General features: G+C 43.0%; 1 protein-coding gene across 2 annotated transcripts; it reads right to left on the reverse strand.

Annotated features, from left to right (window-relative positions):
* Nucleotides 1-1,714: 1,714 nt before the first annotated feature.
* Nucleotides 1,715-35,864, reverse strand: FRS2 (fibroblast growth factor receptor substrate 2). Of its 2 annotated transcripts, XM_063447021.1 has the most exons (7): nt 35,762-35,864; nt 9,079-9,179; nt 8,398-8,489; nt 7,985-8,171; nt 6,234-6,389; nt 4,127-4,290; nt 1,715-3,139 (listed from the first exon to the last, which is right to left on the reverse strand). In XM_063447021.1, exons 3-7 carry the CDS (start codon nt 8,461-8,463, stop codon nt 2,183-2,185), a joined length of 1,530 nt encoding a protein of 509 aa, XP_063303091.1. In that variant the 5' UTR covers nt 8,464-8,489; nt 9,079-9,179; nt 35,762-35,864; the 3' UTR covers nt 1,715-2,182. The 2 variants fall into 2 exon arrangements, with proteins under 2 accessions (XP_063303091.1, XP_063303092.1); XM_063447022.1 differs by lacking the exons at nt 8,398-8,489; nt 9,079-9,179; nt 35,762-35,864 and adding an exon at nt 6,853-6,901 and having other exon boundaries at nt 7,985-8,060.
* Nucleotides 35,865-72,089: the final 36,225 nt, after the last annotated feature.

Here is a 72,089-nt window from a genome sequence, read left to right on the forward strand (position 1 = left end):
TACAGCTTTGTATTTCTAACACTGTAGTGTTTCTTTAATGGAATTCATTTATGAAAAATTTAAATATTGCATGAATATACAGCCTCATCCTACATAATTAATCCTTATTTCATGCGCTCAATAACCTGGAAGAGACTCACTAGAGGTGTGTTGACATTGCAAAGAAAACATGCAGCTTCTATAAAATGGTAATGTTTTAAATTGCGGGGTTAATCATACAGGGCCCCTGCAACCATGCCGCCTAATTGAGATGACATGGTCTTAGTGCCTCTAGCGGGTCTTTAACAAAGGATTTCTTCAGACTGTATAGTGACGCCAGCATTCCAATTAAAACACACAGATATAAGTACATATTATGTTTATATGATGTAGTAATTCTATTTTTTTTGTTAAACTAATTTTCATGTTATTTATTAACACTATTAAAGTAAAGAACTGTACACACAAAGTAGCACTGAAGCCTTCACTGATGTGTTGGACGTATTCACCCTTGAAATGTGATCAGATTAAATATATTAATTACCTGTAACGTGCATACAAACACATAATGCATACACCATGAACAAGTTTAGGAAACTCTTTTGAATATCATAAAATTTGTGCATGAATAAAATGATCAAAGGTTAATGTTGGTGAAATGCACATTTGCCATCTACACGGTTCATTCCAGTTAATTACAATATCTGCATCTTTAACAGTTCTGAGTTTTCAAACTACACAGCAGGAAGGTACACATTAAGAACAAATACATGCCACCCCATACCAACATACCTACTGTAATGCTGCATTCAAATAAACCACAAGTGAGCTATTAATAATCAGTATTTTATTGCCATGCTACAAAATGATGTTGGCACCAATGAAGTGACAAGGTTGTCAATATCAAAATATATATATTTTAATGAATCTTTGGTAAGCAATGTCAATAATTGAAAATGCAAACCAAAACAATTAAATTATAGTATTTAGATGGAGCATTTTTTTTCCCATTGAAGAAAAAATAAAATAAAAAAACAAAACAGATTATGTTTCTGCATAGTATTTTCTTCGCTTGTACCCAACAGTGAAAAAAGAAGGACCAGCAATACATCGCTCTGCATTGTGTTGCACAATCCCAGCACTTAACTGGTTCAAGCTCAAGACATGAGTCATGGAATGTTTTAGTGCAGATAGTAACCTAATATACCATTTAAAAAAAAAAAAAAGGTGTCATGACAACGTTTGGCAATGCACATCTAAATAAAGTTCTTTGAAAAAAAAAAAAAATTAAAAACCAACTACGCTACTTTATACAAAGTTGCTATTTATATATTTTTAAGAAGGAAAAAAAAAATGTATGATGCAAATTAGGGACACTCAATCTTACAATATCATACAATGTGATAAAAAAATTATAATTTTTTGGCCTTTATACATGTTTATATGTCTGCATTTATTCAATGCAATCAGGGTATACTGTACCAACCCACTCACAGGTGGAACTATGTTCCTTTATAACCAAACACCCAACTTGAGATACTAAGGCGCAAGTGGCCATTTTGGGAACATAGCTTGAATAGTGCTTGTCGTGCAAAGAAAAAAATAAAAATATACATATACATATACATATACATATATATATATATAAAAACAAAATTGCTTGGATGTAGCATGTTGCTATAGAACAGCATTATAGCCAGTTGAATGTCATGTGAGCCAATAAATGGCCTTTTAGACACCCAAATGCAACTATACACTCGTACCAATGTCCATAATCCTAAATGCTGGTGAGACATTTTTGGCAAAAACCTGGCGTCGTAAAAAGTTAGTATAAAAAAATACATACTGTATATATTTCACACATTCGTACTGCAAATGACATCTTAAAAAAGTCCTGCATTTCCATGTCAGTCTAAATGCAAAAAGAATGTGAATAAACCAAAATTGGCATGTCACTGCAAGTCTATCCAATTAAATAGGCACAAAAAATGGCAATGCAGCTAAGTAGCTATACAGTACATATTACTACTGTATTGTGAATCTTTCACGAGTACCTGCTCTACATCAATTCCCTTTCGACAAACACATGTAATTTTCAGTCTATTAAAAAAGAGGGGTTAGTGTTTAAAATGTGGAAGTTTTTTTTTTCTTTTTGTGTTAAGAAAAATCACAAAAAGGTGCAAAATGACGTGATTTCTGAGGCTCACATGGGTAGGTCCGTACTGTTGTGTCTAGTTTTTCTAGATGTTCCATCATCTCGTGGCAGTGCTTTCTGCAGATTGGACATAGCAGCAGTCCTTTCAAGGTCTATCACAGCATACAGCTCTGTCCGTCTAGTTGGGGTTTGCGGGAGTGGAGTGGTAGGAGTTTTGGGGGTCTGAGGGTTGTCAGAATCACTGCCACATTCCAAATCAACCTGTATGTAATTAAGCTGCCGATGTTCTAAGCTTGGGCGCCTTATATCAAAATTAAAGACTGTCGGTATACAGTTCTGTCGCCTTGAAAATTCAACTTTGTGAGCACTCAGTGGAACAGTAACATTCTCAGTGTTCACATAATTATGCATTGAGTCTAGGTTATTGTGAAAACCATTTAGGGACGCGGTCTTTGGTCCTAAAATATCATCTTCCTCCTTGATGGGCTTCCGGGCTTCCCAAACTGGAGGAAGAGAGGGTAAATTTTCATAGTTTATCAATGCAGTTCTTCTCTGTGCAGAATTGTTTATATTTTGTATGTCTGTGGAGATGGACGGAGCAACACGCCCCCTCCTAGGCCCGGAAGCAGGGATGGATATTCCATTCACATACACCATTTTATTGCCAGAAGGTGTATCGCGACGTTCATCACTGTCATACCCAGTGTCCCATTCTGTGTTATTTGGGCAACTGCAATTTCCAACATTTCCAACAGCTTGGTGTTCGTCAAGTTTCTCCAGTTTCTTTTTTTCCATTAATTGTCTTTGAACAGGAGTTGGTCCTAAAACAAACTTCACTCCTTCAGGCTCTAAAATAACCTGTGGTTCTCTATCTGGAATGGGTGGCTGCTCACTTCGAGTCTGGTTTCCTTCTGCACTGGGAGAGCGAAGCTCCAGGGATGCTGGAACACTTGGTCTGGAATTTTGATCCTCCTGAATCCCAGTTGTGTTAACATACGTATGCACCTACAGAAACAAATTTAGAATTAAGTTAAAATGCAATTTCTGATCTCAAAACACCTCGATATGGTTTTCAAATCTCACCTTAAATGTTTACACGGTTTGTTGCAGGGTAGGCTCTTACCGCCATAATGCTGGAAAAGCATGAGGGGGAAATGCAAACTACAACATCTAGAGTGTTTAAGGTTGCCTACCCCGCTACAGAATATGACTAATAGATAAAAATAAATTCCCACACAGAAGTTTGTGGAGGTGTATTAACAGAATTTTAAGTTTCCCATCTTATTCATAAGTGATCGTTTCAAATATAATAAAAACATAACACGATACATAGGTCACCTAAAAAGCATAACAATTGTTATTAGTGTAGCGGTTCTGGTGCCAGGAGCGCCCCACAGAAAGAATTTAAGTGCTTTCATAAATTACCTGGGTGCCCAGGTGCCATCCCCGCATCCAGTCTTCTCTATAGAGCCAAGTACGGCTGATCCAGGACAGTGCTCATTGACAGAGAGTTATTAGTTGACTCTTTTGATCAATGATCACAGCTCTGTTTGACCCTGCTAACTAGACTCTCAGACAGAAGAACAGATGTAGGGTATGAGGCTGTGGTTTCCCAAGAGAACCCAGGTAAGTTGTCAAATCATACTTATCCTGTCTGTACAGGTTATAGTGTTTGGAGTGTTCCTTTTATATACAATACAGGATTGCTATCTCTCTCTCCTTGTAAGGGCTCAATACTTCCACCGACTCACTAGCCATTGGTAAGACATTCCCCTCTCGTGAGTGTGTAATAGACCCTCCAGGCTTGCTGACGCTAGCTACTTTTAAGCCTGTCAAACAGACATTTTGAGCCCGGTTCATATCGTATTTGGTTTCTTCCTGACATTGGCACTTTCCCCTGCTTCCTTTAAACAGGTGTGGATAGGCCGACCCATGGAATCATTGACACAGAAAATGCTATGGAAGTTAAAATAATTATGAAACAGTACTCACATGATCTTCAGGAACAAGTAACGGATGTGTTGATTCTTCTCCTACAGAAGGAAGGCGGGTGCTACCTACTGAGGGATGTCTACTAGACGGATGTGATGATGCATCTCCAAAAGATGGATAACGGGGATATCCATTGGGTAAGCCTGACCCACTAAATCCCGGAGCTGTAGCACAGGGGGGAATACAGAGGTTTAAAAAAACCATTTGTTAAACTTTTTTGTTTGATTTTTGTTTTAATACTGTTGAGGAACTCTCCAGACTTTAACACACCCCTTATCTTAAAGTGACACTACACATTACAAAAACTTAACACAAAGTTGTTAAAGTGAAGTTCTTATGGTGCAAGGAGGGTTCAGACGTGGTTTGCTAAAGGGGTTAAACAGTTAATGAACTATTAAAACGCAAAGTCGGAAACAGCACCTGATTGCACTGCCCCGTCCAACAAAGTTTTTGTGGTATGCCCGGAGTCCTTTAAAAGGGACAGTCCAGGACGATCTTGACCTACAAATTTCCTCATCATGAATTGCCACGGAGGGCACGAAACGTGCCAAGTCTAGCGTTGTTACCCACATATGTCCTATCCACTAACTTCAATAAAGGCTATTTTTCTTTTACTAGCATGAGTGGAGGAAATCTGGAAGTCAAGTCTATCACTTTCAAGCAGCCACTGAAACAACAAATGCGTCTCAAGGATAGAGGTATACTTATTGTGGTCTCTTCATATTTAGTGTGTTCTGTTGACTCCAGCGATTTGTTTTTTTTCTACTTTTTATTGTGTTACGCATAAGCAACAATTCCACTTAAGATATTGAGATTTAAAGTTCTTGCATCATGGTGCTCACTTTCTGTCAATGCGGAACTTATCCAATAAGCAGTGGCTTATGGCCATACTAGGGGGTTTCAGGGAGCAGTAATTCAGTTACCGGCTTCCTATCTTCGAGAGCCAACAGCTGGACTACAACTTCCAGAAATCTGTGTCATGCTACCTAGCATAGATTTATTCAATAGAAAAGGGAAACACCAGTGTTGCGATGGATTGGAAAAAATAGGGAGCTTATGGAAGAAATATATTAAACAAAAAAAAATACATAAATACAATAAGCATAATCAACTCTAACCTATCCTAACTATTGCACCTAGTGCAAGAGGTTTTTTTTCCCTTCCCGTAATGCTAATATATAAGCTTGTATTTTAATTTATTAACTTACTACCTTAAGCCCTGTAGCCTGTTGGAAGCACCTATTTTGTTTTTCAGCGGTTATTACGCTTGCTTCAACATCCTCCTCTACTTATTTCCTGTTTGGGAAGAACCGACTTGCTTCCATTAACCATTTGCATGTCTGCACTTCTTAAAACTGGCTTCACTGCCAGCACTACAGCATGCTCGAAATCAAATTATGGTATACCTTCCTCAGCTTCAAGAGGTATGATGCTCAAATGCTGTCGAGTTCTTACACAGAGCCTATTCTGATTCCCTCCTCCCTACTTCTTGGTAACGCTTTCCAATAAACATAAGAGAAACAAGAGAACCGCCCAGACAAGGGTTCTCATGCTACAATTATGCCGAGACAGTCTGTTTAAATCTATGCCAACAGCATAAAAGTGAATTGACAGAAGGAGGCTATTTATCTTCAGATTTTAGAGAACATATGGATGTGCTAGTAACTTTGCTAGCCCAATGTAGACATTAAATATGTTTCTCTATCGGTAAACAAGGCACAGGGCCTAGGGTTGCTGACTACCCCTCCGATTTTTGGTTTTACTTACAGCCATATGGCATTTTAAAACTATGGGGGGGGGGAGCCTCTGCAGGTGTGTATATGCCTTCTCAGCATGTTGTCCAACTTCAAGAGCAATTACTATTATTGGTCGTCTGGCATGCAGTAGCATTGTGTAAACCATCACTACTGCCACCCACCCTCTGCAAGAGAATAACCTATGCTTTGAGAGGGGTCCAGTGCACAAGGCAGCGCTATTTTTTCATGGGCTTGGAGTAGAAAAAAGGATTAACACACACTAATGACATGCATAACTTGACACATTTAACGTACAAAAGAAATGTGCTGCAATTAAAGGATTTCAGATTTAAATTCCAAATTTTACTTACTGGTTGGTGTGCGCGGCGTCCTTGGAGCATCCAGTTCTGTTTGAGGGTTTCTTTCAACTACTGGTTCCTCCACAACACTAATGCTATTATTCTGCATGATCTCCTGCAGCATGTTAAACAACTCTTCAGCACGGGCACATTTGAAAGCAAATATTCCTGAAATAAATATTTAGAAACGCTCTTAAAACTTACATTAAAAAAAAAAAAAAGGTCAAACAGAAAACACTCCAGGATATTGACAACACTTTTAACCATTCACTGAGACAGATAATGGAAGGAAAAACATAAGACAATAAAATGGCCTGCACAAGGAAGGCGTTGAAGAGAAGCATGTGTGTGTACATATACATTTATATGCGTACACACACAAACAAACACACACTGAGACATTGGGCCTCCTGAATGACTGAAAAATAGAAGTAATTATGTGGTCAGGCAAATAGACCCTGCTCCACACTTTTTTTTTTTTTTTTTTAAATAAGCTCTACTGTTGTACATAAGTGACTGCCCCATTCTTGCTGGCCTCTGGGGGGAGACGGGGGAGGAAAAGACAGACAGTACAAAGAAGTCATTGATATGGTACTGAGCATCTTTGGACAGCAGAGGGAGCCCAACTTACCAGTACCAGCAGAGACAACCAGTGTAGTCCCAGCTTTGGATTGCTCTTCCTTTTGCAAGCATTAAGTTAAAATTAACACTATCATTACAAAAATGTTTTAATATGCAGCTGTTATCTGCAGGATGATACTTAAGACCCTGAACTTTTATTCTTGAATTTAACAAATGGACACACTAATGTATAGAATGGCACTGCCAAACAATCTTTATTCTGGCAAAAAAAAAAAAAAAATGGAATGTATAACATTATTCCTGAATGAAAAGACTATCAAAATTAAAAAGCAGAAATGTATCGATCCCACATTAAAAACAAATATTTTCACATATAAAAATGTTTAAAAAAAGTCATTAGACAACTAGTGAGGGGTTTTTTTTTTTTTAATCTACCTATTACAACACAATGTTTTAGACAGACTATCAAAGCTACCAGGGATATTCAGTAAACGCAGTATTCTAGCAAACTAGCAACATTTATATATAAATATCCAATATGCAAAAACTCTAAACCCCAGTCACATTTGAGCTATTTCAGTCTAAATTTTGAGGATTTCAATTTACGAACATTCATAGTTTAATTCATAACACTGCATGCCTTAGAATGTTGTTTCCAAGACCTGAATGCTGGAACTTGGTAAATCTTTAGGAGTAGGCCACCTGGTGCAAGGAGGCATCAATGCTTGAAAACAGAACCAAGATGCATCATAGGGGTCAAAACAGAGAACTGTTTCTGTTTTTCACTTTGCCCTTATGGTCAACCTTAGCACAATGTTTTAATTTACAGGGTCTCCATATTAACAGCTTCAAGCAGGGTATGCATTCTGACTCTACTCAGCATTTTCGGAATCTCTCAGTTACTAATCAGAGAAAAAAAAAAATGATTTTTAAGATAAAGCCAAACAACAAATACGTTGTCTTGTAAAAATAAAATAAAAAAAATCAGGCATCACCGCTAAAACTTGCCTGGAAGAAAGCTAATTTTACAACTGCTATTGCACTTTCTATATTTTAATACTGCAACTACTCACTAGTTTAGAAAACGCTCCATGGTCTGAGGATAACAGCATTAACCTCAAACTTTAATTTTTCACTCAAAAAGGGTTAAGAGTATCAATGGATAGGATTTCTCCACATACCTTGTCCTGTCTGACACCTGCGGCCACTTTCAAAAGAAAAGAGGTTTGAATCATATCCATAACGGCGAAGGCAGAGGTAGGGCCATTTGACGGAGTCTCTCTTGCGGGTGTATAAAACCAGTTCATTTTCAGTCAGCTCCATTATTCCAGAGCCCAGCTCGTTACCATCATCATCAACATTAATAACCTTGCAGAAACAAGAAGAAAAAAAAATAGTTCAAGGTTTCGCATATTCAATTTTCATGGTTACTGTGAGAACAGAAAGATTAGACACCTTGTAAGCAAATCACATGCTTTACTAACCACATCATCCTCATTTGAAGTTTCGGAACGGTTATCCCAATCAGAATAAACGCTGTACATGAATATGCAAACTAGTCTAATAAGTTCTAGTGTTTCAAAAGTTCACTTACTTTAAATCTGTTTTGCTGGTTTTCGGGTAAAGTTTCTTTATCTGGACAGCTACAACAGCTACCCATTGCTTCTTTAGAAGACCATGTGATCACTGGAAAAGAAAACAGTGGGAAAAAAAGCTAACTGCACAAATTCTCTAAATAAGAACCAAGTTTCTTTGTGGAAAAGTGAAGATATTTAAGGAGTAAGTAATACGTTTAAAAAAAGACTTGTTTCATGTAAAAGCATAAATGCCAGGGGATGTCAGCTTTTTTTTTTTATTCCCCCCTTACAGGTGCAGGAATGACACTCTCAGCCAATGAATGATAGCCAAAGCTTGACAATTTTGATACAGCTAAAATGGAACGCAAGCGCCCAATGACCCAACGATTCAAAAATGGTTTGACTCCCTACCATTGGATGGTGTCCGATACCTGCAACAAATAACACTACAGCACACTGTAGTGGTTATGGTGCTTCGAGTGTCCCTTTAAATTGTTAGCATAAAGCTTTGTTGCAAAATGTTTACTGTATACTGCAGTCATATGTAAACATGCATGACTTAACAAGGCTACAAAGTATAACAATGCTGGGTGTTATGGTAATACACTGAACATAAGCAGCATCAAATGGACTGTTAAATGCTACAGTAAAACATGTTTATGTATTTATGGCTACATAGATCAAAAGCAGAAACTTACATAGATCTGGCCATCAATATCCCTAGCCTTTGCTGCCTCATCAGGACGTCAATCGTACTCCATGATATCATACCGATTATGTTCCTAAACAGCCTTTTAACCTTTAAAGAGAAAAAAATAAAAGAAGAAATGCATTTAAGTGGTTTGACCATTGGTATTGGGTCACATTACACACCACCTACACAGCTTAGGATAAGACTTACACAGACCACATGCTCAGATAGACTGTTAATGTACCACCACACATCCCACACACAATTTCCCAGGATGCTTGAGTTCTCAGAAAACCACTCCCTAGGCAGCATACATAAGTATTTAGGCATATTGTTCACTTGTAAATTGCTTTGTCTACATAATGGCAAAATATACATGTATAACAAAAAACAAATGACCAAACATGACCTCACTACTTGAAAACAAAAAAAAAGTTAGTCTGTTGGTAGGTGGGGCAAGCAAACTGTAGCATGGAGCACACAAACTTGTTATATTTACATTTAAGAGGCAGCAATCCTAAGCATGAAAACAATCAATGGGAAAATGTTCCTCCACCCACGCATGAGCAAACAAAGTCTGAACTGGCAGCCTGAAGAGAGATTAGGCAAGAACAGAAAGTAAGACCACACTCGATACCCAACACATACTTTCAGCAGTAAGAAGGCCTCAGTCTATCCACAACACAGTAAATATCAAACTAACACGTAAAAAACACACACCCTATATGCCATATTTTTAGCCCATTAAAGCAGGTAACTAGAATTCTCCAGTGAAAGGTCCTTTGAATGTTCCCCCTTTCGGTAGCAAGCCAAGATACAGGTTTTAGCATCTTAGCTGCTTCCATCCACAGAAGATCTACTCCATGGCACCATAAAGGTGCTGTGTTTGCAGGCCACTTCAGACATGTGCAGCACAGATGGCAGCATTGGTACCATGAAAAAGTACTCAGTCCAGAAAACCGATGGTCAGTAACATTGTTCAAATCATGGTCCCACAGACTGGGAACAGAATCTGGCTTGTGCTCTCCAAATTACCTTCAGTGGTTTCCACTTCTGTACTTGCTGGCCCTGGAACGGTTATGGAGTCTGGAGTTAGGCTAAGGAGGTGACTCACACTGAAGCATTGCCTGTAAGGTCCAAGCATGGAACTGCTATCCTTGTGAAGTTCACAGTTTCTTTTCTGGACTGCCCCATATACCCAAGGGTCTACAAGACCCAATGCAAAACAAAAAAAAACACCACACCCGGCATTTGCAAACAATTGTGAGAGCTGCATTCAAACATGAAACTCTCATAAGAATACACATCTTGGGCTGACTGTGAGTACATCGCTAATTGGATCTGATAAGCACAGTACAAATAGAAATAAGTACTACACCTACTAATGTACCTCTCCTCTTATTCTATCACTTAGTTCAGCTTATTAAGTAAAATAAGTACCAATTAAATGGGACTAGCAGCTAGAGACCATAAGACAATTATTGCCAATCTGGAAAAAGATAGCCATGACTGGAAAAAAAAAAATAGACAATAGATATGCATATGTACACACACAATAATATATATATATATATATATATATATATATATATATATATATATATATATATATATATATATATATATATATTATATAATATATATATATATATTTATTTTTTTGTGGTCAGGGACAATAAGCAGAGTTATGTTAGTGGTGCACAAGTTGGTTGTGGTGTGCCGAAACAGACATTCGGGTAGGCCTGTAAAAAGAGGGCCCACCAATTAATATTAAGTTTATAATAGTACAGCGCAACAGAATCTGATAGCGCTATATAAATAAAATAATAATAATATATATATTTACACACAAAATATATAGATATACTTACATGTGAAGATATTGTATTCACTTGCAATCCCCACGTATCTGCTAGGGTAACTGGCTATGACTCATCCTACATATCGCTGTTTTGCATAGTAAGCGCTACATCCAAACTACAACTCCCAGAAACCTCTGCAGTGCAATCTAAAAGAATAGCACAATTAGTGCTGCTGCTCTAAGGCAATGAGCAGCAAACCACAGATAATTAAAGTGTGTATTATTTTGGAAGTAAGAGTAAACTTATAGTGAATCTAGAATTTTAGGCCATTATGGGGAAAATGGGAGGAGGGATTGGTGGATAAGATGCCTGTGTTGAAATAAGCCAGTAAAAGTTGTGTGTGGAAAAAACAGTGGCAGGAAAGAGTGAGCTGGGCTTTGGAAGGGAGAGAAGCAATGAGGGTAGTAAAATGAGAGTATTGCAATAAGCAAGTCGGGAAATAATGAGAGTGCAGGAACAAGTGCCTTAGTTGTATCTTAAATTTAAAAATGGTGAGTGCTGGATATATTTTTAAGGTGGAGGAGGATTTGAAGAGATGGATGTTAGGAGGAGAAAGGGCAACACCAAGGTAATGACTAAATATTTTGTAAGAAGCCAGTTTGCTTGTTCTAACAATAAACTAAAAATTAACCTCTGCCCTCAATTGTAATAATGAAATCAGAAAGGGCAAACAAAACATGCATAATATATTTAAATGCCCTTTCTGTATTATATGCATCAATGCAACTCAAAGATACATCGACTTTCTTATCAGTTAGTATTCTCGCCCCTCATCTAAACAATAAGTTGGCCAGGGGGTACAAAATACACGGCTCTCTCAAGGGACAAAAAACAGCATTCTTTCCTAGTCCCTCTCAGGACAGAAGAGAAAGGGCAGACAATTGCTAATTTGCATGATAAGTGCTAATGCAAATTTATATTAAAAAAAGTGTTACAAAACTCAAACAAAAGCAGACTCTTTTTTACATGCTAAATGTATTTTAAATATAGTGAGGCTTGATCAAACACCAACTTCTTGCATGTATAATACTGCAAGATAAGCCGGGCTAGTCCTGTCATTTCATGATCAATGTGAATATTTGGGTTGGGGGAGCATACTTAGTTTGAAGGAATGAAGTTGTGGTTCACAAATGTTAAGGCTGCAATACTGTGCCACTCCTAAAATCTGTGGCAAGATGAATATGATCTAAGATAGCAAAACCATGGTGAATGCCAAGTGAGTGACACCCATCACAGAACTACAAAGAAAAAAAAAAAAAAACTTGTTAAGTCGGTGTGCCAGGCAAAATAATACTTTGGCATGCAAATAGTATGAAAATAACATGCTCTAAAAATAATTAGTGAAAGAGAGAAAAAAAAAAAAAAGTCCTGTCTAAGTAGAGCACTGATTAAAACTGATGTTCCTAATACTATACATATTTTTTTGGAACATTCATTTTATTTGTGAACATTTCAATCCTAGACAGACGTTTATTCATGTTTTTTTAAGAATGGTAATTCTCAGTCCCCTGTATATTTCTGCAAGGCTAGTTTAACTACATAATTTAGCAGAGACACACAAACATAAGGCAGTAATAGGCTAAGTGCTTTTGCGATAACAGTTTAAAAATATTGAGCAAAGATAAGTTAAGTTTTGTTAATTTTCTATTTAAATCTTAATGAGTCAAGTTTATTTTTCCTCAGACAAAATGCCTTTTTGAAGATAAAATGCATACGTAACACTTTTAGATGGTGTTCTAAGTAAAGCATGCAACACTACTAAACAAAATAATTACTTCGAAAACAACTGCATTTACACAGGTCTACATTTAAAAATACCGGAGGGTGGGGGAAGGACACAAGGGCTAACCAGATATATCTGACCTGTCACAATGAATGTTTTGTCTAACCATTGTCATGAAAGTGTTAATGAAATGTACCAGAGGCACAATGAAGAGAGGCCGGTTGCAAGAAAAATAGCATTTAAAAACGGTTGTCTGCAGCTCTGACAGAGAATGGGTTAAAAGAACTTGCAAGTTTTGCAGTGCACAAAAATAAATGAGCTGTATCATCTTTTTCACCAATGCTAATCGACATACAAAAAATAAGCTTTTATTTAAAAATTACTTTGAAAGGTAAACATAATGAAAGCACAGATTTCTAAACTAGAAAAACCACTTGGACAGACTTTAGATTTCAGCAGGACCTATATGCCTGTAGCCTTTAACTTTGCCCAAAATGCCTGATCAAGAAACTAATTATTTACAGCAAATCTGTAACAACTTGTTAAAATGTACAGAACTAGAATTTATGAGAGAAGATAACCATGTTACTTTTCATTACTTTTTTTCCTAGACACACAACATTCTAATTACTTACAATACCTAAAAGTTGAATTTGACATTTTTTTTCGGCTACAATTTAATTCACATGCCTTGACAATTAAACACCAACATAAAAAAAAAAAAAAAAAAAAATTATATATATATATATATATATATATATATATATAATTTAAATAATATGCATTCTCTTCATGTTCATATAACTGCCCTGCAGTTTTTAAAATGGATCAAATAAAAGCATGGAAATTGTATCGTCTTCTCAGAGAAGCTAATCCAACTCCAGTGAAGTCATCAATCCCGAAGACTTTTGTCCAATCAGATGTTTCTCATAGAGAAGCATTGAAGACCCACAGAGCATGAGTCAGTCGCTGCTATCCAATAATCCAATGCTTCACATAGACAATAAATCCTATGCATTATTTGCTTTCAACACTGCATTGTAATTCAAAGTATATAAGGAGGAAAAGCCTCTAGTAGTGGTCTCAAAGCCACTAGGGGTATTTTCTGTCAAAATTAAACATTGCCATTTTTCAAAAGCAGCATCTATGCACTAAAATCAATAGATTAAAATGTCATGGAATTGGTGCTTAGAGTGTTAATTTAATATAAAACCTCCACACTAAAAAAAAAAAAAAAAATTCAAAAATTAAAATTGATAAGGTTATTCATTAAAGTGTGAAATTCGATTAATTAAAAGTAAAATCCAAATTTTTAGGCTATAATAGCAAAATTGAGAGGAAAAATAAAAATGACCTCCAATGCAATGCACACTTTAGCGAATATTCAAATCAAACTCCAGGAACGTTTGTATGTTATTGAAAATTGCAATCAGCAGGATCCCTGACCACACGAAAACAAAACTTTCAGATGACAAACTGTATATATAGCAATCAAAAAGTTAAATTAAAGACTATGCAGCATAAAAATAGCCACATCACTTGATCTGCTCAAAGTTGAATTACTAGTAGAGTGACCTACTTGGTAGTACTGTAAGGCAATGAAGTTGGTGCCATCACCAGAGAAAGTGAGTTTGGCTTAAAAGCTTTTGGTATGACCAGGGATGGACAAAAAGAGTACATATTTTACATATTAGACACACAGATATTTAGATTTATAGCATAAAGTAAAGAAACTATCATTCACCATAACCATCGTTTTATTTTAAAGGAACATAGGAAAACAAAACAAACCCTGCAGATGAAGATTTGTAAAATCCAATGTTGCCAAATATATAAAATTATATAATTGGTAATAAAAAAAATAAAAATAAAAGTGCCTAAAAAAACAAACAAAAAAAAAACTGATCGTCACCACAGATTACAGCTATCCCTTACATACATTCTTTTCCTACAAGCCAAGGTAACTGTAGCAACCGTTTCATACGGACAGGACATTGGTTTAATGGTGTACCCTGGTAACTGCATTTTCTCTTAAAATGAGAAAGGTCCCTTTCTTTAACTCCCACACCATTTACCATATATACTCGAGTATAAGCCGAGTTTTTCAGCACATTTTTTGTGCTGAAAAACCTTAACTCGGCTTATACTCGAGTCAATGTCTGTATTATGGCAATTTGCATTGCCAGAATACAGACAGGGGGCTGTGGGGGCTGCAGAGCGTTTACTTACCTCTCCTGCAGCTCCTGTCAGCTCCCTTCTCCTCCGCGCCGGTCCGTTCAGCACCTCGGTCAGCTCCCAGTGTAAGTCTCGCGAGAGCCGCGGGGTCATAGTGCGGCTCTCGCGAGACTTAGTGTGAGCTGACAGAGGGAGCTGCACGGACCGGCGCGGAGGAGAAGGGAGCTGACAGGAGCTGCAGGAGAAGTAAACTCTCTGCCAGCCCCCCATCCCCTCCCCCCCACTGAACTACCAATGCCACTGGACCACCAGGGAAGGAGAGCCCCCCCTCCCTGCCATGAACAAGCAGGGAGGGCGGACGAAAAAAATAAAAAATAATAATTTAACAAAATACAATTAAAATAATTTTTAAAAAAAATTATATTAAAAATGCCCACCCCCCACCAAGGCTCTGCAACACACACACTGCACACATACGCTGCATTCATTATATACACACACTGTAAATAAATATTCAATTAATATAATTTTTTTAGGATCTATTTTTTTTTTTGAAATTTACCAGTAGCTGCTGCATTTCCCACCCTAGTCTTATACTCGAGTCAATAAGTTTTCCCATTTTTTGGGGGTAAAATTAGGGGCCTCGGCTTATACTAGAGTATATACCGTATATGGAACTTACAACACTTGTGTGTGGTGCTGGCAGAGACATGATTTACCTCAAAGAAAGAAATATGGAATGCTTAGAGAGACATAGCCATAGTTATGAGTCATTACAGAGAAATACTAGTTACTAGATAAGGGGAAACATATCAAATCGAAAAAAAAAAAAACAGAACAAGACATTAGTCAGTATTGCATTAACCCCTTAAGGACCAAACTTCTGGAATAAAAGGTAATCATGACATGTCACACACGTCATGTGTCCTTAAGGGGTTAAGGACACCCTATGGAGTTTTATTACCTAAGCCAGGTAGCAAAAATAGCCAAGTTGGAGAATGTTTCAAATTCCGCTATTTTGATCGGAATCCTGCAAATTTGTTGGTTCTTTCCATTTTTGTATTTTGTGAATATTTGTTTGTTTGTGATGTTATGCATTGCACAGCCTGAAGCAGCAGTGTTGAAAAATTATAAGTTCCTTTTTTAAATGAATCAAGACCAATCATAGTTAATAGCTACACAGGAATTTAGTTTTATAGTATGTGAAAATGCACGGGTGTGTGGGGCAAGGCTCACTGTGTGTGCAATTGTAGGGGCATATGTACTGCCATACTAGTTAATTGGGGAGGGAAATAAGTCCTCTGCATTGTCCATTCTTACCCTTCACTAACTAGGAGCCCATTTACTCATCCTCCCTCACTGCCAGGAAGACCATTCCCACTCACACATTGCCTGCAAGCCCATTTCAATTCTCATCCTTGGGGCATGCAGAGTGGTAATCAGTGAAGCATAGTTTGAGTATAGCCTTGCTTATGGAATACAACGAATTGCAGCATCAGCACGTGCAGTTCCACACATATAGATAAAGTACCTATGCAGTGATTTACTTGTTTGCAGCAGAGCTTGCACGAAGAAAAGGCTGCCCAGCCAGATCTTCGTCCACAAAGAATGGGCCCACCTGCTCAAGGGACATGTCACCTGCCATTAAGCACGTCATGCTGTCTGATGGAATGTCCACAGTTCATGCAGAGAGTGCTGCACAGCACAAGCAATAGCTACATGATCCCCATGTCTGTTCACAGTGTGAGCATGTGTTATACGCACGCACTGTGCTGCCTGAAGACAGTTCCCTGGTTCTCTAGATGTAGGACACTAGGAAACAAGTCTGGACGGTGGAACAGGACACAAGAATTGGGAATGTTGGGAGGCCTGGGATCACCACCGTAGCTATGTGTGAATAAACTATATCTATCTCAATCATAAATAGACATGAGAACAAGAGCAATTTATTACATACATTAAATAACCTGCCAACAGGATCCATGCTTTCAGCAGACTGTTGACTTTCCTTTGTTAATTCCCTTAACATCAGCATCAAAGCTATGGTCCAATAAATGACATATGTAACAAACACCATCCGATACAAATGAACAACAGAGTGGGCAACATCAAATGAAAATGTTAAAACCTAAGAACAAGAAACTAAACCTGTTTGGATCTTAATGCCAAGGCAGCGAGCTCAGTTAAAGGGACACTCAAGGTTCCATAACCACTAAATATAAATGAAGTGGTTATGGTGCCTAGAGTCCACTAGCTGTCTTCCAACAGTTTAATGTTAAACAGTTCACAAACAGAATGGCACTGAATGTGGGTCCTCCAGTGCTGTGAGGGTGCCCCCACCTGCATCTAATAATTGATGAGATGTTACACTACATCATAACCTCTCCAATATGAAGAAGAAGAATTTTCTGTTACATATTATGACACTTTCCTAAAGGAGATCTGTTTTAAAGGGCTTCAACTAAAAACAATGTTTATTAAAATACAATTTTGGCTGTAGTAACACTTGCTGGCATAATAGAGTTAGCCTGTCTAGATCCCAAAAATAATGTTTGGGATCTAGGATAGCTACTACACTTGTTATGGAATCGTGACTATAGCTAGTTCACACTAGAAACAGGGGTAGAAAACCTTCAGCACTCCAGATGTCATGGACTACATCTCCCATAATGATCTTACACCAATAATACTGGCAAGGCATCAGGGGAGATGTAGTCCACAGCATCTAGGGTTCCAAAGGTTGCAAACAGTCTGAAAAATCTGTATGTATTTAAACATTGTGTCCAGGAAGCTCACATCTGCATTTGCAACGCTTTAGTGAGATGTATAAAATAAATACATTTAAAAAAAATAATATATATATATATATTACAAATGTAGTAATCCATACTTTAGAGTAGGGAGGTAGAAATTGTGGCAAATAATTATCTCTACTTCTTCCAGAGGCACCGTAATACATACACACAGCAATACTGGTTCTAAACCACCAATCAATCAAAAAACAAATAATAATAATCCAACATTGAAAAGATTTTGTCAAGTCTCTCTGTCAGTAAATATATTGTGTTTTGAGCCCTAGAAAAAGACCGGTTGCAGCCTAACCCCACTCACTGTTCAGCTCCAAATATTGTGATTTTATAAACAAAACTATGGGCAACATAACTGCAAAAAATTCTATGTTATTGTAAATTAGGTTTTGATTAGATTTTAATTTATGCAATTGTAGAGTGGTAATATTACATTTTAAAACCTGTTATTCAGGTCATACATACAGGCTTTTATTGCATGTGGCCCAGCCAGTGCAACACACCATCTGCAAGACTTAAAAGCAGTACAACCCGAGATGCCAAAATGAGAGCATGTAGTGGCAGACGTGGTGAGATGGTTTGACAAAAAAAAAATTACAAAAAATGTAACTGTGCCCAAAAGCTCCTTGCACCATAACCACTACAATTATCAATGGTTATTGCATTTACAACAGACCCGTAAATAAATACAGAAATAAAAAGGAGACTAGATTAAGTACTCCACAGTGGAGGAGGCAATAACAAACCATGTAATTAACATTTTAAAAAAAAAAAAAAGAAAAAAAAAAGAAAGACTTCACTGTAGACAAAAATGTTTTATATATATATATATACACACACACACACACACACTATAGAGGTCTTTCATGGGTATTTGGAAGGGATCTATTCTTTGTAGGCCTGCTGTGACCCTTACAATCCTACATTCATATAAAAATGAAGTTTGTACACTAAGCACGAGTTTAGAAAATGGATACATAAGAAGCGACAAGGTCTATCTAAAGCAAACGCACGCCTGTTTGCACACGGCATTGTCTCATTCAGCACAGTACTGGGCCAGACCACACAGCTCTCTAGCCCCCTCATATCTTTTCGTTAATGTGAGAAAAGTGAGTACAAGTGCCGAATTCATCTGCCCACACAATCAAGAGGTCTTTACCATTCAAATAATAGACGTGCTAGGTTCTGAATTTTACACAAATTTATGTGACACCACAGCACTTGGCTGTCCTTCTCACTGGCATCAGACACAACCCAAAATAGGAGATACATGTACTATTGGCATTGCCTGACATAAAGCCTAAAATATTTCTTGACTGTATGCAATATAGTTTGCCATTGATGGATATGTTTCTAATTCTTTGAGATAGTGCTTCAACTATCCCCACCCAAAACAAAATAAAATGCCTGTCTATGGCACATTTGCACACTAGGAAGGATAATTTCAGTTTACACAAGCAGACTCTTACAGTAGTAAACCATTTAACCCTCATAGTGCCAACCATGTGGAGTGTTACGTGGTCAGCGCAGTGGGCATGCGATTTCAACCAACTGGTGAGATTTTCTTTGCAGTGTTCCTCTCCCTCTTGCTAAACAGTGATCAGACTGTTGATAGTTAGCTTGACCGGAAAATGTGAATGTTAAATTAAGTATTATTCTGCTTTGGTATTGCCCGTGTCAGACCAGTGATCAGTTGCTTCTGTTTATGTAAAAGTTTGATCTATGTCCAGACTGTCAGTAAAATTTGACTTTTGTGGTCTCCTTTTAATTTAAAAACATCACTTCTGATATTTTATGTATTATTTTTAAGAAGACTCCCAAGGTGGCTCCCACTAGCCACGCAATAGTGGATAAAATAGTTCCACCATTTTCAAAATTCTAAACTAAAAATAAACAATGGGTTACAGTGGGGTTTTCAAAAAGGTATCCCTTTGTTGGACAGCTTTGGGCTCAGTGATGGCTATTATTAATCTTACAGGCCAAAGATAAACCATTCTGTAAAATGTTTAGGTTTTACACACACCAACATGATATTTGCAAAAAAATGACCTCTAACAAATTAATACTAGAAAATCCTAGACATACAAATTATTCTTAAAAGAAGGACAAATTGTTTTAGGTATGAAACGTCATAAAGAGGTGTACTGTGCATTACAGGAGAACACATACGTGCCGACAATCAGTGGTACCACAATACATAAAAGTTTATATGATACAGTTAAGTGTTTGGCCATAACTGTTAGGGAAATAAAAGGTGTGTATATATATATATATATATATATATATATATATATATATATATATATATATATATATATATATATATATATATATATATATATACACACACATTGTAATTGTGGAGACCTGCCCAGCCAGGTTCCCCCTAAATATATAGCATGCTCCTCCAGCTGTTTGAGATTCTCCCTCAATTACCTAATCATTCCCTTTACATTTTACCAATAGCTGCAACTCTTAGCCATCACTTCCAAAATTTCCCTGCTACCTCGTCTCAAATCCCCACAGTATCCTTTACATTGTAAGCTTACGGGCAATCTAGCTAAGCACTTTGTATAAAACAGCTTGGCTAGATTATATTGTACAGTAGGGATCGACCGATTATCGGTTTTACAGATATTATCGGCCGATATTCGGTATCGGCCAATATAGATACCGATATTGCCGATAATACATAAGAGGACCGCCGGGCCCATTCCAAGCCCGGCAGTCCTGGGGGGCCTGCAGCAAGCTCTTACTTACCTCCCCAGCAGCTCCCTGTGTAAATCTCGCTAGACCCGCGAGATTTACACAGGGAGCTGCTGAGGCTGTAAGTAACAGCTTGCTGCGGGCCCCCCACTGCTCAGCCCATGCCACTGGACCACCAGGGATTGACATATCCCCCCTGCCTGGCCAGGTAACAAGCAGGGAGGGGGGACTTTAAAATAAATAAATAAAATTTAAAAAATAAGGAAAACCATATCAATATTAAAAATACAAAATGCCCCCCTCCCCTTTACTAAAATTCCTTCCCTTCAGAGAAACACACACTCTGCATTCAATATATATATATATATATATATATATATATACACACACACACACACTACGCATTCATTATATACCACACACACTACACAAATGTGGCATGTAAATTTTGTGCATTTACCTTTAGAACTAGTTTATTTTTTCAAAATGGTAAATGTACAGAATATGGGCAAGTTATCGGCTATCGGCCTAAAAGTTCACAGATTATCGGTATAGGCTCTTAAAAAAAATAAATCAATATCGGTCGATCCCTATTGTACAGCACTGCAGAATCTGTTGGCGCTTTATAAATACCAGTAATAAATAAAATATACAATAAGACACATGATAGACAGGCGGACGTACAGTTATTAGAAACTTGGATAATCTATACTGAGCCACCTTATTTCAATACAGCAGGTAAATGTTAGCACAGAATGTGCATTTGTGAGGGCTGAAATAAGACAAAAATAAAACGTATTCACTTTTCTTGGTGTCTTCACACATTTAAATACCAACATGCCAAAAGTAGCTGAAACTTTGCAGAGTAGCAGCAGCTAAGAGATGGATGTTTCATACAGTTGGAAGTGAATGCTAGACTCAGAAAAGAAACCCTTATGAATACCGCAGGATTTGTGATCTAAACAGCATTTACTGGAAGTGAGTCAGTTGAAAGAAATTGCAGTTATTGGGGTTTATTTTATTTATAAAAAGAAGCCATGCCACTTAATTGGCTGCAGGAGTCTGCCTGAGCTGTCTGGCAGATATCCAAACACATATCTAATAAAAATAATATAATTATGTAGGGGGGTGGGTGTGGAGAGGGTGAATGGAATTGTGACACCTACATTACTGTAGCTATTATTTGAGCAGGTACTCCAGATTAAACAAAACCGTTCTAAATCCCCTCGAACCCTGCAAAGCATTTTCTGAGTAAATGGGTATAATGTTAGGGATATTTCTCAAACTATCTTTTTTTAGAAGGACATAATACATTTTCAAATTACAGAAAAAAGAAAAATAAAGAAAAAAATAATGAAAAATAAAAGTACTCAGAAAGCATTAAATGTGGGCCATCTCTCCTCACTTGGCACACTCAGTGCTAAATTGCGCTGTTACCCTCAAGGGTGGCTGTCTGCAGTGTTTATGTTTATTCCTAGAATTCACAGCACAAGGGTCAAGGGAGCCAGCAGCTTCTGGCAGTTACAATTTGTGAATTGTTCCAGCTCTGCGGCACTTGAGAAACACATTTGGCACACAGTGTGTCTAAGGCTCGAGTGTTTAAATAAGCCCTGAAAATACAGAGTTTCACTTATGCTTGGCTGTAGGGAAGGTTTCACATCTAGTGGCACATGAAAAGCTTGCATTCTTTGCTGCTCCTGGGACATATCCAAACCCTGACATTTTGAAGGAGCTGTGCGTGTTACAGATGGACGGGGGTAGGTATGAGGGGGGCTTGTTTTACCTATCAGTCTCCCCGAGATAAAACGCTGACCTGCAGGGCTGTATTCAAGATAAATATACATCTGACAGACCTGAAAGGCTATGAGGTAATGAGACCCCAGCATAACATAAGATCCCTCTGTTTGAATACATTTATATAAACTGAAACCCTGCAATTAAAGATATTGCATGAAGAGGCCGAGTATTTATTTTCTTCTCACAATGTTTAGATAAATATTAAACTGAACATGTTTCAAAAACAGAGTTTTCACTTATTAGAGATAGGGACAAGAAATATAAACAGCATACACTGGGGGGTGGGGGGAAATATTTCATTGGGGGGGGGGGAAATACAATGCTAGAAAACAAATTGCTATTATGTGTGCATGCATGCACACAATAGCAACTTGCACATAAAGGGTTACTCCAACCAAAAACAGCAATAAAAACCTTTTAAATGAAAGATACAATTTACCTGTACTCTAAGGGCGAGGGCAAGTTCTCCAGGCAGCCCAATTTTCCTCTAGTGACATCAATCCTCCTCTTCCTTAAAGTAAGAGGAGAGATGTCCTGAAGGCCAGGCTGAGGGCAGGATGCCAAATAAGCACAGAATTTACATTAGTCAGTCCAGAACTCTTGTTCTATGCTGGCTAATGATGCTCCATTCCCCAAAAACAAAATATGGAAGCTTACTGTTTAGCAGATATACCACAAATAAAAACATGTATGCATTTACCTATGCGTTTTTTCCCCCCCAACTGTGTCTAAAAAACAGCTTGAAAACCTACAGATCTCGTCTGCTGCCTTTGCAAGCCCTCCCATTCTAACCCCGCCCAGACTTTCTGTGGCTGTCCAATCACAGGCTTCCCAATGTAGCTCAAAGAGAATGCTCTGGACAATTGCTGTCTTTTTAGTTCAGTGCAAATACTTTAAAGGTACACTATAGTCACCTGAACAACTACAGCTTAATGTAGTTGTTCAGGTGAGATCTATAGCTCCCTGCAGGCAATCTAATGTAAACACTGCCTTGTACACGTCAGATGTATTAAAATACAGCAGAGGAGAGGGGGCGGGCAAAGACCGTGAGCTGAGCTGTCAGTCAGCTCAGATCGCGGCCGCGCACATGGTAGTGCGCTCAGGACTTCAGAGGGCGGCATGAATGCCGCCCTATGAAGTATGTGCACATGTGTGGAAGTGTCTGATTGCTCCCTGCTCGCGTCCGCCTATTTCGTCATTTTGACGAAATAGGGGGCGCGTCTTCACGAGGCTCCCGGCGCTGGAACCAGGTGAGTAAAATCCTCTGACTGGACAGTACCTAAACTAAACCAGGAAGTAACAAGACCTGTTGTTGTCTACTTGAAAGCCAGAGGGTGTAAACAGATTTATAAAAGTGTATTTTTCAATTAAAATACACAATTTACAAAATGAAAATTATAAAAAGCAAATGAATAAAAAAAAGGGCACACTCTTCACACACTAAGCTTTTCAGTAAGCTTAAGTTCAGGCTGCATTAATCATCCCGTATTGAAAATGCTAACAAAATTAATAAAAAATATATAAATTTAAAAAAAAAAACAGATGCCAAACTGTACCAGTGTTCATTAGGTTGATTTAAGTTGCATTTTTTTTTTTTTTAATCATGAAGAGCAAAACACATCACTACAGAATTGGATTACACCAAGCAGCCAAGTTAATCACATAATTACACATCAATTAAACCTGGCTGTAATGCGTATATTTCAGCAGCTGTTTTTTTTCAGTATTTGAACATACCAAGGTTTACACCTATGGAGTGAGCTGTTCCTTGAACAATTATGCATAGACGTACTGTGTAAGCACCAAGAGAGAATAAAGAACATATGATAAATGTCTGCTTTGAGACTGAATAATCAACTTTTTGATTGGGACAGTAAAATCAAATAATGTAATTACTGGAGTGAGGTGCAAGGGAAATATCTTATTTGCACTTCAAGGTGATCAGGACAGCCATTAATCATCAGCCAACAGGACATCTTTCCCCCACAGCAGAAGTAAAAAGCACTTTTAAGTGTTGAAGATGACTGCACAGACATTTCTTATTAAATGGTTACTCCAAGCATAAACACTATGCCCGCTGTAGTGGTTACGATGTCAGGAGTATTCTGGCCAGGTTCCCTGGTAATGGAGCAAACTAATAAGCAATGGTTTGTCCCCTTACCCGATTCCCGCCAAGCTCTGACGGTCCCTGGTGATCCAGTGACTAGCTTCTGCAGAGGTCAACATTCTTTAGCTGAGAGCGTCAATATTGGTCATTCTGTGCAATCAAAATGGTATAGAAGTGATTTTAAACATACCCAAACTCTAAGGCTGACTGATGACACCCCTATGGCGCTGCCGGAGGTGGTGGGTTAATCTCTGTATGTGCAGCGTTTCAAATCAAAATGCTGGTTATACAGACTCCACGCACCATGACAACTTCGATTCATTGAAGTGGTCATTCTGCTTGGAGTAAGTAAGAAACATCTGTCTCTCCTTCTTAGCACTACTACATTATTCAGTATGCACTAAAGATCATACAAATAAAATGGAGCCCACATTGCTTTTCTGATGGAAAAATCCCAACTAAGCCAGCCAAAGAATAGCCTCTTAATGGGTCAATTGAAGCACTCACAACTTGACATAATTGCAATGGTTATGGTGCATAGGACACTTGCTCCCTGTTTAACGGGACAGAGTGGATTAAAACTGCAATGGTTTGCAAAATTTGTTGCAGCTATAAGCCTGGCCCCTCAGATACAGGAGGAATTCTTCAACCAACTTACTCATCGGAGTGCACACTCAATATTCGGATAGGCAGGGCGAATAGGTGAGGAAAAGAATAGCCCAGAATGACCAAGCTCCCTACTGGTCGCAAGTGCTACATTTTTAGAATCTCTAAAGTCAGTTTTTTTCTTTCTTTAGGTTTCTTTATGCATTAAGTACAAAATGCTTTTTAAAAATAAAAAATTAAAATGGGGAGTTAACCCCTGCCTCTTGTGTCCTTTAAAGTGCGATAGAAACTTGCCATCAAATATTCCTCCTCAACTCTAAAACTTTGTGGTACTAGAGTGCCTTAATGATTTTGCCAATAACTATACCTTAGAAGGCCTCCGGAATTCCATTACAAGTCCTGCATAAAATGAAAGACAAAGACGACCATTCAAGTCACAGCGAAAACAAGCACAAAGTGTTTGTTGATGGCAATAAACAAAGTTGAAAAGTTTTAGAGGGTTATGAAAGACACGTACTGTGCAGCCAACCTGGCTTTACTCTGGCATTATTTGAAATCCCTTGAAAAATGAGTCCATTATTTTTGCCAGTGGTTCTGGAGGGAAAAAAGTGGGTGTTCTTTAACTGTTTCACACAATTTTACAGAGACCACCAGTTAACAAGCCGTCAAGTGATCAGACAGAAAGTGAATACTGCCAACATCGGCGGACAACTAAGCAAATCAGCCATGGTTGATGCCAAGTTATGGTACTGGAAGAGAGAAAGCTATGTTTAATACGACTGGTACAGAGGACCTAGCTAAAAGAGTCTTACACTGCAGGTTGCAGTCACAGAATGTACCAGAGTCATTCTATATGGAAGCTTATTTCCACTGTGGCAGTTATCTGATGGTCACCACAATTCTGTTAAAGTCTGCTGCTGCATCACTTTTCAATTACTATCCCAAGCAGCCACAACACAGATTCTCCTATCCTTCTCCATCTGTCTCTCTGAATCAGTTGCATTACCTAAGGTCAATAAATTGTCCCCAATGGTAGAATGATGGCTTCTTCCCGAGAGGATCCACATGAATTTATGCATGGGTTATTCTACAAGTGTGTGCTGTAAGTCAGTAAGTGATAACTTGCTGTTTAAAGTGTGTGTGTGACAAGTATTAACAAATGCCTGCATTAGTTTTCGGAAGAATATTATGGTGGGCAATGAAAACAGTCCTGTTGACTTGGGATGCAGAAGAGATTTATCCTGCGTTCAGCGACCTTATTTGTTAGAGAGAACACGACTTATTGGCATCTGAATTTGGCTGTCATGGTTTGATACTGTCCAGATTAAAGATATTAATTTCTTGATATGATACAGATTTGCTTGCAATATGCATTTCAGTTTTGTAGAAAAATTCCTGTTGAGTTTTGGCATTGGCGTTAAGGAGGGAAATAATGAGCAACATTTAGATAGCAGTGCAGATTTTGCTAGGACATCTGGGATTATCTGGAGGTAAAATACAAAAGATTTCAGTATCAACGAGCACCTTCTTTGCAGGGAGAAAAAAAATAAAAAATAAAACACAGCTGTGGAATACAGATACACAAGGCAGGAGAAGAGGAAAATTCTGGTGGGTGTGTTCTACCCCTCCAGTTTGAAGTCACCTGTGTCCCATTATAGACCGACATTAGCAGAAGCCAATTAAATAATTTAATGGAACTTTCCACGTGTGTTAAATATCAGTTTAATGCTTCAACTGTTTGCATTTTGACTAAAAGATGCATACCATTGGAGTACTACAGACAGTAGAGATTAACGTATGCAAGATCACAAAAACGTGCTTAAATGTTCACTCCAAGCACAATAATCACTAAAGTGTTGAAGTGGTTATGGTGTCAGGAGTGATCTTTAGTCAAACCACTACTTTATTTCTTACACAGGGCTCGATGGATGTCAGTCACGTGGCTCTCTCATTTTGGTATTGAGAGCTGAAAGCTCTTGCTTGGAGCTTATGTTAGCTGTCTGGAGCTTGGTCCTGTAGTGCAGAGTCAGTTCATAAGCTGAGAGTCAGCTGATATCAAGCCATGCCACACTGGGCTAAGCTCAGGCAGAGAGTGTCTGGCTGCAGAGAGGCAGCGACTGGCATACTGCAGACCACAGGAATTACGTCAAACTGTTGGCAGTTTGACTACTTACACTAGGCAGCAAGCGCATTTCTGGAACCATAACTTCTACAGTGCGCTGTGATTGCTATGGTGGTCGGAATGCTACTTTAAGAGATTTCATGCTCAGGCATAAATCAATATCTGCACGGGAACTTGTAAGAAAATCATTTGGTACCAAAGTCATGTGCAATCTTAGCAGCTAAGATTAAGATAAATTTTACACTGGGTGCTTGCATTGGTTGGATAAAAATAAATTTCTGTCCACCAAATTCATAGTGAGTCAATTACATTTTCAGGGAAACAAATAAATACAATTCTAAAATTAAGAAAACAAAAAATAAATCATGTAAGCTAGAATCAACTGGATATTAAGGATAATGAAAAACATTGATTCTAAGACACTCAACCAACTAGGACACTTAAAGAGCAATGCAACATAACGAAGTTAGATTCTATGAGAGTAAAAAAAAAAGGCTACTTTAGTTACAAGCTTGGATCACTCTGTATACTTTGCATGAACGAGCACAATTTGACAATAAATTATTTTTGCATGGAGATTCATGGCTGTTTAATGAGAGGTCGGTAAATTATGCAGGGCTGTTTATCAGCTCTGCTGATTATAAGCTGGGAAGCCCACCACACAATCTATGAAACTCCCAGCACTAAAGACCCTTTTGATAAACCCCTCTTGAAGCTGATGCTCAGTGGTGCATTCCAAGGCATTCAAGGAGAGGCACTGTGACACCCGGCAGGGGTCCCCCATTGTGTGGTAGATTGCCGGGCAGCCTCCATTCATCACTTCATGGAAAGCTCAAAGCCAGTGTGGCAAATAAGCCTTGCACTGCCTGCTCTACAACATAACTAGAAGGCCTACTAATAGAGAGATCTGCTCCACATATTGGGACCACACTGTGTTCTAAATCTGTCATATTTACAAAACTTACATTTTTTTTTTTTTTTTTAAGTGGCTTAGTAAATATTCTGATAAATGAGAAGTCACTTCAAGACTTTAGTGCGGATTTAAAAAAAAAACACAAAAAAACATAACTTATCTGTTAATTTCTTCACTACAGGTCTTCCAAAAACAAAGAGAAATGTTTAACTACATAATGCAATGTAATAAGCAGAACTAAGACCAACGGTATATCAAAGAGCAACATGTCGACTTTGGGTGCATTTATCCTGGATAGTGACCCTCATAAGCTACTGTAAGGTTTAAATGAAGACGAAGGGATATCAAATATATTCCCTAAGCACATAGGTTGAGATTAAGAGAAAACATGGATTAATGAAAATCTTAAAAATACTTTTTCTTCTTCAAAACTAAACACTGTTGGAGTTTTACCCAAAACTTTTATGTACATAACAATGTATTTTGGTTACATATAACCTTGATATACAAAGTAGTGCCAGGCCTGCTTTTCATCATCTTACATTTTAGTGTTAAACAGTTACACATAGAATTGGTGTTCCTTAGTGCCCATCAGCTGACTAACCGGTAGCTCTGCTACCGTGGAAGCATAATCTTGATTAGCAATGGCAACTTGAAAGCACAAGCGGACACTCTCAGACAATCAATAGCTGCCTATTGCTAGCACAAATTACAAAATATACATGCATTCACTTGTGATGGGCAGACCATAATAGGCTTTGAGCAACTAATGATGCTCTCAGCCTATTGCTGCATCCTCTTTGCTATTTGAGCTAATTTGCACATTTTTGCACACAACTAAAATTTGCACATAATTTTTTTTTTTGTAGCTATATGTAAAAATGCATTTGTTTGGTGAAACACACACTACAGATTCCAAGTATGTGTAACTGAACAAACTGCAAGGCATATTCTGGGAGTGAAATGGTCTGTTTTGTGCCATCAATCTGTTAAAAATGCTCCTCTTCCTGAACCCAGAGGCTGAAAGCACAGATAAAGAGGACAGCTTTTTTTATTCATTTTGGAATTCAGTTGGGCTAACAGAAAACAGCTGAAGCAGAAAAAATGAGCTGCATCACAAAATGTTTTACAACTACTGTAATGTAAATGGAGTGATTAATCTGAGCTCCAGTTAAACTAACGGGTAACAAATACATCAGAGAGCCCTTATTACAAAGACATTCCCAGGAGCACAAAAGGGCATGAAACCTTTTCAGTGTGCTACAAAGCCACAAGAAACTAGCAAGTTTGAAGATCGGTTGCGGATTATAATTAAGCCCCATGCAGCCAACAAAATAACCCCAAATCAGTTAAGATTATTGAAGAAGCATGTAAATAACACTGCCTCTAATCCTAAATATGAATATCATACAAAATGTTAAAATTGGCAAAGATGGAACATTTGCACATGCAAGAAGATCTATAAAGATCCCACAGTCTCATTCGATAGGTTTGTATTTTGTACTTGTGAGTGATGCAAATACTCGAGAAGGGTATACCAGTGACAGGGCTACTTGCGACGGCAGTACGGCTTCTGAGGAGACCAGTTAGGAGAGAATTGCAGTATATCAATGTGAGATTACCAGAGCATGAGCAAGCTCATTAGCAGCATCTTGCTTAAGAAAGGAGCAGATGCCAGCAATGGTTTTAAGATGGACTTGGCAGGGTGTGGCAACAGACTGGATGTGAGGTGTAAAGGTGAGGCCAGAATCAAAGACCAAGTCAACGAGCTTGCATGGATGGGCTGATGCTGGTACCATCAACTTGTAGGGAGAGCAAAAGAGGAGAAGCAGTATTTTGAGGAAAAATAAGTTTTACTAAGATTGAGTATCAGAAACCAGGAGGATATCCAAACAGAGATGGAAAAAAGGCAAACGATGATGCGTCCAAGGACACGGGGGAGAGATCAAGGAAAGAGATATATTGGAGTGTCATCGGCATACAAGTGGTAGCGGAATCCAAAGGAATTAATATGTTTGCCAAGAGAGGCAGTATAAAAGAGAAAACAAATGGGAACCAAGAACAGAGCCTTTGGGATCTCCAACCGAGACAGAACGAGGGGAGGAGGTGTGATTAGAAAAAGGAGACACTGAATGAACGTTGGGAGAGATAAGAGAACCATGAGAGGACAGTGTGACAGAGACTGAGGGAATGAAGAGTTTGAAGGTGGAGGATATGATCAACAGTGTCAAAGGCAGCAGAAAGGTCAAGAATATATAGAGTTGTGACTTTTGGGTTTAGTCCAGATTAGGTGATCTGTGTTACTTTATCCAGAGTGGTCTCAGTAGAGTGAAGGGGGTCAAAAACCAGATTGAAGAGGTTGAGGAAAGAGTTGCAGTTGAGAAAGCAAGCGAGATGTGTAAAACAAGTCGTTCCAGAAGCTTTGAGCAGAACGGGAGAAGAGATATAGGACAATAGTTGGAAAGGGAAGACAGGTCAATTGATAGCTTTTTAAGGACAGGTACAACAGTAGAATGTTTAAGAGAAGCAGAGACAATACGAGAAGAAAGAGCAGTTGAAGATATGCGTTAAGGATGGAACAAAACAGGGGGAGAGAGAAACGGGATGCATTTAAGCAGACAAGTAGTGGGGCGAGAGGAAAGGAGAAGCGCATCCACCTCCTCTTCAGTAGCCAGGAAGGCGGGCCAAAGGTTAGGAAAAGGCACGGTCCAAGTGTAGTTAAGAGAGAGGAGCTAATCTGATCTTCCAGAAATCCAACCTCTGCATTAGGCTAATAAATATGTCATGCTCCTTACTCATAGAAAGAAATCAGATAAGCCTGCTCATCTCTTATTTAAGGGCTTGGTATTCGTTATTTAGGAAATTACCACCCAAATCAAAAAGAGAAACCAGATTTAAACCTCAAGTTACATGATATTTGTGAAATAGATAATATCGTTGAAATCTTTAGCAGAAACTGTTTACAGTGGTGTCTCTACATCTGTTGCCGAGCAGTCAGCTCTCCTGCTGCACCCCCACTGCATTAATGATCTCAACACCTCAAGGAAGGAGTAGCAGAATGCACATTGTTGGGGGAACCATATCGCAAGCAAGACATTTATGTCTTGACCTTTCTTATTCTAGAAATATATGTATATACGGTATGTCATTTTATTTTTTTTATAGCGTTTGTTCCACTCAAGTTACAGATGCTACTATGCTGGTAATCAAGGCCAAACAATATATTCCTTGGTGTTGCATAACAAACACTCATGCTTTACCAGCTGTAAGTCTAAAAGCATCTAGGGTCATGGCTCGGCAACAGCTACGGATCTACTTCATGGCCATTCCGGATCCACGTTTTTAAAGGACAAATTAACACAATATAGAATACATTGCTATTTCCTTTTAAACAAGATCAGGATCACTATGGTTCAGGATTGCGTGATGTTTAATATAGGCATTTTACCCTTTAGACTAAGCAGTGAACTAATATTCATCCTCCACACATAAGGGGAGAAAGTACTACACAATGATCTGAGACAGTATTTGCATATTATTTTATAATATGAAAACCCCTTTATCTGATTTTTTTTTACCTTAAGTATCCAATCGTTTTGATTGTCCACCTCTACTGCTTTGATTTAATGATAAACTGCTGTAAAAGACTATATAGTATCGGGGTTGGAGAGAATGTCAGTCCTGTATGAACAATGAATGATTATATTTAACATAGTATAGTGCCATGGAACTGTTGTGCTAAATGCTTTACAACACAGGACCTCGAGATAGAGATAGAGAGATAGATATATATATATATATATATATATATATATATATTAAAAAAAAAAAAAAAAACGATTATTCAAAAATTATTATTTTGTTTTTATTCCAAATCATACATGAGAGTTAAACATGCATGCAGTTTGTTGAATTTTACACTCCCTAAAATACATTTGCATAAATATCTTTAGGTGCATTTTGTTCGTGTTACTGCAGTATACTCCTTCCCCGGACACACTGGGGGAAAATTATGAAAGTTTCATATTAGGCAATTTTTTTTGTCCCAGTTTAGTTTCATTTTTTTATTATCTGTTGCTTTCCTTGCACCATGTCATTTTTGAATATGCACCATTTTATTTGCGACAAACAATATATCAATCTTTTCCACTTTTTTTTTTCCTTCCGAAAACTGTAATTTACAATTAAGAAAATTGGCACTTTTTAGAATCCATAAATAAATACTATCAAAAAAATAATGGTGAAATTGAACAGTCACTTTTCAGAACACTGATAAATATGCTGCACAGCATTCACTTTGGAAATTGTCTTTGAATATCTACTATAATTTAGATACAAGATGTAACTGCCCGGGTTACCTGTGTTCCTTAACGAACACTCCAGGAGTGCTCTGATGCCCTTCAATTGTTAAGAGTCAATCCATTTTTAAACTGTATTATTACCAGGGTTCTACGGGACCCCACACCCCCTGACATTTTACTTTGGATCAAAAAGAGCTGTTCCCTGCCTCTACTACCAGCCCTGGAGACACAGAAGTTCAAGAGCAAGATTGCTCTCACAGCCAGTGAGCTCAGACCTGCTATTTTTTTGTATTTTTTATTTTCCTGCTCATTTTGTTTAGGAACATTCAGCTCTCCGGCAGGAAGTTAATACAGGAGGTGGGGAACAGTGCCTAGTTTAACCCCAAGTAAAAAGAGAGTTATAGCAAGCTGTAGTAGTTATGGTGTCACTTTCATATCACAACATTTTAAAATAAATGTCAGGCAACTATCACCTTTAAACCCTGTAGTCCACAGCTAACATCAGCTAATTGTGTAGTAGCACTGTCTTTTTAACTAAAATACAGCAATTATAAATTACTTAAACTCTACCATAATAAACCAATTACAAGTTACCTTATTTGAACAAATCTGACAGTATAAACTGTCAAGCACAGATGTTTTTTTTTCCCCCAGACATTTTGACCTGAAAATTGGAAATTCACATTAAATTCTCATTTAAGTGATTAACTCCGAGAGAATGTATTAATATAAACAGAAAGAGCAAAAACTAAACTTGCTTCACAAATTTAAAAAAAAAAAATGTAAAGCCCATCACTGTAGAGGAGTTGGACTATGACGAAGGAATGAACAGACAGTTTATTCTGAGTAAGTACTGATATGCTCAACTTGTTAAGTCTGTGGATCACAGAAAGAAAGAAAAAAAAAAACGACTGGAATGATGGAAAAAACAAACTAAATGTCAGTTGCACTGGATGGGGATAAATCTTTTAAAATTAGCACTTTATTAAAGATAATGTGTAGTAGTATTTACTCACATAACTCAAAATAAGCTTGCTTACATGCAAGAAAAATCTAAAATTAATATATTTAATGCCTTGGGTTTTTTTTTTTTTATTTGCAGCTTACATCTGCTCCATCGTACCTAAACTAGGGAGTGCCACAGAACACTTACATACTACTTACAAGTATGTTACTTTGTGAACCAAAATGTGTTTCTGTTTCAGTTGACTAAAACAATAAATATAGCACAGCAAAGCTGCCAGACAATGGCATCAGTTTGTGTAAACGCGGACCTCCCCCCCAAAAGACAATTGATGCCAACATCTACATAAGAAATAAAAACTTGGATTCCACTTACACTGGTACTACAGAAGACAACCCGGCCTATAAAACAGAGGCAGCCAAGAATTCACTTCAACATTCCTCTTCTGCAACTGTCACTAGTCTAATACTATCCGTACCTTTTGTGTCATTTTACCCCACTCCCTCTAGCATGTAAGCTCATTGAGCAGGGCCCTCAACCCCTCTGTTCCTGTGTGTCCAACTTGTCTGGTTACAACTACATGTCTGTTCGTCCACCCATTGTAAAGCGCTGCGGAATTTGATGGCGCTCTATAAATATAATAATAATAATATGCACTCCCATGTCCTTTCCCCACCCCCCCCCCCCCCCACTGATTCAAAACCATCAACAACTCATTGATTACTATAAATGCAGGGCTGTAGAACTGCACAACATTACAGTATATCTCTATACAATTGACATTAGAAAATATTCCGTAATGCAAACTTAACTAGCCTAATTGGATATGCATGCATATTGAAAACATAGAAAGAAACTCATTCCAGTTTGCATAGATAAAACAAAAAAGGTATCTTGTATCTCTAGTGTATTCATGTATATTGTTGAATGGTAAAATGCTAGTCGGTGTAAGGAAAGCGAGAGGAACGTTGCGTGGTACCCACCAAGCACATCTAAGCCATGTCATACCAAATGAATAAAGTAAAGGGGGTGTAATAATGTCTGCCAATTAGAACTCTTGGGGTCAATGCTTCCAGGAAAGAACAGAAGCTTTGCCTTTATTTACTACATGTTCTTACCAAGAAGCCAAAGAAAAAACTCTGCATGCCCCAACACACTGCTGAGAAGCTACCAAAAAGAAAACGCAGGATAAAAATGTAGTTTATTCCAAATAATGTTCCATTGTCAGAAGATGTACATCACTAAACCAAAGCACATGAAACAAAATCACACAGAAGCACAGTTGAAGGTTATAGCATAGATCTTAACAGACCCATATGCCACATAACTTCATGCAAAACCCAAATCCACTGCAAAAAAAATAAAAATAATGCAGTACAAAACTTTGCCTTAATTACTATGGAGGGCAAAGTTAGCTAAATAAAAGATAACTCCAAATTAAAAATAAGGGGGTTAATAATTCATGTAAGGCAGCTTATGGTTGGATGACTAGAATAAATAAGTCCATGGCCTTCAAAGTGAATTAGTTTCATCTTTCCTGTTAACACAACAGAAGCTATGTGTAGCCACTCACCCAGCACCACAGACCAAACTCCAGACCACATTATATGGCACAGTAGACATCTTGTTCTCAATGATCAAGAGCCTTAGCTCATTCAGAACAAGGGTTGTGAAACGTCCTTGTTTATCTTAACTGTTTCGTCCTGCTATTAGACCAGAAGTGATTTAAAACAAACTTCACTGCTACATTTACCCCAATGTGGTAATTACACTGAAACAATTTTCAGTGGGTAGCAGTTTCATAACCTAATAAACACCAGATAAAAGTACAAATAAAATTCAGTTTATATTTCAACCAAACAAAAGTACACAATGAAAGCAGAGTTTAGCTGGAAAACGTCCCCCTATTTACCTCCTGGGGGGGGGGGGGGGGGGGTTGGCTAAACTCTCTTAGAATGAGGGACAAAAGTTAACTCTCTCAGTGTTATCAGCGAGCACTGCATACCACACAAAAGGTTAAACATAACATGAATGTGGGGCACAATCTTACCCAGACAAAGATCACAACAAGGATACAGTCACTAAACTGTGAATTGTCAGGAATTAAAAGGTGAATTTTTGCCAAAAAAGCCAGTCTAAAAACCAGCGCTAACCAGGTTTTTCCCGCATGTAACCCGAAATAAATGCACTGTCGAGTCCTTTTAAACGCAGACAACTCGCACTATAGTGAATAACCCTGGCATTAAGAGAAATAAGAATGCTTTCATTTATTTCCTAACTTGTGAATTACAAAAATTGGATAAAAGGTTTCAGGAAATAAGAACAAGTTATCCATCTCTGCCTGTGTTTTCCAAGTGAAATATTTAATGTTTGTCTGTAATGCACAGCCCAATGCCTGGATGTGGTGAATAGAAGGCAGCAGTGTGTGATAGAGGCAGGCAGGCCGTGTTTACCCAGCTGGGCACTCAATGCCACCCACACACTGCCCGCTGGCACCCAGCAGCCATGTTCCCCTCCTACACACACACAGCGCTGGGAGACCCCAGCCCTCCCTCCGGTACTCCCGGCTATCTATCTATCCCCCACGCAGCTGCGAGCCCGGCTCACCTCGGTCTCCCGGTCTGTCGGACCCCCCCGGACTCCAGCTGGGCCGAGGAGGATTCTCACGTTCTGCGCAGATTCCCCGAGACGACTGCTTCCGGGTCACACGCGCACCGGGGGTACACTGAGAGAGAGAGACACGGCGCGTGCACGAGCACGAGAGGCAGCTAGCACGCAGAGCGAGCGCGAGGGAAAGAGGCGTGCGCGCGGATACGTCCCCGACCACTTCCTTTTTTTTTTCGCGCTGATGTCACTAATAGCGCTGCCTTGATGCGGGGGAGGAGAATGGAAAAGAGAGCGGATTAACTCATTGCGGGACAGAGGGATGGAAGATATTAACCCAGTGATGATGGCTAACCTTAATTAAAACCATAAATAGTTTCTGGACTACATTTCCCATGATGCTCAGCCAACTTTTAGGCTCTAAAAGCTAGCTGAGCATGATGGGAAATGTAGTTCACAAAACAATGTATGGTTTTTAAGGTTACCATCACTGGGTTAACCCCTTCCATCCCTCTGTCTTCCAAACTATGAACCTGCTGCCTACCCAACATATAGTGTGGCCTGTGCTTTATATTTTTATTTTTTTTGAAGTTAATCAATTTAATTCCCCCATTTCCCTCTGTGTATTTGTCTTTCATTCTTTTTAGATTGTAAGCTCCTATAGGCAAGAGCCGCTTCTCCTTTTCGCCTACTGTTCCTGTGTCTCAAAGCGTGTTTTGTTAGAATTACCGGTAGTTATTCGTATTGTTTTACGTATTGTACAACGCTGTGGAATATGTTGGCACTATATAAGTATTTGTAATTTTAAAAAAATAATTATTTTTTGTTATGTTTTATATAGGCAGCGCCTTAAAATAATGCAACATTTCAATAAAACATATACTAGGTGTACCACAGCTGTATTGTTTGGTGAGTCCATGGCTGCAGTTACAAATAGACCCGTCATCATCACAAAGAGCCCTCCAACCATGGGCATCTTTTTCTAGTTTATGGGGGTCTGTTCTTAAAATGACATAAGTAATTAATGCCGCAAGAGCAGTTACACTCATCAATTCGGACAAGTGAAACTGCACTATAAACAATTAGCAACCATCCTTCTAGACCAGTGGTTCCCAACACAGTCCTTAAGTACAGAATTTAGGGATTACCCAGTTGTGTCTAAGGTGTTTTTAGAAGAAGAAGAAAAAAAAAAACACTCTAGAAACAACAGGGTAACCCCTAAATCCTGGACTGGTAGGGCGTACTTGAGGATTGGGAACCCCTGCTCTAGACTGTAAGCTTGTTTGAGCACAGTCCTCATCTACCTATTGTTCTTGTAAGTTTTTCTGTTTTTTGTAACTATCTCTTGCAATATTGTAAAGCGCTACAGAATCTGTTGGTACTATATAACTGCCGATAATAATAGTAATAATACCGCAGCTGCTATCAGTTTGCACATAATGCAGATCAGTTTTCAGTCCTCGGTTATCTCACTCTAAAATCTTACGCAGGTGGATAGTTATAGATTTCATTGATCTTCGATAAAACCTGTGGAACAAAATAACTTCACATTTTTTTTTTTTTTTTTTATATTCTTTATTTTTGTTTGTGCGGGTGATAACAGCATGTTTGATCAGCCACGACAGCTGGACCAAACTCGATAAGGGTAACATATATCAAACAGCATGGCACATAAAAACGGCACATTTTTATATATGGTATTAGAAATACAAGTCTGGGTCTGTCGTCTCTGTTGTGTTTGCACTGTACTTGTGGGATGACTGTTATATCTGTTAGTAGTCTAACATCGGTAAAAACCTATGTATACTTGGGTGCCTAGGTGTTGCCATATCGCCTATAAGTGAGGCCTATCGTGTCTGCGGTGAGCAGTAGTGGAGGAGCAGCCCAATGTGGCTGTTTTGAGGTTCCTGGAGCTGTATGGAGTGGGGCTGACTAATGTGGTGTTGGCTTGGGGTGCGGGCATGTAATGGGATCCCATACATTCTCAGAGTGATAAGCCTGCATACCTGGCGTCTATGGGCAGCGCCTCTGTCTATATGTGGGCTGTGGTATCTGCAGTCCGTCCGGTGGGTCGTCGGGGGCTACCTTCTGTGGCCCGAGGTGTTAGGCGGTGGTGTTCCAGGATTGGGGGGTGTTTGTCTACAGTTCAGGTATCGTCCTGTGGCGTAGTGCTCTTCTGTCTGTGCGGGGTGCCGGAGCTCGGCTCTCGCACCCAACTAGTGCTTAGGTGGCATGAGTATGTCTGGTAGTCGTCCTGTATATGTTTGGGGGGAGTTATGGGGGGCATGAGCTACGTAGTGTTCCTCTAGGGAGTCAGTCGACGTCAGTGGGGTATGACTTGTGGTGTATGTGACCCAAGATGTCCTGGCATGGGTAGGGGGTAGGCCCGGGGTGTCAGATCCGACCTGGTGCCCTAAGGGTTGGGGGGGTATACAGTACTGTCCAGCTTAAAACGTATCAAACAGGCAAACTAAATAACAATGAAACTCGGACAATTAGGTGAACTTGAAAGGTTTTCTGCAGGAGACCTCGGCCCAAGTTTAGGTAGTGGCCGTTTTATAGGTATCTTCGTGGATCCTCCGTGGTACAAATGGGGCTGTGCCAGCCGGGTCCCAGGCGTGCGTCGTGGTCGCGGCCCCCGATGCTCCGGAGGTGAGAGCGTCCCGTGGGAGGCCCAGGGTCTCCAGGATGGCCGTTGCCCCTGCAAGGTCCCGGATTGGGTGAACGTTGCCGTCTTGCAGAACCATTAAGGCGTGGGAAGCCTTCCATCGGTAAGGAATATCCCTTGCTCTAAGTAGTGAGGTGAAAGGCTGCAGGGTCTTGCGCCACCCCAGGGTGCTCCCCGACAGGTCTGCAAAGAAAGTAAGGCTTGAATTTTCGAAGTTGTAGGGGGTTTTACCCCTTAGTGCACCTAGCACCGCCGCTTTGTCGTGTTTTGATTGGAAGCGTACAATTAGATCCCGTGGAGCTGTAGTGGGTGCTTTTGACGGTTTCGGGATACGGAACGTGTCTTCAACCGTCACCGCCTTAGCCTGTTTGGGGGTGAGTATTTCTGAGAGCAGCCGCCGCACGCAGTGCGGTATTTCCACGTCGGGGATCGCTTCAGCTAGGCCCCTTATTTTGAGGTTTTTGCTGCGCCTGTGATCTTCCAGCACAGCAAACCTCTGTTCAGTGGCTGTTAGCTGTCGGTGGAGCGTCTGTATCTCCCGTTGCAGGTGGGCAATTTGTGTCCTCGTGTCGTGGGATTCCTTTTCTAGATTTCCCATCCGGCCATTCAGGCCTTGCAGGTCTTTGCGGAATGCCGCCATATCTCCTTGGAGGTCCCTCCGTAGGCCTGCCAGTAGTTCCTGCATGTCTGCCTTAGTTACCGGGGTGGAGTCCGGTTTGGTGGTTGTCGGCGCCGGTCTCGGGTTAGGCTCCCGTTGGTTGGGCATGTGGAAGTCCTCGGGCTCTATGAGCTGGTCGTCGGAGAAGTCGGAACTCTCGCCCAGGTAAGCGGCCATCTTGGGTATGGAGGCACCATGCGCTTGCCGCCACAAGTCCCCGATGCTGGTGCCCGGTTTTGGTTTGTCTGGTTTTTGTTTCTTGATTTTTCGACCCATTTCGGTCCGGGTAGCCTAGGGTCCATTTTCCTTCTGCTTTTGAGGTTTTTACAGATTTTAAGGGTGGTTAACAGATTGCTGGTCTCGGAGCTCGGTTTGCATGCGACTATTCAGCTCGATGGCTTGGCTCCGCCCCAACTTCACATTTTTAAAGCTGAACTTTCACTTTCGTAGCAATAACAGTTCATTGTTCCTTCATCCCAGTAAACACTATTTCAGCATTTATTGGTCCGAATAAAGAAGAGGCGGTAAATTAAAAAAATTAGCTCCACTGCAATTCTACTTCGGCACGCCATGATGCCTCGTGCAAACTTATGCTCACTTGGATATGTATAAAATACCATATGTGTACATACGACCAGCAAAAAAAGACATATAGATATTCATCAGTGAGTAACTACCTTGGTCATAGGATGGTAGAAACCACTTTCCTTACACCTATAGCTCTTTCTCAGTACTTGTTTTGTGAACTGTGTGTAGAGTATATAGTTGCGTTATTGACATGGATTATCTGATTACATTTTCTATATGTCATGTGAACTACACATGGACATATTTATTTCACCTTGGAGGTTTAAACAGTCTCTTATTCTCTAATACTGACACACATACACACAGACAGATATACTGACATATAGATTAAGTTATTCCCTGCTCTGGTGCTCATGTCTGTTTTCTGGGATATTTCCCCGAACATAGACGAATGCACAAGAGCAGGGAATCCCTCTAATCTATACTCGGGGAAATTTCCTCGAACATAGATATGAGGGATTGCCTGCTCTGTTGCGTTCATCTATCCCCGAACATAGAAGAACGCAGCAGAGCAGGGAATCCCTCTAATTCCCACAACAGCTCGCACTTACCACCTCACGAGAGAGCTGGTCGTAAGTGCGAGCCATCGTAAAGCAGGTAGGTCGTAAAATGAGGACCACCTGTATTTGCCTTACCACTTGTCCTGAAAGAGGTACATTAAAACAAAATGGTGCTCTGGCAACCTTAAGGGCCTACTCTAAGCACCAAAACATCTTTAGCTTAATTAAGTTGTTTTAGTGTATAGATCATGCTGTAGGGGATTTGGTGATGCGGCTTGGGAAATATATGCATACTGTAAATACCTGAGCTTACTGATACTTGCTAAATAAAAATGGGTTGGGTTGAAAGGTGGCCTATAACCTGGGGAGTTGCAAAGTTTTAAACAAACAAAACTGATGAATTGAACAGCTAAGGAAAGAATTCTCCCCTCCTTGCCTTTCTGTTTCTCAATCACACATAGATCATGCATTTCCTACCCTTCAGACATTCTCCCCAGCTACTGACCAAGAGGTGGCTGCTCTTCTTTGCTCCTCTCGCCAAACCACTTGCCCGCTCGATCCTGTCCCATCTCACCTTATCAGATCTCTCTCCACTTGTCTCGTGCCTTCTCTAACACACATCTTCAACTGCTCACTCTCTTCTGGCATCGTCCCTGCTGACCTTAAACATGCCACTGTAGTACCTATACTAAAAAAACCATCCCTCGACTCATCCACCCTCTCTAATTACCGTCCCATATCCCTGCTCCCTTTTTCCTCAAAGCTTCTGGAAAGGCTTGTCTTTACCCGTGTGTCTCATTTCCTCAATTCCAACTCTCTCCTTGACCCCCTTCAATCTGGCTTCCGCCCTCTCCACTCTACAGAGACTGCCCTTATCAAAGTCACTAACGACCTAATCGCAGCTAAATCCAAAGGCCACTACTCCATACTAATTCTTCTTGACCTCTCAGCGGCCTTTGACACCGTTGATCATGCTCTCCTTCTTCAAACTCTTCAATCACTTGGTCTCTGTGACTCTGTCCTCTCGTGGTTTTCCTCTTATCTCTCCCAACGCTCATTCAGTGTCTCCTTTTCTAATGATACCTCCTCCCCTCGCCCTGTCTCGGTTGGAGTTCCCCAAGGCTCCGTCCTTGGTCCACTTCTATTTTCTCTTTATACTGCCTCTCTTGGCAAACTTATTACCTCTTTTGGATTCCACTACCACCTGTATGCTGATGACACCCAGCTATATCTCTCCTCCCCGGACCTCTCCCCTGCCATCCTGCAACGTGTCACTGCTTGCCTTTCTTCCATCTCTGACTGGATGTCCTCCCGCTTTCTGAAACTCAATCTCTCAAAAACTGAGCTCCTTGTCTTTCCTCCTCCTAATACTGATCCTCCTCTTTCACTCTCCCTTCAAGTTTGTGGTACCAACATCAGTCCATCCTTGCAAGCGCGCTGTCTTGGCGTCATACTTGACTCTGGTCTCACCTTTGAGCCTCACATCCAGCATGTTGCCAAATCCTGTAGATTCCATCTTAAAAACATAGCCCGCATCCGCCCCTTTCTTGCACCAGATACTACCAAGGAGCTTGTCCATGCTCTGGTAATCTCCCGCATGGATTACTGTAACCCTCTCCTGATTGGTCTTCCCAAAAGCCGTACTGCACCCCTACAGTCCGTAATGAACGCTGCTGCTAGACTGATTTTCCTCTCTAGTCGTTTCTCTCACACCTCACCCCTCTGCCAGTCCTTACATTGGCTTCCTGTATGCTATAGGAGTCAATTCAAGGTACTAACTCACACCTATAAAGCACTGAACAACTCTAGCCCCTCTTATATCCCCTCACAGATCCATAGGTATGTCCCTTCTCGGTCTCTCCGTTCTGCCTGTGACCACCTCCTGTCCGTTGTCCGCACTCGTACGGTCAACTCGCGCTTGCAGGACTTCTCGCGGGCGGCTCCCTTCCTATGGAATAGCCTGCCTACCGCCATCAGACTCTCCCCTAGTCTTGCATCTTTTAAGAAGTGCCTTAAAACTCATCTCTTTAGGAAAGCATATGGCCTCCAAGACTAACCCTTACCTCACATACCTGTCTCTTGCCCTCTCCTAAAGGGCAGTCCACCTTATTTGATTGCAAATTCCTGTCCTAATGTGTTTTACACCCACCTCCTATAGAATGTAAGCTCGATCGAGCAGGGTCCTCTTCAACCTATTGTTCCTGTAAGTTTATTTGTAATTGTCCTATCTATAGTTAAATCCCTTCTCATAATATTGTAAAGCGCTACGGAATCTGTTGGCGCTATATAAATTGCAATAATAATAAAATAATAATAAAGAAAACATGATGACCCCTTCTTCAAACAAATCAAAAAATCAAAGGCTAGACCCAGCACCACCATTAAAGTAACACTCTGAAACAGCGGATACTGGTGGAGCAGTAGAACGGGGAGACTGTCAACTAGAGGGATAACTTGTACCTTATTTTTTACTTCCCCTAGTAGACAGTCCAAATTCCACTAATTCTCAGGTTACCCTGAATAACAATTGACAAGATTGTAATGGTGGACATCAAGTGGGTGAAATTTTGGACAAGCATTTGTCTACTTGTTTGTCCTCTGAGTTTGTAGAGGGGTTCCGCAATATTTATTGTGCCAGTCAAGACATATGTATAAGGTGCATTCACGATTGTATCATTAAATATATTAATATAATCATTGCATTGTTATGCTTGCTAGCAGTATTATCTTGCTCTTTGGGCTGAAATTTGGTGCACTGCCACCGGATTGAGGTCTGTAATGCACTATAATTGCATTAACAAGAGCAGTTTTTATATTGTAGAATAGAATTCTTGGCATTGTCCTGAGGAAAAAAAATTACTAGCTACGTTATTGTACAAAATGTAACCACACTTTATGGTACAGGAGAAGCACACAGTCTTACGGTTTAAGAATGTTTCACTTTAATAACAGGGTACAGCAGGTTGAAGTACTTTGTTTATATACTCAGTGTACTATACACACTTTCACAAATTTTTACGAGTCATGTCAATTTTCCCACAATGCCACATGCGTCAGTCTAGGAAATTAAAGTACGATGTAGGAGCGTTTTCACTCCAGTGAACACAACTTCCGAATCTCAAGAACGCCTTCTGGTAAAAGACGCACAGATAAAGTAATCATACTTGAGCAACTACAATACATTCATTGTGTCCAGGTTTTGAATGCAATATGCTGATCATAAGAGGGTGACATGTAAAACATTTGCTATGGTACAACATCATTGGGTATCCTATTGTTGAATATTGCACTCTGATAGGCAGGTGGAAGGTTATACCCAAGATGGGTGTGTGTAAGTAGTGTTGGTCACCATCCACTGACCTCCCAGGCCTAGCTATATGATGGGATGCGTTAGAGGAGCTAGCAATGTAAAGCTGTTGTAGAAGTTTTGGGGTATAACATCCCAGAGGCCTATCATGTCATAAGAGGTGTCCGGTGAGTGAATTGTGTTGGACTCAAACCAAATGATAGGTCATTAGATGTCCTGGTCAAGTACACCCTGTCTCGCATCCCAAAAAAGATAATATTTCTTTTAACCACTGAATTATAATAAAGGTAGTGATTAGTGACTTTCAAACCAAGAAGACTAAAGGAAATAGTAAAATCCTATTTACTATTGACAAAGATGAACTAAGTGGAAATGTTACATAAATCAAGATACAATGGATATGGACAGTAACCGGTGTCCTGTAAAGAGTTAGGGCAGGACACATAAGGATGGTCAGGCAGAGTTATTAGAAAGTAACACTGTCCAATAAATCTGCCTGATCCATCATTATATACCTTATGTGAGTTTACAGCATTCGAGACTCCCAGCACTACCAAGTTCTTATTCGCTTTGTCTGGTTACACGGGAAGAGGGGTGTTAGTGAGTTTATATGGGGTTCCTTGCAAAACCATTGAATCTTTAAACATCCACGCCAGATATAGGGTATGTTGTCAACGTTTTCAGGATACCTCCAACAAGGTGCCAGCATTAATGGAATTCTCTCCTGCCGTACATTTGGGGTGCGGTACCATTCCATGAAGAATTTATTCAAATATTTTTATTTAATTTTACACATTAAAATATTTGTACAGATCGATACTAACAAGTACAATAAGTGTAGACTGTAACAATCACAATATTAATAATACAATAAAAAACAAAAACTAACTAACTAACAAAGAAAATAAAAATGGGGGTATAATAGTATAATAGTATAATAATAGTTACTAATATATCTTTAAAAAAAAAATTTAAAATTAAAAAAAAGGGTAAGTACAAGTATCTCAGATATGTTTTGTATAATTATGTTTTTAAAGTATATTCTACATGGTAATTATTACAAGAAAATAAAATATGTCAGGTGGGACACATGGGCAAAGTTTATCCATTCTTGTTTTTAGAGTAGACGTTTTTTCAGACAGAATGCGTAGCGCTAGTTCATAACGTCTGTTATCAAAAATCGTTAAGATCACTTCATTCACTGATGGTACAACAGGTGATTTCAAATACTTTGGAATTGTTGGTGTAGCTGACACCAGAAGGTGACCCAGCATAATTCTTTTAAAATGTGATAAATTAGCAGGAAGTTTTTTAAATAGACAGAGACTTGGAGATAAAACCACGTTGAATTCTGTAATACTATTGATTAATGGAAGGATATCTTGCCAATATTGGACAATCCTAGGGCATGACCAGAAAATATGAGATAAAGTCCCTATTAGGCCACAGCCTCTCCAACATTTATTTGTGGTACCAAGCCGAGATGGAGTTAGGTACCCCCTGTTTATTAATTTATAATGAGACTCCAGGTGGTTAACACATTGTGTAATGCCTTTCAGAGTGAGAAGGAAGTCATGCCACTCATCTATTTTGTACCCCACCCAGTTCACTCTCCCATTTCAACATATAGTCCAACTTGGGGCCTATTTCCCCTGCAAAAACAGTGTAACAGAGAGAGATGGTATGTTTAAATAGACTTTTTCAAATTATGACATTTCCAATGTCTTGTCATTCGGACCCCAGTCTTTATCCATGAAGAATTTATATGAGTTTTCCGATCTTTGTTGAAGTGCAGTATTTTTGTGTCAGAACCATTATATTTTGTTATTTATTCTTCGTAGGCATTCATTAGTTGTGTTCTCGCTTGTAAGTACAGGGTGAAGCAGACAATACCTATAGATAATAAGCATTCCGTTGATCAAGGAAATGTAGAATGGAGCAGGATCTTGATTTTCTCATAGGTCCTCAAAAGGTCAGCGACCCAGTGTGGCAGTGCTGTTTATGTATGAAAAGCAAATAGTGCATCAATTGTTTAGTGAATCTGCCTGCAGCTACAGACAGACCCCTCCTTCACCAGTACGAGACACACCAATCAGGAGCATTTCGTTTTCCGCTGTGAGTTTTGTGCTTATTCCGTAAACTCTGTCCTGCACTGGTTTATGGAATAAATGGTGTATTCCAATGTTGGGAACACAGTTTAGTGGACAGAGCCCAAGATGCAAATAGATGCTGAAGGCAAAGAACCAAGTTTGCAGTACCAAAGGATTAGACAAAGAGAATAGTCGGGGAAGCCAAAGGTCAGGACAGGCAGCACAGGTTCAGAAGCGATGATACAGGCAAGGGTCGGGGTCAGGATTAGGATCAGGATACAAGAGTCTCTGAAGTTCTTTACACAATCAGGAGCACAGTATAACTGAGCGAAGAGTGAAGGGTGTGTGCGACTTAAATAGGGAAAGTGGGTGGTCTTGTTAACTGAGGTTCCACCCTGGTCTCCACCTACTGTACCTTTAAAAGGCTCTGTGTCGAAATGCGCGCCCTTTGATTCTCCTGAATTTCTTCCTTCTGTGTGGTCGCATGTGGAACCAGCAGCGTTCTCACGAACAGACTTTTGTTCTTGCTGTGTTCTGGAGCCGGCGTCCGTACGAATGGAGTTCTGTCTGCAGTATAGGTGAGTAGCGTTCGCATGAACAGAGGTGGTGTTCGTACGAATAAAGTTCTTCCTTCTGTATCTGGTAAGTGGCATTCGTGCTAACAGAGGTGCTGTTCGCATGAACATGAGCGGTTGGCGTGGGTGATTGAACTGACTGCGCTGCCTGGTGGGTTGCGCTCTGACACGGCATCCTCGTGAAGTGAGTGAGAGACGCGGCATTGGAGTGCTAGGTAGGTGAGTGAGGGGACAAGGACCTGATACACAAAGAGCAGTTCCATTTGTCACAAAAGAAAAGTGGAATTGCTGTACTGTATAAAGTAATAGCTGCAATACAGGGTGTGCAATCAGTGTGCATGGAGCCGTTTTACTGTTTAGTGAACTAGTATTTGTGTTGCGAGAGCTCAGCCCAAATAGCACACACACACTGTTTGGAAACAAAATTATATCAGTCCAAGGGGTTTAACAAATTGCTGTAATTCTAAGTTACTGTATGAGCTGAGAGTGTGGGCAGGACATTCTCTGCACCATCAAGTTTGCAATAATCAGGGCTCGAGTCCTGCAGGAACGCGTGGGAACGGCGTTCCTGCACTTTTTCCACAGCAGGAACTCCGTTCCCATTACTAATCCTGCAGGACCCAGGGCTGACACAAGCGGCTGCCAGAGCCGGGGGAGCACAAATCCGAATCCCCTGCCTCTGACTGGGGACTCGGATTTTTAAACTCACCTCTCCCCCTGCAGTCAGTGGAGTCGTCCGGCCTCTCCTAATGATGTCAGTAGGAGGGGGCGTGGCTTCCTCTGCTCTTCTCACAGGACCGCTGGGGAGCAGAGGAAGTCACGCCCCCTCCTCCTGACATCATCAGGAGAGGCCGGCTTACTCCACAGGCTGCAGGCTGCAGGTTCCAGATCCTGTCCCACCCCTCCTGGCCCAAGGTAAGCCTCAGGGAGGGGGGAAGGCACTTTAGGTTTTTTTTTTTTATCCCTTTCCTCAGTCCCTGCCCCCCCTCCTCAGTCCCTGTCTCCCTCCCCAGTCCCTGTCTCCCTCCCCAGTCCCTGTCTCCCTCCCCAGTCCCTGTCTCCCTCCCCAGTCCCTGTCTCCCTCCCCAGTCCCTGTCCTCCCTCCTCAGTCCCTGTCCTCCCTCCTCAGTCCCTGTCCTCCCTCCTCAGTCCCTGTCCTCCCTCCTCAGTCCCTGTCCCCCTCCCCAGTCCCTGTCTCCCTATTTAAGGCCCTGTCCCCCTCCTCAGTCCCTGTCTCCCTCCTCAGTTCCTGCCCCCCTCCCCAGTCCCTGTCCCCCTCCCCAGTCCCTGTCCCCCTCCCCAGTCCCTGTCCCCCTCCCCAGTCCCTGTCTCCCTATTTAAGGCCCTGTCCCCCTCCTCAGTCCCTGTCTCCCTCCTCAGTTCCTGCCCCCCTCCTTAGTCCCTTTCCCCAGTCCCTGTCCCCCTCCTCAGTCAATGTCCCTCTCCTCAGGCCTGTCCCCCTATTTAAGGCCCTGTCCCCCTTCCTCAGGCCTGTCCCTGTCCCCCTCCTCAGTCCCTGTCCCCCTCCTCAGGCCTGTCCCCTTCCTCAGGCCTGTCCCTGTCCCCCTCCTCAGTCCTGTCCCCCTTCCTCAGGCCTGTCCCTGTCCCCCTCCTCAGTCCCTGTCCCCCTATTTAAGGCCCTGTCGCCCCTCCTCAGTCCCTGTCCCCATATTTAAGGCCCTGTCCCCCTCCTCATTCCCTGTCCCCCCATCTCAGTTCCTGTCCCCCTCCTCAGTCCCTGTCCCCCCTCCTAAGTCCCTTTCTCGAGTCCCTGTCCCCCTATTTAAGGCCCTGTCTCCCTCCTCAAGTCATGTCCCCTTACTCAGTCCCTGCCCCCCTCCTCAGTCCCTGCCCCCCTCCTCAGTCCCTGCCCCCTCCTCAGTCCCTGCCCCCCTCCTCAGTCCCTGCCACCCTCCTCAGTCCCTGCCACCCTCCTCAGTCCCTGCCCCCCTCCTCAGTCCCTGTCCCCTTACTCAGTCCCTGTCTCCCTCCTCAGTCCCTGCCCCCCTCCTCAAGCCCTGTCTCCCTCCTCAGTCCTTGCCCCCCTCCTCAGTCCCTGTCCCTTTCCTCAGTCTCTGTCCCCCTCCTCAAGCCCTGTCCCCTTACTCAGTCCCTGTCTCCCTCACTCAGTCCCTGTCTCCCTCCTCAGTCCCTGTCTTCTTCATCAGCCCCTGCGCCCCTCACCAGCCTCTGTTCCCTCCTCAGCCTCTGTCCCCCTCCTCAGCCTCTGTCCCCCTCCTCAGCCTCTGTCCCCCTCCTCAGCCCATGGCCCCTTCCTCAGCCCATGCCCCCCTCCTCCTAAGCTCCTGTCCCTCTTCCTAAGCCCATGCCCCCCTCCTCCTAAGCTCCTGTCCCTCTTCCTCAGCCCTGCCACCTTACTCAGCCCATGGCCCCTTCCTCAACCCATGCCCCCCTCCTCCTAAGCTCCTGTCCCTTTTCCACAGCACTGTCACCTTACTTAGCCCCTGTCCCCCTCCTCAGCCCCTGTCCACCTTACTCAGCCCCTGTCCACCTTACTCAGCCCCTGTCCACCTTACTCAGCCCCTGTCCACCTTACTCAGCCCCTGTCCACCTTACTCAGCCCCTGTCCACCTTACTCAGCCCAGTGCTCTTACTCAGCCCCTGCATACGAGCATCAGCCCCTGTCCCCCTCCTCAGCCCCTGCCCCCCTCCTCAGCCCCTGTCCTCCTCCTCAGCCCCTGTCCTCCTCCTCAGCCCCTGTCCTCCTCCTCAGCCCCTGTCCTCCTCCTCAGCCCCTGTCCCCCTCCTCAGCCCCTGTCCCCCTCCTCAGCCCCTGTCCCTCTTCCTCAGCCCCTGTCCCCCTTCCTCAGCCCCTGTCCCCCTTCCTCAGCCCCTGTCCCCCTTCCTCAGCCCCTGTCCCCCTTCCTCAGCCCCTGTCCCCCTTCCTCAGCCCCTGTCCCCCTTCCTCAGCCCCTCAGTTCCTGTCCCTTTCCTCATCCCCTCAGTTCCTGTCCCTTTCCTCAGCCCCCATCCCTTACCTCAGCCCATGTCCCCTTCCTCAGCCCATGCCCCCCACCCCTCCTAAGCTCCTATCCCTCTGCCTCAGCTCCTGTCCCCCTCCTCAGCCCCGTGCCCTTACTCAGCCCCTGCATACAAGCGTATCATTTTTTTGTGGTGTGAGGGGGGGGCGGGGGGAAGGGGGCGGGGAGTGGGTCTTGGGTGAGTTCCTGCACTTTTTTACCCAGGACTTGACCCCTGGCAATAATGTAAAGTTAAACACGCAAACAGTGTAAAGTGAGCACAGTTCACAACAAAGTGAACCAGCCCCAAAATAAACAAAGCAGTATACATGCTCCTTAATAGCAATAGGGATAATGAAGGAGAGCAAAGATGTCTAACAGACTGGAGGAACAGAGAGACCTCCTAATGTAGCATATATCTGACAATATAGTAAAATAGGCTGATAATGAGAACCACTCACATGGTCCGGAGACATGGATAGGCTCTGTAAAAATACAACGTAGAGGCCCGGTAGACTATCTAGGCCCATGAAGGGGGCACACCTACGCTGCATTTACAGAGCCTTTCCACATCTCTGTATCATGTGAGTGGTTCTTGTTATCAGCCTATTTTATTATATTGTCAGATATATGCAACACTATAAGATCTCTCTGTCCTCTCTCTGTTTATGCTCTACGATTATTTATATTGCTATTAAGAGGAGCGTTGTCATTTACACTCCTATATTTATTTTGGGCTTGGTTCACTTTGTCTTGTACTGTGCGTACTTTACACTGTTTGCTAGTTTACCTTAATATGCACTGTGGTCGTCAGATCCACAATATTAGTAGTGTAATTGTCTATAAAAGCATCTGGGCACTTTATTTAGGTTTTGTGAATGGTGTAAAGTTGTTATGGTAGGTAGACAGACATGACTGCCATGGCTACTTATGACTCACATATTTAAATTCTACTTGCATAGCAGTGTCACAGTAACCCGCCAAATTTCAAACAGGACATGCATATAGGCATATTTAGAGTAAGAACATGCATGTTCCACCAATCCCTTTTTGCCCACGTAAGATTCTATGACTAAAGTCTGATTTCATATGAACTTGCAGGTATGTACATGTTGGTTTGACAAATTTTTTAATCATGAAGCTTATGAACGTGAACTATATTCCTGTTTATTTTTGAATGGGGAACAAAAGTACATTGGAAAAAAATTTGCAAATGTCACTGTGATTAGATACCTTTATGATGTTGCTGTTCCAAACTCTACTACTTTACTATTTTATAATGAAAATAAGAAACATACATAAAACTTAACCCCTTAAGGACACATGACATGTGTGACATGTCATGATTCCCTTTTATTCCAGAAGTTTGGTCCTTAAAGGGTTAAAAGGACATGATTAGCATTTTAACCACTACAGTTTATTGTTGTGATTATGGTGGATGAATATTTGGCTGTGATTTTTCCAGGTTTTGTCAATATGTTTCCGAAAACCCAAACCCTACTTCTCTCAGGATAATGTAGATGTTTTACTGGAGTAATTTAGTCGCCAACACTCGCAGTCTACCATTGCTGTTGAAATTTGTACAGATTTTTATTTTTTTTTTAATTCTTTATTTATTATAAGGTTACAATATAACATACATCAGTAACATTTTCAACATAAACCATTAGGAGCACGCTAAGGCAGGCATAAAAACATATAGGTTGCAAACGAGTATAATATTAACAGAACATAACCTATTGCGCTAGGTGAGTCAGATTGTGTTACCGCCCCGATGTGCCACCCAGGTTCAAGGTGCTCCACCTTAAATTTTTTTTTAAAGTGTAAAACGAGAAAAGAGAAAAGAAATAGACTCGGTTGGTCCGAACGCCTGATACGAGGTAACCAGGATGACGTGATGACGGCATCTGTTGGGTTTTGTGGTATTCAAGTATATTTCCCCACTCCCACCTTAAGTGAAAGGCAGCCTCAGTAAGGGTGCGGTTTAACCTTTTTAATCTCCGGCAGTAGTAGCTCCGTGGAGGTAGTGTGAGGATTGTGCCGTCAGATAGTGGGGGATATAGGGACCATATGGAGTCAATAGTGAAAAAGTAGCGATAGAAAGAAAGAAAGAAAGAGGAAGGGGGGATGGTAAGGGGGATCAGGATAGGGTTTTAGGGGGGGGGGGGGGAGGGAAAGGGGGGTGCCGGGACCCGTCAGCTCCTTTGAACATTTAAGTATCAGTACACGGGGGCATTGGATGAACCATATTTTGACGGTTGAAAGGTGAGTGACATCGGTGGGGTATTGTATAGCTTGCTAATTTCCCGGTTGGGACCCTATAATCCCGTACAGGAGAGAAAATTCAGGAGTATCAACCGGTGCAGACACGTCGGGAGGGGTGGGGCGATGGGGGACAAGCCCACTCCCCCCCTCTCTACCGCCCACCCCGCTATCTATCCACGGAGCCCAAACCCTCTCAAACTTCGCATGCGTGCCTCTGACCTTGGCCGTCAGCTTGTCCATTAGGAATGTATCTTTAATCTTGTGTAGGACTATGTTTAGTGGGGGGGTAGTGTTTTGTAGCCACATTTGTGCTAGGGCTCGTCTAGCGGCCAAATTAATTTTATGAATTAGTAGCTGTTCCGTTCTGGACCAGCCTTCCATAGGCCTGGCCAGGAGGAAGACCCAAGGGTCCAGGGTGATCTCTCTATCAAATATAGTCTTCAGTAACTCTGCTATCTGTTTCCAGAACTGCTGAATCATCGGGCATTCCCACCACATATGCATGTAGGTTCCCTTATTGCCACAACCTTTCCAGCATAAGTCTGTGGGAGTCCTATGCATCCTATGAAGTTTAACCGGAGTGGTGTACCACCTAAACATAGTCTTGTAGGCTTGTTCCTGCATGGAGACACATACCGACGAAGTCGCAGCGGCCTCCCAGATATCCTGCCAGTCCACCCCTTCAAGCTCTTCGCCCAGATCGGCCTCCCACTCTGCTATATAGGTGAGTGCTCCCCACTCCGATGTGGAGGTACTTAAGTGAGCGTATAAGGCAGTGATAAGGCCTTTCGGGAATTGCTCCTTCAGGCACATGTTCTCGAAGAACGTAGGCGGTGTTAATGCTATAGCCCGGATCGCTGGTGTTTGAGCGAAGTCTCTAAGCTGCAGGTACCGGAAGAAGTCAGAGGGGCGCAGAGTCGCCCTAGTCTTTAGTACCTCAAACTGAATTATCGAGCCACCTTCGTATAGATGACATAGACGTTTGAGTCCCGTGCTTTCTATGCCCCTAAAGTCCCTAGCTGACAGCCCCGGGCTAAAGGCCGTATTCCGTAGGTAAGGAGTTAACGGAGAGGACTGCGTGGAGAACCCGTATTTAAGCGATGTAGCATCCCAGAGTTTCATAGAGTTCGCAATGGCCGGGCAGTTGATGCGTGGGAGTGGTCTGTTGGCCTTGGGGACCCACATAAAGAATTGGGGGATGTCGGGTCCCATGAGGGATGATTCCAGATCTACCCACCTCCTTTCGTTCGGAGGAGAGTGCCATAACGCTACTTGCGTAAGTTGGGCTGCCAAGTAATAATAGTATAGGTTCGGTAAGCCTAGTCCGCCTCTAGATCTTGCCCTGTATAGAATATTTCGAGATACTCTGTGTTTCTTGTTTTGCCAAATAAACTTCCCTATGGCTTGCTGGAGCGTACCCAGGTCGGACTTAGTCAGTTTGAGCGGCAGAGCCTGAAATAGGAAAAGGATCCGCGGGAGCACGTTCATCTTCACCGTGTGGATCCTACCTATCCAAGAGATCGGTTTATCCTGCCATCTGTCCATATCCGCTATTAAGGTGCGGATTAAGGGTGTATAATTCTGTTGGTGTAGGTGGGTCGGGTCCGCTGTCAGCCGAACCCCTAGGTATTTGATATTGTCTCTGGCTATAGGAATCTTATATGTCTCCCTTATGTGGTCTATGTCAGAGTCGCGCATACGGATCGGGAGAGCGCTTGATTTGGTGAGGTTCACCCTATAGCCGGCAAGCCTGCTATAGGAGTCCAACACTTCCATCAAAGCTGCCATCGAAGCCCCTGGTTCAGTCAAGGTCAGCAAGACGTCGTCAGCAAAGCCGGAGACCACGTATCGCTGGCCTCCGATCTGAATTCCTCGAATTTCCTGAGTGTCACGTATTGTTTGCAATAGGGGCTCCAGCGACAGAGCGAACAGCAGTGGGGACAACGGGCAGCCCTGCCTCGTTCCGTTGCTTAAGCTAAATGGCATAGTTTTTGATCCTGCTATCCGAACCCGCGCCTGCACGTCGGTATACATTGCCCTAATTGCAGTCAGGTAGGTGGCCGGAAGGCCAAAGTGCTGAAGGACTTCAAATAAGTAAGGCCATTTGACTCTGTCAAAGGCCTTTTCCGCGTCTAGCGACAAGAGCAGCGTTGGGATCCCTTTATCCACCTGTCTCCAAATGAGGTCAATGTTACGTCTAGTATTTTCGAATAGTTGCCTATTAGGAATAAATCCCACCTGGTCTGGGTGGATTAGTTTTGTGAGGAAAGGGTTCAATCGGGTAGCCAGGATCTTAGCCAGGAGTTTTGAGTCGTGATTGATTAATGAGATTGGGCGAAAGTTCTCCGGAACTGAGTCATCTTTGCCAGGCTTGGGTAGTAACACCATATCGGCCAGAGACATATCCCTGTCCGGAGTGCCACCCTCCATAAGGTCGTTAAATAAGGTCTCTAAGTGGGGTGTGATTTCATCGCGAAAGATTTTATAGTAGCTACCTTCAAAGCCATCCGGGCCCGGAGCTTTGTTACCCTTCAGAGCGGTTATTGCCGCGTCTATTTCTTCGGCCTTGATCCGTGTGCCGAGGATAGCGGATTCTTCCCTCCCTAATCGCGGAAGAGTCAGTCGAGACAAGAAATGCTTAGTTTCCTCGGTGTCGCGTTGACGCGTCGCCTCGTCGCCGTTCGAATGGTTGTAGAGATTGGAAAAGTAATTTGTAAAGACCTGAGCTATGTCGGTGGGATCTGTACAGTTCCCACCCGAATTGTTTTTAATACTCGTTATATGTGAGTGGCCCTGTCTTGGGCGAAGAGTTCTGGCTAGCAATGTGTCCATCTTGTTAGATTTTTCATAATAGGTCCTCTTGGACCATATTAGAGCTCTGGCCGTGTCGTCCAGGAGTGCCTCGCGGACCGAAGCCCGCAGGTCCTGTACGCCCGCTAGTGTAGTAGGCGACGGGGTAGCTTTGTGTTTTTCCTCGGCCTTTCCCAAAGCTTCTAAGAGAGACGATAGTAGTTGCGATTTGTGCTTTTTCTTCAGCGTGGCTTCGCGAATCAAAATACCGCGGATAACCGCCTTGTGGGCGGCCCACACCGTGGCCGGGCGGAGGCCCGACTCTGTTTCCCTAGCAAAATATTCCGACATTTCCTTCCGAACTACGTCCACCACCGCCAGATCTTGTAGCAAAGAAGTATTTAACTTCCAGGACCATGGGGACGCTACGCATAAGTTGTCCAAGGTCAGTGTGACCTCAGCGTGGTCGGACCAGGTGATAGAGCCGATCGTAGCGCCCGTAACCTTTGACGCCGAGTGAGAGTTCACTAAAAACATATAGATCCTAGAATAGGTGTCGTGGGGTGTTGAATAGAAAGTGTAATCGCGGTCTGCAGGATGATGTGCCCTCCAGATGTCTAAGAGGCCCGTCCGGAGGATAAAGGAATGGAGAATCTTATCTTGTCTCCCTCTCCCATGTGATCGCGGGAGGCCGCAGCCCCGGCTCCGGTCTGCGGCCGGGCACGAGGCGGCGTTAAGGTCGCCACCCACAATCACCATTCCGTGCGGTAGATCCTGCACCATCTGGGCCATAGCATCCCAGAATTCAGTAGAGGGGTCATTAGGGGCGTAGATATTCAGAAAGTGAGTCGTATGGGAGTATAAAGTTCCTGACACCAGTACAAAGCGGCCTTTTGGGTCCGCCACTACTTTCCCAACTTTAAAAGGGCATCTGTGGTGTACAAGTACCGCTACACCATTACGTTTGTTCAAAGCCCTGGCCTCATGGACTGTTCTGAACACATGATCTTTTAGGGCGAATTTCGCTGACGCTGGAATATGTGTCTCCTGCAGGAACGCAATGTCCGTGTTTAACCGTTTAAGATCTCTGAACATAAGGCGACGCTTGTTCGCAGCATTAATGCCCTTGACATTCAAAGATATTAATTTCAATGGCATCGTGGTGGGTAAAGGGTAACGCGTATTCTACGTGCCGGGCCCACCAGGGGTCCCTGCGTATATTGCGATGAGTTTATCAAAAATATAGAGTGGCAGTACGGGTCTCGCCCATTGTGTCCGTGTGGTATGTAGCATTTACGGGTACCTGCGTCCCCCTTGAGGGCATAAGGGAGGGCGAGAGGGGAGGGGGGGGGAGGGGTAAGAAAGCGTAGAAGCAGAGAAAGGAGAAGGTAGAAGAAAGAAGAACAAGTGAGAGAACTTTCGCCTGGGCTTACCCATTGCCAGGACAACTTGGGGTGTATACTGAGGCGACCCCAGAGCACAAAAAATGCCCCAGAGTAGCCCAAGCATAGACCAACTGTAGTAGGCACCATAAGGTGCCCAAATTAACGTATTGTGGACAAACACTATATTTAAACAATCCGGGGGGAGCGGAGCTCCTCTTCCCCAGAACAAATCCCAGCATCGGAGGAGAGAGAGTACGGGTAGTGGGCATATCTCCGCTGAACCGACCCCTCTCCCCAAGTAGTAATCGAAGGTCCTATCTGGGGGCGCCCCGCGGGGCGAATATGTAAACTTCGAAACATAATCCCCCTTAAACAGGCAGGGGAACGGATACGCCCAGGTGCAGCTAAAAACAACCGAAAGTAATAATGCACGTGGGAAATAGATACATTCAAGCGGTCCAGGTCCAGGAGAAAGCTCCAGACCCAGTGGCAGTATTACCCATTGGTGACCCTCAGTATGTAGTCAGCGGGCCGGAGTAAGAGGGCGTGTAAGAAGTGTCGTACCCACCCTGCCCACCCAGTCGAGGGGGGGGGGGATGGAGAGAAACAAAAATAAGGCAGCACATAGCATAAAATCAGTAAAACACATAAATTGCGTCCCATGAGTACCGTTAAGCATAGATGCGACCTAGGCAATAAGTGGACCGCTATAACACATCCCCCATCTTAAACGCTAGCATTCCCAGTAGCAGCATCCGTAACAGGGAACAGGCACATTTTAATATAGGGCAGGAGGTAGCAAGGGCCCCCAGCAAGTAACCGGGCACGTCTCCCGCCACCCGCCGCCCCCTCGCCCGGGCTGGAACAATGTAACATGTAGGTACCGGGGAAAAAATGAACAAGGGGAACATTTTGCCGCTATAAGTCTTGCTGAGTCCGCAAGGGGAGTGAAAACGGGCCGGCTCGAGTCCAAAAAATTAATCATTTGCATCCCACTACTGCATGTCAAGAATGCGAGAGGGTCGGGGAGAAGCGATTTCGTTAGTTAGTGGGGTGGGGAGACGATGGGAAGCCTCACAGCCCTAGCCCACCCCAGAAAAAGAACCCACCCGCAAAGGGGACTACGGTCGATCCGTGGGGACACCCAGAAAAGGGGGGGGGGGTATTAAAACATTATAAAAACATTATAAAGGGGGGGGGGACCAATGCCACCCTCCCAAACTGCAAGAACCCTCCCGGACCAGCTCACCACTCGGGGACTCGTATAGCAGGACTCCCGCCGCCGCCATGAATCCGACCTCCTCACTCGCCCGCCGAAAGCCAGTCGCGTGGAAGAAGTGCAAGGGCCTCCGTCGCCGCCACCGGAACCGCAAAGCCAAGAGGAACATCGATCCCCAAGCCTGTTAGGAAGGCAGTCGGGTCGCCATCAGGATCAAGGACTCTAGTGCGGCCGTCTTTGAATGCCAATAGGCGGAAGGGATGGCCCCAGGCGTACCGAATGGAGTGTTTCTGCAATATTTCGGTAAGTGGGCGCCATTCCCGCCGACGCTGTAGGGTAGTAGGGGTGAGATCTTGGAATAAGGCTATCTCCACCCCGTTATGCGTTATCGGGCGGCCCCTTCCACACCTCATTACGGCCTCTTTAGTTTGGAATGAAAGAAACTTTACAATTACATCCCGAGGCCGTCTGTCATCAGCTCTCCTGGCCCGGAGAGCTCGGTGTGCCCTTTCGATATGCCATAGGTGGTCCGGTATTTCAGGGAGAAGCGGGCGGAATATAGCCAAAACAGTGTCGGCGAGGGAGCCCTCTCCATCTTGTTCATGTAGGCCGCGAAGGCGAACATTATTGCGCCGCGACCTGTTACCTAAATCCTCAATCGCCGATGTAGCCGCATGAAGCTGAGTTTTTAGGCTATTAATTTGAGCAGCTGCTTCGTTGTGGGCGATCACAGTGGATTCCATCCTGTGTTCCAGCGTCGTCGTCCGAGCACCCAAGGCCTGAATTTCTGCTTTGACCTCAGCGGTGTTGCGGACCATTTCGGCAGCCAGGTAAGTTCGCACTTCAGCCAGCTTAGCAAGTATCTGGCTGGCCTCGGGTTCTGTTCCCCCCATTGCCACGTTGCCGCCTGGGCTCGAAGGTGATCGTGGCGTACCTTGGCCGTCCCGGCCGCCATCTTGTGAGCTCAGGCGCATAGCTCGAGAGGCCGCAAATAACTCGGAGACTGTAGTAGCCGAGTCGGTCCCCTTCTTGGTCTGCTTCCTCGGGGCCCTCTTGTCCATCCTAGCTCCCTTACCGGAATATATATTTTTATATGGTCTGTCCGTGCAAATGTTAGCGATTGGCACCGTGGTTACAGCGGAGCTCTAGCCGAACACGTCCAGCTCGGCCGGCTGCAAACCACGCCCCCTCGAAATTTGTACAGATTTAAACGTGTAATGTGAAAGTGTAAAAAACATATTATCTCATTGGTGGATTATGGGTAAGGCTTTGAGTGCTGAAAGATCCCAATTCTTATTAAACCACCCAAAAAAGCCCGGTTTCCGGGCCTTGTCTTGCTGTCCCAGTTTTGTTCCTGTCATGTTGGGGAGCACACCACAAGTGCATCATTGGATCAGCTTGAGCTGTGAATTGTAGATTATGCTAACGTAGTGTACAGATAATCTTAATTTTAATAATGACAGGAGGCGAGTATTTTGCATAAACTTTCTTTACTTTATGCCTCCAGCAGCACAAGTCAATCAATCAAATGAAAAAAGTTTTAACCAATCAGAGTCCAGCACATACAGTATATAAGTCCCTGACAGGCTCTCCATTTCCTCTTTCTTTTATGTATCCATGTCTGGAGAAAAAACTTCCGAAGCTGTGTTGAAGAACTTGAACAGTAGAACTTGATAACTTGCGGTATAAACTGTGAATACTTGGAATCGGTGTCCGCTTTACCGTGCGATGTTAACCATGTGATGTCAAGCTGAAAAACATAGAAACAAGTGAAAGGTTGTGGAAGACAACTGTTGGCCATACACCACATCTTCTTTAAACTGTCCACATGAACAATTACAGTATATGTGTATTGTTGAATAATGTAAACCTGAGCCTATCGTATGATACAATTATAAACTGAGAGTGTTGTGTCAATAAGTTATTGTCATGTCAAAAGTCCTTTGGTTCAGTTTTTACCGTCTTCTACAGTATGTGTCCCTCGAGTAGATACTTACCGGTGGACACCCTGGCATCCCCCCAAGAGTATAGGGCGGGAGAGCAAGTGGAGGGAAAATACTTGCCTCCTGTCATTATTAAAATTAAGATTATCTGTACACTACGTTAGCATAATCTACAATTTTATTACATGACAGGAGGCTTCCTAATTTGCATTTTTAACGCTGTGGTAAAAACGCAAAGGACGCGTGCGACGATTGGCGGAAATAAAATACCCTGAAGGTACTCTCTCGTGTCCAATCTGCCGTACGCAAAATATCAGTCAAAGAGGCTCCCGTCATAAGGGCTCTAGATGCCGCTGCCCCCCTTACTGAGTGGGCCCCAAAATTAGTGTCAATTCCCGCTAACGATAGTAACCATCTTATACACCTGGCTAATGTAGTTGTAGTAACCGGTTGTGAGGTTTGGTGTATGAGATTAGTAATTGTCCAGATCCCGAAGCCCTTAGGGGTGCCGTGACCTCAACATACATACCTGAGCAGTGTATCGACGACACAAAGACGAGGAACCGTCGGAAAAAAGGGGGTATAACACGGATTTGGAATCCGTCTTTGTCCTGCGTGAAATCAAAAACGTAACACCGATGGGGGTTATAGAGACCCCATCTACGTCGAATGTCTGAACATCCGAAACCCGCCAAATGATACTAAACATAACAACAAAGTGAGTTTGGCTGTCAATTGTCTGAGTGACAGGGTCGTGTTATCAGGCCAGTCCCTAATTAAAACGAATGACCACGTCCACATCCCATAGACGTTGATATTTTGGAGCTGGTGGCCTGGCTAATTTTATGCCCCTGAAGAGTCTGCACACTAATGCGTCTTGTTCCACTGGGGTACCATTGATAGGGATGTGCGCTGCTGAGATAGCGGAGCGAGTAACATTAATAGATCTGTATGATTTTCCGTCGGTGAAAAGGTGTGTAAGGAAATTTAATATGGCTGAGACAGGTGCTGTAAAGGGATCGAGACTCCGTCCCAAACACCAGCTGTCCCAAACATTCCATGCTGCCATGTAGCTCCGTCGTGTACCCGGAGCCCATGAATCTCATAGGAGGTCTTTAGTCGTTTGCGATAGATCTGGGACTGTCCAGGATCCCCTGAAAGAGTCCAGACCGCTAACTCTAGACGGTCCTGCATTATTAGTGGATGAGGTTCCGCACCCGGGTCCGTAAGAATCGTTGGAAAAGTTGGTAATACTAGTGGATGGTCCTGTGACAATGGAAGACAAAAACGATATATGTCCTTGGTGGCCTCTGTTAAGGCCCGTGACCTGGCTCCCCCCAGGTGATTCACGTACTGAACCGCCGATATGTTGTCCATACGTAGGAGTATGCAACAATCGGACATGTTCTTGGTTAGGCTGCGGATAGCAAAGGAACCGGCTATCAGTTCCAGGCAGTTGATGTGAAGTTGTTTTTCCTCTTCCGACCATGGTCCCCCCGTGGATGCGTGCGCGCAGTGGGCTCCCCAACCCCATAGGCTGGCGTCCGATTCCACAACAAAATCCGGGTTCGGACCGAAGATGGCCCTGCCATTCCAAGCTTCAATGTGGAGGAGCCACCAACGGAGTTCCGTCCGTACCTCCGCAGTCAATTCGATTTCCTGATTGTACGAGTGTCCCCGTCTGAGATGGAGAGCTTTCAACCTCTGCATGGCCCGGTAGTGAAAGGGGTCCCGGGAAGATCGCCTGTATGGAAGGTGACAGCAGACCTACTATTCTGGCCAAGAGCCTCAGAGGGACCGTGTCTCTTCTCAGGAAACGTCGTATCTCCTTCCGAATGTTCGCGATCTTCGCTTTGGGGAGACGCAGCGTGCATGACACTGAGTCTATCTCGAATCCGAGAAATTGAACAGTTCTTGCTGGGGAAAGTGATGACTTCTCTTCGTTCACTATGAAGCCTAAAGATTCCAGAAAGTGCACTACCGATTTCGTTTGAGATCGAAGTCTGGATTCGCTCTCGCAGAATATCAGAATGTCGTCTAGGTAAATTAGGCACCGAGTACCCAATGTCCTTAAATGTGTCACTGCCGGCTTGAGTAGTTTTGTGAAGCACCAAGGAGCGGAACTGAGTCAGAACGGGAGACATGTGAACTGACATGTTCGACTTTTCCAGTGGAAGCGAAGGAGTGGCCGGCTGGATTGGGCCATCGGGACTGACAGATAGGCGTCTTGTAAATCCAAGTGGGTGAACTCGTGATCCAGTAGTAGGTCCCTGAGGAGATGGATGCCTTCCATTTTGAAATGTCTGTAGGCTACGAATGTATTGAGTTCTCGCAGATTGATGATGGGTCGGTAGTCTCCCGTCTTTTTCTGAACAACAAACATGTTGCTGATGAATCCCGTGTCGTCCGGAGCGAATTTGACCGCTCCTTTGAGGAATAAGGTCTGAATCTCTTCGTCTATGAGTTTGGCGTGTTCCGACGATGTTCTTATTGGTTGTGGATGGCGTGTCTGGAAAGGAGTGTCCGTGAAATCTATCTCGTAGCCCTTGACCGTACTTAGGATCCAGGCGTCTGCAGAAATCTTTTTCCAATTCTGTGAAAAAAGAGACAATCTGCCAGCAGTTAAGTGAGAATGGCAATGAATTGGTGTTTGAGTGCTCACCTGAATTGATGCGTCCGCGGCCACGGGTACGTGCCCCTCTGGGGCGGAAGGTGCCTCTAGTGAACGGTGGTCTTGATGGGAAGAAAGCTTGCAACGTTTGCGTTCTGGGGCCTGTCGGCCAGAAGCGGCTGGTGGCTCGGCCCCGTTGGCGACCAGCCCTGCCGAAAAGCCCCTGTATATTGAGGGTTTACGGAAAACTTGTTTGATCGAAGTTTGAGCTTTGTTTAAAGTGGTGAAGAGGTTCACGTGCTTCTTTAATTCGCCAATGAAAGGTTCCCCAAACAATTGGCCGTTGGCTTGCGGGCCCAACTCCTTTTTCCCCAGTTCCAGTAATTTAGAGTCCATTTTGAGCAGGGCGGCCTTGCGTCTCTCTGTACATAGGGCTGCGTTGGTATTGCCCAGCATGCAGATCGCCCGTTGAGCCCATTCCCTAATTGCATGGGCATCTAGAGTACTACCCCCAGTGAGGGCGTCATCGGCCAGATACAACATCTTTGCTAGTGGTCCTAGCATGTCTAAAAGCTTATCCTGAGACGCTTTGAGGCCCTTCTCGATGCCTTTGTGTGGATCACGGCCTGCTCGTGACATGAACAATACTACTGTAGCGTCGAATTCTGGGGTATGGGCAATCTTGTCTGGAAGTATGGGTCTCGGACACTCGGCCTTCCGGGAGGCCCCACTCTGATGACCTTGGGTGGCGTATTGTGCATGGGTCAAACATCGGTGTGCCCTGGGGGTCCAGGAACGCACCCTCTTCCGATCCGTCTGTCCGGATGCGGGGTTTCCTCTGCCCGTCTCTGTCTTCATCTGGGTCCAACTCAGAATCATCTTGGCGTGCCCGCCAGTCTTCCTCTTCGGACGGTGAATCCTCCACTTTCCATTCGTCCATAACCTCTAGTGCCGGAGGTGGGTTATGTTCTTCCTCATCAGAAGAAGATAGTGGAAGGGTAGAAGGGTCTTGGCGTTCTGCCTGGCGGCTCCTTTTCAGTGGAGCTTTGCCCTTCGATTTCCATGGGGTTGATCCATTACCTTTCCAATGTCTCTTGGATGAAACCAAGTCCCCTGTAGACCGTTCCAGGTCTTTAGTCTCAGGATCCTCGCTTGAATTATGGGACCATAATTTTGCTATAGCCTTTTCCATGGAGGCCGCTACTGCGGAGTTAATCATTGACTGAAAGTCGGGTTGTGTGGGTTGAAAGGATTCGCTCATGATGCCACGGTCTGTCTGTGGGAGATAGGACAGGGTCAGTTACCGAAATACTGAGTAAATGGTAATGAGTATTGTGGCCTTCCGCTTACAACTGGGGTTCCCCAGTGTATGAGAATGGACCCAAGCGGTTCGTAGACCGGTCCTGTAAGTGTTGCACCGTTGCTGCAATTATGGGCTGGTGAGGGGGTCACCCTCTGTGAGACCGGGGTAAGCGGTCATAAATTGACAGGTGAAATTCGTTCAGCCTGTGTCGTCCAATAATAAGTTTGTAGGACGTGTTCCAATAATGATAGCCCAATGGAAATATATCTTATCATAGATTTTGCCTCCGATGTCTGGAGGATTGTTACGGGTCACCCGACTCGTAAAGTGGAGGGTGCCGGTGTCAATATCTGCAGCTTATGTATAGGGGGGTCACCCCAATGATTGTATAGCTTGGTGCAGTGGCAGCACACGCCTGGGGGTCACCCAGTGCAGGGGGGTCACCCCTTTAATAATAATAATAATCAGTGTGCTAGTGGGGGGTCACCCCACTCAGAGGGGTCACCTCTGGAGAGTACACTTATGCTGAGGAAATCAGTGTGTCTCTTTAAATTGTATATTTAATTATATTCCAATATTTTATCTCCACAGACTTGTTTGAATATGTAGCAGTTGACTGTTCCTTTAAATCCAAATCTGTTGCTAATAATTTATTTCCACAGATTTATTTGCACAGTTGAAATCCAACACTTTTAGGTAAGTATGAGCTTTACTGGTTGGCTGGGTGTATTGGGAGTAAGTGGCCGACCGTTTGAATGACGGTTTGCCAGAATCCAAGATGGGCGACTTGGATTTCGCGGTCTTCCGCGAGATCCAAGATGGCCGCCGTTCGCGCCAAAACGCGGCCGCCAGTCACAAAACTACAGAAAAATTCGTGTCTCCCCGCTCCCACCTCCCCACACGAATCCCCCTCCCCACAAAGGTAATCCTCGCACCTAATGTTAATCGCTGTAGCTACCCGCGATCGTGCCGTGGGAAAATGATAGGAAACCGGGAGGGGAGTGACAGGGAGGGAAAGCAGGGGAAAAACCTGAAAGGGAAAGAACCCAATCTATGGAACTAAAAATGTGTTTAGACACTAAGATAAAACAAATTAAGAAGTAGCTATGGTTTAAATAAAATTATGAATAATAGCAATAGGGAATAGAATAAAACAGTATGACTAACAGAAAAACTCAACCAGAGAAACTGAAAAGTGTTTAGACATTACAGGGAGTGCAGAATTATTAGGCAAGTTGTATTTTTGAGGATTAATTTTATTATTGAACAACAACCATGTTCTCAATGAACCCAAAAAACTCATTAATATCAAAGTGAATATTTTTGGAAGTAGTTTTTAGTTTGTTTTTAGTTATAGCTATTTTAGGGGGATATCTGTGTGTGCAGGTGACTATTACTGTGCATAATTATTAGGCAACTTAACAAAAAACAAATATATACCCATTTCAATTATTTATTTTTACCAGTGAAACCAATAGAACATCTCAACATTCACAAATATACATTTTTGACATTCAAAAACAAAACAAAAACAAATCCGTGACCAATATAGACACCTTTCTTTGCAAGCACACTCAAAAGTCTGCCATCCATGGATTCTGTCAGTGTTTTGATCTGTTCACCATCAACATTGCGTGCAGCAGCAACCACAGCCTCCCAGACACTGTTCAGAGAGGTGTACTGTTTTCCCTCCTTGTAAATCTCACATTTGATGATGGACCACAGGTTCTCAATGGGGTTCAGATCAGGTGAACAAGGAGGCCATGTCATTAGATTTTCTTCTTTTATACCCTTTCTTGCCAGCCACGCTGTGGAGTACTTGGACACGTGTGATGGAGCATTGTCCTGCATGAAAATCATGTTTTTCTTGAAGGATGCAGACTTCTTCCTGTACCACTGCTTGAAGAAGGTGTCTTCCAGAAACTGGGAGTTGAGCTTGACTCCATCCTCAACCCGAAAAGGCCCCACAAGCTCATCTTTAATTATACCAGCCCAAACCAGTACTCCACCTCCACCTTGCTGGCGTCTGAGTTGGACTGGAGCTCTCTGCCCTTTACCAATCCATCCATCTGGCCCATCAAGACTCACTCTCATTTCATCAGTCCATAAAACCTTAGAAAAATCAGTCTTGAGATATTTCTTGGCCCAGTCTTGACGTTTCAGCTTGTGTGTCTTGTTCAGTGGTGGTCGTCTTTCAGCCTTTCTTACCTTGGCCATGTCTCTGAGTATTGCACACCTTGTGCTTTTGGGCACTCCAGTGATGTTGCAGCTCTGAAATATGGCCAAACTGGTGGCAAGTGGCATCTTGGCAGCTGCACGCTTGACTTTTCTCAGTTCATGGGCAGTTATTTTGCGCCTTGGTTTCTCCACACGCTTCTTGCGACCCTGTTGACTATTTTGAATGAAACGCTTGATTGTTCGATGATCACGCTTCAGAAGCTTTGCAATTTTAAGAGTGCTGCATCCCTCTGCAAGATATCTCACTATTTTTGACTTTTCTGAGCCTGTCAAGTCCTTTTTTTGACCCATTTTGCCAAAGGAAAGGAAGTTGCCTAATAATTATGCACACCTGATATAGGGTGTTGATGTCATTAGACCACACCCCTTCTCATTACAGAGATGCACATCACCTAATATGCTTAATTGGTAGTAGGCTTTCGAGCCTATACAGCTTGGAGTAAGACAACATGCATAAAGAGGATGATGTGGTCAAAATACTCATTTGCCTAATAATTCTGCACACAGTGTAGATAAAACAAAATAAGAAGAGCTATGCTTAAATAAAATTATGAATAATAATAATAGGATATGAATGAATATTATGACTAGCAGAAAAAATCAATACTCTGACCTGTGCCTTGGCTGGAGCAGCAAAGAAAGAGGAAATGGAGAGCCTGTCAGGGACTTATATACTGTATGTGCTGGACTCTGATTGGTTAAAACTTTTTTCATTTGATTGATTGACTTGTGCTGCTGGAGGCATAAAGTAAAGAAAGTTTATGCAAAATAGGAAGCCTCCTGTCATGTAATAAAATTATGAATGGACACTCTCTGCATGAAGTGGGCCTGTCAGACAAGCTGTCAGTCAGCCTCGCATGCTTGATGGCAGGCAGATACACCCTTGCAGTGGGCAGGTCTGCCCCTTTTCCAACCATTCTGGTTGGAAACAGTAACGCAAGTTGTGTAATTGGCGACGCCCTTCCTTAGGGCCCCATCCCCTGTTTCAATCTCATCCCTCCCATTGTTGGAAGGTATTCCAAAGACTTTTTGCTTCATAACCGTTACAATGAGCTCTAGTGGTTATGCCATTTACAATGCCCTTTTAAATATGTAAAAAAAAAAAAATATCAATAATTTTTTTGAATTTTCATACATGGGTCTCAATTCTCCTAATGATTCTTTATGGTCAGAAAAGCTTTCAAAATTAGTTATTCACAGAAGTCGCATTTAAAGTCAATGGGAATAGTTGTAGATAAATAATTTAGAAAGTTTTTCTGACGTATTGAATCATTAGGAAAACTTATTAAATCAAGCCAATGGTTGTTGTTAAAAGGTACTTAAAAGGAACACTATAGTGTCAGGAACACACATATTCCTGAACTATAGTGCTGAAGTGGCTATTTGGGTGACCATCCCCCTCTCTATTGAGATTAAAGGTGATTTTACTCACCTTTTCTCCCATGACGCGCTGGTCTCACCGCAACTGGACCCGGCTTCATGGCTGAGATCATCAATCTTGATCTCAGCCAATAAAATGCGGAGGCTATTGTGCATGCGCGGCAAAACGCCATGCTGCGTCAATCAGCATCTCCTCATAGAGATGCATTGAATCAATGCATCTCTATGGGGAACGTTCAGTGTCTCCATGCATGCTGAATGTGAGTGCTGCACACTGTGCAGCACTGGACTAGGAAGCACCTCTAGTTGCCGTCTGAGTGACTGCCACTAGAGGTATTACTAGGCAGTGTTTACAGTGCTAACACTGCAGGGTCCAGCTCCGGCATTTCCTTAAGCCTCACCAATGTCTGACCACAAAACCTTACGCTGGCATAGGCATCAGAACCGATCTGCATTACCAAGCATTACCTGCATTACATTAAGGGACTTTATGGATAGGACTGAGGCCCTATGGATTTGGTGAGATCTAACCATTAGGATTTCCTTAAAGGACCACTATAGTGCCAGGAAAACATACTTGCCGGGCTCTAGGGGGTGGAAGGGGTTAAACTTTCTTTCTCCAGCGCCGGGCAGGGGATTCTCCTCCTCCTCGGCTGAATGCGCATGCGTAGCAAGAGCTGCGCGCGCATTCAGCCAGTCTCATAGGAAAGCATTCACAATGCTTTCCTATGGACGTTGGCGTCTTCTCACTGTGAAAATCACAGTGAGAAGAGCGGAAGCGCCTCTAGCACTGTCAGTGAGACAGCCACTAGAGGCGGAATTAACCCTAATATAAACATAGCAGTTTCTATGAAACTGCTATGTTTATAGAAAAAATGGTTAATCCTAGCTGGACCTGGCACCCAGACCACTTCATTAAGCTGTAGTAGTCTGGGTGCCTATAGTGGTCCTTTAAGCAATTCAGCATTTCTCTTGATTGATTCTTGAGCAAACATTGGTTTCTATTTGTACATAGCACATATATTTTGTTCAATATTTTTTAAAATTTTTGTTCATTCTAATAAAAAATTTTTGTTTTCCATGTTCTTGTGGTGTTTCATTTCTATTTTTTTTTTACATTTTTCGGGGGTATACCCATATTCTCAACAAAAGGAATACCTATTCATCTGGATCAATTGATAAGGCCTATGGTTTCAGGGCAGGGGGTGCAGGTCTTTTAGGATTTTCCAGGTGGTACATATGTATATTTGCTCCTGTATTGGAGTGTTTTTGTGTATATAAATTTTTTGCATTCATTTTTTTCTCTACATGAATTTTTTGCATTCATTTTTTTATGAATTACTCTGTATTAAGTATGGTGATTTGATCTTAGTCATAGTAAGGACGTATATCCTACATCATGTAATACAACATCAATCATTCACTATCATGTTCATATTATCATATTTATGAAATTAATTTTTTTTCTATTTTTTTGCATCAATTTAAGAGTGCGGTATCATTTTTTAATTGTACATAAAATTTTTAGAGCAGTGCCTATTGCTTTGGTGGTGCTATGTTAATGTATCTAATTTATTATGGACATTGTATAGCATTTTGTTTTTACCTCAGCAAGCAATCCAATTATCACAGCCCTGCCTGTCTGTCTATCTATCTATTTATCTATCTACATGTGCATATATATATTTATTTATTTTCTTTTCTTTTGAGGAGTGTGTTTATGCTGTGGCAGACATTCTGCGTGGTATAATTAATTTGCAAAATTACACTGTCTCTGTCTGAAAAATCTTGGGGCAATCCTGGTGTTCAATGTGCAATGAGGATACACCTTTTATGGTCTGATCCTGTCAGGAATATGTGTGTCTTGGCATGTTTTTTGCACTCCGATGTCTTTTGGTTTTGTTTACACTTGTTGGCAAATAGTTTTTGTTAAGTAGCCCAGAGGCGTAGAATGATGAAATAGCCGGCATAACTCATCACTCCACAGTACGGTACATCTCTTGTTTGGATTTCACTTTATTCATTATAGTATAGATAGAAATTTATTGTTAGAATGGGCAAATAGTGCATGTAGTCATTTTTCTAAGTCTTGTGTGAAATATGTTGGTCCAGCGCATAGATCAAATGGAACTGGTAATACAAGCTGGTGAGCAATACATTCTTAATCTGTTGCCCCAAGACACCCTTAAGGCTGGCGATGCACCAAAGCTGGGAATTTACCCACCCTTACCTAGCGCACTCTGCTCAGTGTATGTACAGTCACTGGGTATATCAAAACAGGTTTAGTTTTTATACAGTTTGGTTGAAATACCAAAATGAAATTGCTAAATAGTAATTTGTGGAGATTCATCTTGCAAAATGTAGACCATAATATCTGAGATAGGCCATGATATCTGAAAAAATTAATATAGATATATTTATCAGCTACGTTTGAAATTCTTCTTTCTTGGGAAAACTACCGCACTGGGGTCTGCAAACTGGGAGGTGGGGGGGGGGGGGGGGGGGCATGGGGTGGCTCTCACACATGGGTGCACCAGATTAGGTTTTCTGATCGGGGCCTGGCCAGGCACCATGGCCCTTTAGTTTTGCACCTGATTGGGCCTCTCATCAATCTCCAGTGCGATGCTCGGAGGAAGTGAGGTCAACCACGCAGGAGAGAGGAGGAGGGTGTGGAGAGCAAAAGAGGGAGCCTGGAGACAGACTCCTATCAAACTCACAACCTGCTGCAGCCAGTGGATCCCAGGGAAGTCACCCTCTTGAACCCAAAAGCAATAGAAACACAAGGGTGGCTAAAAAAATATGTCAAATATGACGTCTATATGTGTGAGTCAGTGTGCATGTGTATCTGTGTTTGTGTGGCAGTTTGCATATGTTTTTGTATCTGTGTATCAGTATGTGTGTGTATCTGTGTGGCAGTAAGTGTGGCAGTATGTGTTTTTGTCTGTATGTGTATGTTTGGCCGTGTATGTATGTATGTACATACATCTGAGCATTGAAACACCATCACTACATACAAATACTCGCTGTGTCCAAATGCCAAAGCTACACACAAACACACAATTGCATTGAAATGCAAACACTACACACAAATGCACCCTTGCATTCATATGTCAACAAACCCATGCGTGCAAATGCAATCACAACTTACAAACACACTACTGCATTTAAATGTCAACACTAAATACAAATGCACAACTGCAATTAAATAGGAAAACCAGAAAAAACACTCATGAACACAGCCTTGCATTCCAAACTACAAACACACAACTGCATTAAAATGCCAATAACAACATAAAAATGCATCCTTGCATCTAAATGCCAACATGCCCCTGTGTTCAAACAAAAAACTACACAAATACACACCTACGTTCATGCACATACCACATACCTACATTCAAACACACAGACTCTGCTCACAAATACACCATGCAAGCAGGCCCAGACTGGCCATAGGGCAAGCCACAATGGCCATGGGCCTAGGCTGACAGGGCACATACATGGATCTCCCCGGCCGGCCCCTTTAGGGCTGGTGCTGCCTGGCCTCTAGCCCATAGAGAGAGCTCTGTGTCGTGGGGAGATCAAAGATCTCTCTCACCAGCCGGCACACTGATGCACAGTGCAGGCCCTGTGTGTCATGGTACCTGCCACTCAAGCCTCCTTCTCCTCCAGCAATTTCGTCACTTTGGCCGCCGGCCGCGATAGCCCCGCCCCCTTTTATGACGCGGCGCAATGCCGCCGACGTCATGACATCAATGACGTCATGACCCACCGGAAATCTCAAACCAGGACGTTTTGGGGGCGTGGACATCAATTAAAGAGGCAGGGTATAAAAGGTACTCACTTACAGTGAGTCATTGCCCTGTCGTGGTTTCAGCTTGTCTGTTTATATTGATTGTTTCTTCGGTTATTGACTTGGCTTGTATCGGACCTTGCTTCCCTCTCCTATCCTTGTACTCGGCTTGGCTTTTGCTTACCTGTCTTCTCGTTCCCTCGACCTCGCCTTGTCCCTGACCATTCTTTATTTGCTTGACGTTAGTCCGGCCACTCTAAGGTCCGGTACACGTCTTTATAGTTTTTAGTACACTGCGTGTTGGATCCCTGTCTTGATCCTGACATTGTGCACATGGTCTACACCTGTCAAGGGGTGTAGACCAGAAGCTTCTTCCACTGGACCACCAGGAAAAATAATTCCTCCCCAATATCCTCCCCTGCCAAGGATCAAGCTAAGGAAGAGGGATGGGGGAGTATGTAAGTTTTTATTTTTTGCCCCATGTCCCCCTCACCCAGCAATTTCTGCCCCTCCATCCTTACACCCTGCAGCCCCTATCCCCCTCTCACCATGCAGCCCCTGTTCCCCTCTTATCCTGCAGCCCCTGTCCCCCTCTTATCCTGCAGCCCCTGCCCCCCTATCCTCCTGCCCCCTATCCCCCTGCAGCCCCTGCCCCCCTCTTACCCTGCAGCCCCTGTCCCCTTCTTACCCTGCAGCCCCTGCCCCCTCTCACTCTGCAGCCCCTACCCCCCTATTACTCTGCAGCCCCTGCCCCCCTCTTGCCCTGCAGCCCCTGTCCCCTTCTTACCCTGCAGCCCCTTTCCCCATCTTACCCTGCAGCCCCTGCCCCCTCTCACTCTGCAGCCCCTAGCCCCCTATTACTCTGCAGCCCCTGCCCCCCCTCTTACCCTGCAGCCCCTGCCCCCCTCTGACTCTGCATCCCCTGCCCTCTCATACGCTGCAGCCACTGTCTCCCCTTCTCACCCAGCACTACCTGTCTTCTCCTCTCATCCAAGCATCCCCTGTCTCCCCCTCTCATACTCTGCATCCCCTGTCTCCCCTCCCATCCAGCAGCCCCTCTCCCCCACCCAGCACCCCTGTCTTCCCCTTTTAGCTTGAAGCCCCATGTCCCCTCTCATACCCAGCATCCCCTGTCTACCCCTCTCATACCCTGCATCCTCTATTTCCCCCTCTAACCCATAAGCTTCTGTTCTGCCAAACAACACTCCCACCAGGACCTCCCTCTTCACCTCTCACCCAGCAGCTGCTGCCCCCCCCTACAGCCCCTGCCCCCCTCTCACCTTGAAGCCCCATGTCCCCATACACTGCAGCCCCTGTCTCTCCCTCTCACCCAGCAGCCCTATGCCCCCTCTCACACCCTGCCCTTCCTCTCACCCAGCAGCCTCTCGCATACCCTGTATCCCCTATCTCCACCTCTCACCCAGCAGCCCGTGCCCCCCACCCGCAGCCACTGTCCCCACCCCTCACCTAGCAGCCACTGTCCCCACCTCTCACCCAGCAGCCCTTGCCCCACCTCTGACCCAGCAGGCACTGTCCCAACCCCTCACCCAGCAGCCCCTGCCCCCCCTCTCACCTAGCAGCCCAATGTCCGTCCCCCCCTCACCCAGCAGCCCAATGTCCCCCTCTCACCCAGCAGCCCAATGTCCTCCCTCTCACCCAGCAGCCCCTGCACCTAGTGGCGTACATACCGGGGTCGCAGGGGTCGCGGCTGCGACCGGGTCCGGCCCACCAGGGGACCTGGCCGCCCTGCGGCTGGCCCTGGTATCACCGGGGGAGCAGGCAGGCTGGCGGGCACACGAGGGAGCTGAACAGGAAGCACTCAGGGGAGAGTGCTCCCTCGCGCGCCTGCCTGCCTGCCTGCTCGTCCGGTGATACCACTGGACCCCAGGGAATCCCCTCAGCACTCCCACAGGTAGGGAGGCTGGGGGGATTACATTTTTTTTTAAAACGTGAGTGTGTGTGTTAGTGTTAGAGTGTGTGGCGCTGGGGATCTCTCCGCCCTGATCTGCGTCTCAGCTCCGTATGCGCATGTGTGGCAAG

Source organism: Pelobates fuscus, chromosome 3 (genome assembly GCF_036172605.1).
Source record: "Pelobates fuscus isolate aPelFus1 chromosome 3, aPelFus1.pri, whole genome shotgun sequence".
NCBI classification, from domain to species: Eukaryota; Metazoa; Chordata; class Amphibia; order Anura; family Pelobatidae; genus Pelobates; species Pelobates fuscus.

Coding starts and splice junctions, on each gene's coding strand:
- FRS2 (XM_063447021.1), bottom strand. CDS start 8,463: ATGGGTAGCTGTTGTAGCTGTCCAGATAAAGAAACTTTACCCGAAAAC. Junction 6,390..7,984: donor CAGGTGTCAGACAGGACAAG/GTATGTGGAGAA, acceptor TATTTATTTCAG/GAATATTTGCTTTCAAATGT. Junction 4,291..6,233: donor GACGCCGCGCACACCAACCA/GTAAGTAAAATT, acceptor CCTGTGCTACAG/CTCCGGGATTTAGTGGGTCA.